At 42.2% G+C, this 72,089-nt stretch overlaps 1 protein-coding gene across 1 annotated transcript; it reads right to left on the minus strand.

The window, feature by feature from the left end:
• Nucleotides 1-3,658: 3,658 nt before the first annotated feature.
• Nucleotides 3,659-45,716, minus strand: RRAS2 (RAS related 2). Its single transcript, XM_041481162.1, has 6 exons — nucleotides 45,356-45,716; nucleotides 14,850-14,937; nucleotides 14,281-14,383; nucleotides 12,791-12,899; nucleotides 5,585-5,703; nucleotides 3,659-5,124 (listed from the first exon to the last, which is right to left on the minus strand). Exons 1-6 carry the CDS (start codon nucleotides 45,458-45,460, stop codon nucleotides 5,037-5,039), a joined length of 612 nt encoding a protein of 203 aa, XP_041337096.1. The 5' UTR covers nucleotides 45,461-45,716; the 3' UTR covers nucleotides 3,659-5,036.
• Nucleotides 45,717-72,089: the final 26,373 nt, after the last annotated feature.

A 72,089-nucleotide genomic window follows, 5' to 3' on the forward strand; every position in this document is an offset into this window, starting at 1 on the left:
AACCTGGCAGTGACAGATGCCTTCCCAGATACCCTACAAACACAACAAAATTTGGTTTTAGTAATCATCATGGATGTATTATTTAGCTGAACATGAAATGTTTGCATGTAACTTTCTGACTGCAAATTGTCTGTTCTTTATTGTTATTATTGTTGCTAACGATACACAAATATCACCCATTTTTGCTTTGTCTCTGATATTCCCAACACAGCTGGCAACTATAAAAATTAGCAAACTCTGAAGAAATTAAGAATTTGTACTACGTTTTAATTAATACACATCTAATGTTTTAGACTTGCAAGCATCCTTCCTGCTCTCAATTTCTTCAGAACCACTATTTATAAAACCACTGTTTTTCCCCAGCTACTGACCATCAGGATTTTACAGAAACCATGGAAAACAATTACTCTGAAATAGCCCTGACACAAGGCCCGGTTTAATTACAGATGAACAGCTTTGCATTCCTACCCTGTCTGTAAGAGCAGGCACTTGGACTCTGTACGGGATCCCGGGAGAGCAGCACTTCCCAGCTGCGCGAAGGGCTGCCCCTGGTGCCATCTCGTGGTGGTCTGTAGGAGATCCCGGGGCATTCAGAGAAGTGATTGTGCTCTACTGCTCTTCTGTTCAGTTTAACTGATGTGAAAACTGGGTTTAGCACACCCTAATCCACGCTTTGCACTAAGAGATAATGAATTATGAGGTTTAATCACCATCTCTACTTGCATTTTTGGTGTTTGCACGTTGCTTGCTAATTTCTCCCTCTACAACGTCAGAAGCATTTTTTTTAAATGTAGTAATTTAAGAAGTGCTAATGTCACTATAAATAAGTAAGAGTCTCTCAAACCTTTAATAATTGAAGTCTTAAAAGTCTAGAATAGCAAGCAAGAAACAGCAAAGTCTAGAAGAGAAAGTAAGCCCAGCACATATTCACAATGTTGTCCCTGAGGATTAAGTTTTCCTTGTGGTTTAATCCCTCACCTTTTCCACATCTATGGTTTCTCATTTAAAATTTTTCATCTTCCCAGCTAAAGGCTACTCTAACTACCCCCCATCCTCATTTCTGCACCTGACCTGTTGCATGCAAGTGTTCCCATGGTCAGAGCTCTACAAGGCTATTTAAGGATCAAGAATTTTCAGGAGTTTTCTGGCCTTCCAACATGTGTACACAACGTTGGGATTAAGATCTCTACTTACCACCATGCAAAACTCTGAATTCACTTCAAGCCTGCAATTTTAACTTGACTTTACAATAGACCCAGGTAAGAAGGCAGGAAAAGCCACACTTACAAAGTGATAAACAGTGCATTTACCATCCAGGATGCCCTGAGCAAGAGCCCATCTCAACAATTTTAAGCCTTCATGTTTTGGCAGGCTGCTGCTCTGCTGTGGTCAGTGCAGTAATGAAGGAAACGCTCCCATGCCCCCCTATTTCCAGCTTGGTTGTTTTCCTAAACTCTCTTTGAGTGTTTCTTTTATCATGGTTTTGGTATGTGAGGGTAACCAACGTCAAAACCTATACCTAAACCAAGTGCAAATGCATTCTGCTCAGCCTAACCCTTTCCCAGCAATGAACTTCTAAGGAATAAGTGCAGATAATTTTTGGCAGTGCTGGGCTTGTGGTGACTGACTTCAAAAGCCTCCTGTTTGGAGTAAGTTCATCAAGGTCTTGTAACAAGATGTGGCAAGGCCAGTCAGCAACTACACAACACCCCGGGTGAAGTCGTGTCACATAAATGATGTCAGAAGAACCTTAGCCAATATTTTTGTTATAATCCAGACTTGAACCTTATCAATGATGACTAACCACAAGGCCATGCATTAAAGTCAGAGTTTTCCTTGGCATTAGTGGGAGTTAACACCTTCCAAATGTGTTTTGCTTTATTAACCCTTTCACAACAGCTCATCTCATGCTCACATGCATAAAAAGGCTTTTGCCTACGAGCACATCAACCCCACTCCTCATCCAGCGGAGCAGCAGGTTCAGCAGTGTGAGAGGCCAGAAAGAGGTGTTATTTTGTGCTTTGAAACACAGATCCAGACCCTACCCTGTGCTCTAGGAAGAACAGGAGATCATTTCTGGGTACATTTTAAGCTCTCTAGATTCCTGACCTGCAAGTTTAATAGATTTATGGTGCAGCCTTGAACTGAAGTGACTACAAACATAAGTGACAAATCTTAAAGCATTTCTTCTGCCAGGAAAAGTTGTAAGAATCTCTCTTGGACTGTCAGCTAAACTTTATCCTACAGCAAGGTGGCAATGCTGTAAATTTACAACCAATCCAAGGCCTATGGATCACGGCTACTACTTTTTAAAAGACTGACAAGGTTCCTATTATATCGTTTCAAGCACCACACCAGGGCCAGAAACATCATTTTTCACCATTACCTTCAGCTACAACAATTAGAAAAGCAAATAATTGAAATACCTTCAGCTGTTTTGAACTCACAACCACCTAGATCACCATTACAGACCAAAAATCTCTATTACCTTTCTAAACATTTACTTCATGTCTGAAGAGTAGGATCCAAATGCCTACATTTAACATCTCCTTGAAGTGCCACCACAGTCTTGAAAAGAGATAACATCACACAGAGATTTCTCTGCACATTCTCTCCAACAGAAACCTTAAAAAGCACATGCACATGTCTTAGTTAATAAACTTTGCACAGCAGCTGCTGGTGGTGCCAGGGTTGTTTATTTTGTTTGTAAGGTTCACCATGTTTACAACGTGGCTTAGCAGGTGTAGGTTCTTTAGCATCAACCTCCTCAAAGTTATCCATCTCTCCAGGTGGAGCTCTACCACCTTCTCTATCAGCTATAAGGAGCTGCATGTTAAAAAACCTTATTTTTGTAACACTCCACTACTTAAAGCCATTCTACCATGAGGGAAAGATTGAAAAATAAAGGAGAAAATTATAAAATCTGAACAAGTTCAGTCTCAGCACACATGCTGTAATCTGTTGCCTTAACTCATTCTAAAGCCACATATTCAGTGATTTACCTCCAGAGAGCTTTACATAGTTAAGAAAACACGTGGTGTTTGCTACAGGCTGTAATTTCTTACATTTGACTTGAAAAATGCAATGCATCTCCCAAATGTGTTTGCACTGTAATTCCTTGTTTGAATCTTCCCCACACTCCTCCTAAGTAGCCTTTCATCAACCAATAAATCCAGCAGGGAGGGGAAGCTACCCACTCTCTCAAAACTGCATTACACAAGCTAATCTAAATTACATTAAAAAAAAACTTGAATTCCTCTGCAATGCCTGGAAGTAGCTTGAATCCAAGGTTTAATGCCTTGCTGCTGTAAAGGTACCTGAAACTTGTTTCAGCCCTGTTTTCTCAGGAGACACTTCCAGATTTATGGCAGAGCACCTGACAGTGAGCACAGCCTGAAAACACAAGGATTGTAGACTGGACCACTGACTGCACACTTCAAGCCAAAGCAAACATCAGCTTTTGTCATCTGTCATGACTTAAGCTGAAATGTTTCTTGAAAGTGAAGTTTCTTTACTTCCAAGCTGGAGGAAAATGCTGTTGCAGATGTGTTGCTATACCCTAGCCAGGTTCCATCACTCCCTTTTCCCCCCTACCCTCCAAAAATGCAAATGGTTTTGGAAGAGATTCAGAAAGAGGCAGTGTGTTTACCCCCCAAAAATGGTTAGATCATCTTTAATTCTAGCACCTGAAGTTATACAAGGGTTTGCTTAATAATCAAGTTTCAAAGAACTGTTGGACACATTCAGTTAAGGTGACAACTGTGCAATACCACTCAGTATTTCAATATCAGGGACCATACTCTTGAATTGTTTAAACACAATCCACAGAACTCAAATTTAAACAACCATCCACAGTTTAACTAAACAATCAGTTAAAAGTCTTACAGTTTAATAATTCACATAATGGTCAGTCTTTAATAAGGGATACTGAAATTCATTAAAACACAACACTAGATTTTACTCTATAGGTGTGCTGGGCAGGCACATAATTGGCCACTCTTGGGGATAACCAGGAGAGTAAGGAGAAATTTACCACAGTTTGGCAAATCCCACATTTTGTCAGTTAAAAGTGAACTGTGAGAATTAAATACTCATCTTTACATATACACAAGTTATGCTGTGAAAGCATATTTGCTTACAAACATATAAAAATACTTGTTAACTAGTTTGATAAGAAAATAATGTATAAAAGTATATAGCAAAAACATTTAATCATCTCTGACAATGGAAAGATCAAATTCGTTTTTATATCACATGAAACAAAAACAGCTACAATTTTAGTTTTCCTTAATCCCTTACCCAGAAATACAAAGGAAGACACAATTTGTTTTCAAACATAATGTGAAATTTCTTAATAAGCTGAAATGCCTCAATCCAGAATGAGCTCAGGTATTTGGCCATATCCTAAGAGTAGTAGTAATCATCCTGTAGCTGTTCTGGATTCAAAAAATAAATACAGTAGAATGTTTTGGCCACCGAAATAAAACTGCAGCATAAATGAGAGATGAAAATTTTTGCTGACAATGAAATTCAGTGTAGGTTTCTTAAGGCTAGCTGAATACTCAAGTCTAATTTAACTGAGGGCAGAAGCAAACAAACAAAAAAAAGCCAATCCACCCCTTTTTTAAAAAGTATTCTCTATACTCCAATATAGGTCTCTGTAATAGCTAATGAAATGTCAGAAGTAAAAATAAATTAATTCACAAGAGACAACTTATGCATGACTTCAACACCTCGTCCTACATGGTTTTGTTTCATCTCCTTTGCGAATAAAACTCCACAAGGTGCAAGCTCTGAAGGGAGAGAAGGAAGGAACTGTGGTATTAGAGAAGCAGCCTTAGTGTTTTGGTTTGAAGTCTGCCCCAGGATGACCGAGTCTTCTTCAAGAACTATTCTGCCAGCTTCTTGGACTAAGGCTATTCTGGTGACCACTTTTAGGACATGCACATATAAGGCTAGACCAATACCAGAAGTGATGTAAAATGATGGAAAGAAAAAAAATGATCTGGCAGTTGATAGCTTGGTTCTTGGGATTCTCAGAAAATAACACAATGGCAGCCTTTCTTGTCTTTTTCTTTCCGTGTTGGCTCTGGTGAAGGAGGGCACTCTTGTTCCTGAAATTTCCTGGAAACAGGTATTTCAAATTAAATTCACAGAGTAATTTGCAGATAAATAAACACAACTACTGTATTCCACACTTTCTTTTTATACTTTCATAAGGAATGCACTTCCTTTTTACATTCAAATTACTGATAAAGTAAGTGATAGTTTTTGAGTTCACCTTCTGGGTTTGTTTTTTTTTTTAAGAAACCAATTTTTTTACAGAAGGCCAGTCTCAGATGCAGTTTATCACGTTTACTGACTGGGTGATCAATAAAATCTGAAAGATTAAGACAACAACATTCTCTTTCAAATATATATTAAATGCCATTATTTTCCTAATGCACCTGAGTTTTATAATGAAGATTATTGGCTAAAGCTTAGAGGCAGAATCCTCCCAGCAATTTCCCAGTGCATTTCAACACCTTTGCTGCAGCTATCCATTAATACATGGACATGAATTATCTGGTCTCAATTACCATACCTTATAACTCTGACAAGTTCATGAAAAGCTTGGTCTACATTCAATCTGATTTTTGCTGAGGCTTCCATGTAGATTACTTTAAGTTGCCGTGCCAGCTGCTGGCCTTCCTCTTGTGTCACCTGCAACAGACATCAGTCATTAAGCTCAAGGGTTCTGCAAGCAGCTTTGTGCCAGTACACTCTGCATGTGCATGTTAAGGATCCAGCTCTCTCAAAAAATAATGATTATTTGGGCACAGCACAGTTTTCACCTTGCCCACGTTATACAGCTGGGAAACAGACTTTTTAAAGGAAGTTTCTGCAATAGACAAAGACTGACTTTCCAAGAAATTCCCCTCACTCCAGGTACCTCCAGTTCTGCATAAGCCAAGTTTTCCTTCACAGGCAGACATTAGTCCCTTGATCCTCCTCAAAGCCAATGCTTCAGTCAGCATCTGCTGGATTGCTAATAGAATTCTGAATATTATTGCTAAATTCACCTTTGCATTGTCCCAGCTAAATCTAGAGAAACCAACAAAAAAAAAAAAAAGACTACTCTTAAAACAACTTCTGTTTAGCTTCTAAATCTTTATAAAAGTGATTAAAAATATCTATTATTGACATAGCAAAATATTAATACAGTCAGTTTTAAATATAGCTTAGATTATCAGAGTTCTAAAAATCCATGAGGCCTTCAGGCAATCCAGAAATATTAAAGAAACCCTGGCTACATAATGACTCCCTGAGACAACAGTGGAAAAGGAGATGAACAGGAAATAACAAGCATCATGAAAAGTTGGTACAAAATTTGAAGTGATGAGGCAGAAGACAGGAAGCTAGTGGACCATTCTAGGAAGGAGGAAGAAGTTGGGCACAAGGCAAAACCAAAGGAGACCACTGTGTATTTTTGGATGAGGTGGAAAGCAGTGAGTCAGAGAACAGAGGCCACCCTGAGTGGCGCAAGGCTCCAACAGGAAGGTCACCCCAGGGCCAGGGAGGAAAGGGCAGCTTTCAGTGACAAAAGGAAGTACAACAGATCTTGCCAAGACAATGCCTAATGAAGAAATATCCAAGATTACAGTGCTTTCACAGAAAAACATTAAACCAGCACGTAGAGGACTGATACAAGAACAAAACTAAGAAGGGTTTATTTTTAAATTAGTTCTGAAAAGGAACTCTGAGTATTCATTAGATTAAGCAGCTACACAGAAATGGAAATAGATGGGAATAGAACAGGAGTGGCAGCATGCACCACAGTGCACGGCCTAGAAGTACTTTTCAGCTTGAAAAATAGTTTCTTAACAGCTACACAGTGGTTTAAGAGCCTTCTTGCATGGCATCTCCACATGCTTGATTCCTCTGTCCTTGGCATCCCACTGGCACTATATCCATACACCTCCTGCTGAAATCAGGGCTGCTCCCACTAAACCCTTGTGAAGCTCTACAAAATGCTCCCAGCACCCTGTGCCATTAGCTGGAGTAATTCAGGATGCATCTGCTGATCTCAAACACTCACAACAACTCTGCATTCATTTCTGTATTATCATCACCAGCTGAAGCCAAGAAAGAAACCCTCAGGACCAATTCAACCCCAAGATCAACTACTGGAGCTGCCTTTTTAACTGCAGGGCACATAAGGAGAACTGGAAGAACTAGAACTTCAGTCCTCTACTGCTGTTTGAAAACTGAAAAATAATGAAGACTCCTGCTCCCCCAGCTAGAACAGCTCCACTTCAACCCTCCACTCTGACCTCAGATGTTGAAATATTCCAATTGAAAAGCTTATGAAGACTGCACTTAGACAAATATTTGTAGCTCTTTTCTGGCACTTCAGTGACTGTAGAATCCCCTAAAGTCTGCACCAGTGCTTCCAGAACCTTCTGTACATCTCTACCTCAGACTAGTAAGTTATATTTTGCTAGAACAGATATAACAGTTCTAGCAAAACTCATTCCTTTTACTTTTCTTCATCCCTGCAGTTTACTGCAGCCCCAGACAGTGAGAGGCTGAAGTTCAACAAAAATAAATAATTGGCAAGGAATGTAAAATTCTGAGGAGAAGCTGAACTCAATCTTTAAACACGTGTTTAAAGAATTTCTTCGCTATTGTACCCAAAGCACACTGCAGGTACAAGTCTAACTAACACTAATGAAGTTAAGCTACACTTCCACAATACCCTGCATGTAAAACATTATAAATACACTAAAGTTCTTCTTCTATTTACTAGAATACCTGTAACTGTTAAATTCCAAAATAGTTTTTGTCAGTCTCACGAGTATATTGTCAAGTTACTTCTGGTCAATTCTGGTGACCTTAAAAGTCAGTTTAAAAAAATATTTTGTTTGGAAACACTACGGAAACATGTGCAGTGCCCAAGATGTAAATTCGAGGCCAGAACACACCAGTTCCATCTTCAAAGCTGAAGGAAATGTAAGTACAAACACAGAAATACTTGTAAATAACAACATGAATTTTCATGTTTTTGTTGTCCCTTCTTGAGTACGACAACCCTGTAACATGACAGGTTTTCCAGGATGTGTGATGGGAGAGCTTATTTAACATCACCACTAAAATAAAAAGTAAATCCTTTTTCTTCCAAGAAGACTGGATGTTATTTTGACAGAACTAAAGAGATCCACAGATTTGATGGCAGTGATTGTGTGTACATCTGTGTGTGGTGGTTCTGCAGTTTTAGTGAACTTAAGGCTGAATACAAATGAGAACCACTCATAATGCTCACCCTTTTGCTGTAGGATATTTTACTGTTTGTTTCTGGATATCACTCATTCACCCTATTCTGACAGTTAGTAAAAGTTTCTCAAAGGAAAACTCATTACAGAAGAGGTGAGCCAGTCAAACATGGAAAAGCTTATTTCCCACCTCCCTAAGTCAACATTCTTCTTCTGAAACAGTTTCCATTTGAGTACCTGCACAATAATCCTGTGAACACAGGTCCTTCTCTCTTCACTATTCTGTCTGGTATCTGTCAGAAATACATTAATTTCTGAAGTTTCCATGCTTTCCTCCACCTAAAGCAACTCTACAAGGCTGCCTAACCTAACACTGCACCTGTATTTTGCCTGGACACTTATGTAAGACTAAGGGACACATCATACAGGTAACAATTAAATGTTTCCTCAAGTTTGAGAGGAATCCATTTCTGCCACTCTGTGGTCACCCTACAGTGCTCCCAGCACAAAAACATTGCCCATTTCTGCCAAGAGTTCCATCACTCCTGAGGAGTGCATCTGTCATCCCAATTTTCCTACAGGGATAATTCACTGTCCCCCTACTCCAGTTTTTCCACACTCTCCTATCCACGGTACAATCTGTCTGTGAGCACAGAGGTGTCCCTGGATATAGTCCCAACATCTACCACTGCAAGAAGTTATTGTCACACTTTCATACAAGAGATAGTTAATTTAAGTCACACGGATGTCTCTTGCTCTAGAGGTAAGAGGTGATCTCAGCACTGGGTCATTGTGTTAGTTCAGTCATGATGCAAAAGCAAGAACTAGCATTTAATGAAACCCAAGCACTTTCCTGTTGCAACTTGGATTTTCCTGGAAACCCTGCCATCTGGGGAATGATCAGACTTGACCCAGTTTAAGCTAGCAGTTATCTACAGAAAGTCATACATATCCTGCACTGACAAGTCTACTCCTCTAACACTAGTGGTTATTATTAAAACATCTGGTGCTCTACTGAATTATCTTACAGTAGAAACATCCAGTGTTGAGTTCTAAGGAATTAACCCATTTAACAGAAAGACTGCTACACAGCATTTACTTTAGGAAAGAGCAGTGAAGAGATGGTGCTTCAATTCTGGTTTCAGAGTCAGCAATTTGTGACTGGGGAATTTGGAAACACTGGCAGCTTCATTTCTTATCATACATTCTAAAGATTAATGCTTCCTTGTCCTCTAAAGACTCGCTTTTCTTTGTCAATGTAACCCGTGGAGATTGAGAGACAAAAATCACAAGAAAGCTGCTTAACTCTATTTATCTATACTGTTATTACCATGACAAATTGCTATTTCAAACTTAGTCTTCCACGTCCCTCCCAAAACCACTTGTGAGTTGGTCTCGGGTATATAAAGCCCCACTAATTTACACCACACCTTTGGTGAGCCCCAACAATTCATCAAGATCATACCATTGTTTGTGCACTTCTGCTGTACAACCCAGTTCATGTATTTCCTGAGAAACAGTTGCCACCACATGAGGATAATTTGTTATGGATCATTAGCCTCCAGATTTATGGTGTCACAATGATAGTACTCTGTACTCTGTTCAACCTCAACACATATTTACTTGGATAAAGGTGTGGCCAGACCCTTGAGACAACCAGAACTCTTACACATGTTTAACTCCTTTGGGTTCTGGGAAGATTTGTTGTTGAGTATCATCTGCTGATCCAAACACACACTAAATTACTTGAACTGGGTTTAAGTCTTTCAGAGATTGCATGTATTTCACTGGTCTGCCTCCTGCCCTTTGGAAGAAGCAGGCAGATGCCCAGTAGAAGCAGTTTTGCTCTAAAAACTGATACCCAGCTTCCTGACTTTCTAAAAATGTAACATTAATTCTGAAGCTGAAAAGTGCATAGTTGGGATTAAACAAGAGAGAAAGAACCAGATAAGTAAAAGATAAGCATGGCCTGGCAGGTTTTTGGTGGTGTCCAATGAGGCCTGACACATCAGCAGGCGAAGTGTGAAAATGCAGAGGACTTGCCCTTATCATGCTTCTGGCCACAAGTTACAGCCTGGGGATGCCCCACACTCCCCACTCAGCGAGCACTCCCAGCCAAGGTGAGGGAGCACTCTCTCCTTCCACCCCACCGCTCCCATGGCAGCTGCCTGCCAAGAAACCTGCAGCCAGAGCAGGGTGACCCTGCTTGTCAGGCTGAAGTTTTTCCTCACTTCTGGACTAGCTGGTTTAGCTAGTGGCAGGAGTAGTTGACAACAGATGAACAAGCTGGTGCCCCTCAGTGAGTGGATGGCTGTCCTGAGAGCTCACACGGTGCAGCAGAAACAACCCCCCTGTGTAACACCCAGCTGATAACATCTCCCTGCTTGCTGCTGCCAAAGGGTGAGGTCTCACTTGCTCCCCCCACCCCAACTCCTCCCTGCTCTGCTCCAAGCCACAGACCCACCCCTTCCCATGCTTCCAGCACTGGCACTCAAATCTTCTTGCAAGCTGATTTAGCTCACACAGGTCCCAGGAAGCCATTCCTACTCCTCCCCATCCAGAGAGATGATTCAACTCCAAAAGTGCTTCAAGTGAGATCTGGGAAAGAATGGGAATGTGAAGTCAAGTGGGAGGGGAGCCTCTCCCTTGTGGGATCCAACTATGTCAGCTCAGCATCCCATAACCATTCCTTCACACTGACTGAAGGCCAAGTGAAACACACCGTGTGATGGGACAGGGAAGAGTTAAGAACATGTAGTAGCTGTTTAAGCAAACCCAGAAAAGTTTTCTCAGCTACATGACGGGAGAGACAAGTCCACCAATTGGTATATAAATGATGAGTGAGAGCAACAAGAAGTTATGCCCACCAGCATCTAATCAATTAAGGTAATTAATACAGCCATAAAAAGCAAAAGGAAATTTTGGAGACATATACTGATATGAGCAGCAAAATTGCAAAGTTAGGCAATTTAGAAAAAGCTGCTTTGATCTTGAATGTGTTCCAGCCCATTTCCACCTGAAAAGGCAGCTTGGAACAGGGCAGAGGGACCAGCAGAACTGCCTTTAACAGAGGTGGTGTAATAACATGAGGAGGGTGGAGGAGAGAGAGCAAAGTTCACAGCTGTTTCTAGAAATGGATGTCCAGGATTACCAGCTACAATTGCAGGTATCCTGAGAGCTGGGGCTGACAGCCGTGATGTTATTTCTCTCCCAAAGCATCTGGAGGGTTCATTCTTCAGCAATTACAATTAGCAGAATACTTCACTTTCACCTCCATAATTTCAATGCCAACATTTGTGCAGGAGATAAAGGACACATGTTCCAGGACCTGCAAGGTTAAATCTAGGGATTTTGATGGGAGCATGATGATAACTGAAGAGTGACAGGGAATTAAATGTCCCTGTCTCAGGGACAGACTGTTCTGTGAATGTGAGAGTACTCAAAATTATTTCAGAGGAATTTGTGAGCTACTTCTGCAAAGACTTCTTTCAAGGCAGCATCTTTCAGCATAGCTTTTAATTTAGTCATGATCTTTCTACACAGCTTCTGGGATGAAGAGGCTGTGACAGTCAAGGGACTATATTCAACAGGAACTTTTTTTGTACTGTAATTGTAATTCAACATTGCACAAACTAACTCACTGAGCTCTTCAAGCCATGGTTTTTTTTTTCTTGTGAAACTCTTAGAACAATTACAGCAATTTTAGCAATATTTACTTTATTCTCAGAAAATCATGTGTTGCCACTAAGCTTTCGATGTCATCTTCCTGTCTCAAGAGAAAATATTAAGCCTCTCAAATTAGTTGCTGAAGAAAATACAAGTTTGACATCTGTCCCTTTCCTGCTGCTATAGTAAGGTTATTTTCATTTCAGCTCAAATTAGTTTGATTCATTAAAAATCAACAGCAGCTAAGAAGCATATTTTTCAAAGTCCTTTAAATCATTCTAAACTAAATATTTTAAGTAGTCTTGCAACTAGAGGTGAGGTTGAAAACTACTGGTTTCAAAACTTCAAGGTACATAAATATAACAGAAATTGTGTTGCTGTACTTCCAACTTTTAAAGCTTTAAGTCAGTTATGCAGAAGATGAGTGGCCAAAGAGAAAACAGTGAATAACTACTGATTTATACATAACAGCAGTGAAAGGTAAAAGCAAGAGCACTGAAGACTAAGGATGGCTGGAGTTAGTGTTGGAATGCACTCTGCTGGCACAGTGCAGCAGTGAGTAACAGAACTGAGGAATTAGACACGTTCATGCCTGAGTAATCAAGTCATGACAGAAAGCTCTCAGCTCTGAATAGACTTGGTCTCAACATAACCCCACTGAGTCAGACAGAAGATGTGCTGTGTATGGAATGCCACCATGCTTCTAAGGCTCTTCAAGTACAGAAACTGAGTGGAGTTTCTTGCATTCAGTTAGTTTGTATGATAGGACTTTTTTCATTTGTTTGTTCCCATTCTGGTAGGAAGTTTAGTTTTGGGGGGAAAACTGAATTTTCTGGAAGAAAGTGAGCAGAAACTAAGAGCAAATGAATTACCTGTCTTTGGTGGTCCAGATCTGCTTTATTACCAACGAGAATCATTGGAAACTCATCGCGATCTTTCACTCTAAGAATCTGTCGCTGAAACTTGTAGATTTCTTCAAAGCTGTGAAAGAACACATGTAGAACATCAGATTCTAATTCACAGATTCTCAGGTTCTGAAAAAGTTCAGAAATTATGAGTCACAGACTGGGACTTGCCCTGCCATGACACACAAGCACAGACAGCTGCAGGCACTCCAGAGTCACAGGATGACCAGTTAGAGAACCATTCAACACTCAAACCAAAAAAATCCCCAAGTGAGCAGTGTCCTCTGCACTGGGCTGAGGTGGGGCTGCAGGGTGAGCAAAACACTGACTGTGTCTCAGTCCATAGGGACCCAGGGCCAGTGTGCTGCAGAGAATCAAGCAACCACAGTCCATTCTACAAATACTGACTCTGGAGTTCTACTCCACCTAGAATATTCAAACTACAGCATAGAGACCCTGGTGATCAATATTTCAGCTGGCAACCTCCAGAGCTACTTCTATGAATTTTGGGGGAAGCTATCAAAGCTGGAAAGTTTTGTTTTGTCAAGCACAGAAAAATGGCAAGGCTAAATGAGCAGAAAGCTTTCCAGTTACCAACTAAGTTAAACCAGGTACTGATGCTTTTCAAGCATAAGGAATATTTCAGCAGTGTTTAAGGAAAGGTTAGCAGAGCAGAAAACTTCTTCCAGGATGGTATGCTAAACAAGCTAATTCTGGCCTAAACAAGGATTTTTGGAGAATGAATAAATAAATCACTGCTTTCAAGTAAACACTGTTAAAGCTACATCACTACATAAGGACCTTCAGCACAGACATTTGCAGACCATCACATACCCTCTGTAGCCTTCTAGACATATAGTCTAAAGGCATTTACACCTAATTTGCCAGGTAAAATTTAAAAGCAAGATGATCACCAGTAAAAAAGTCACATTGAAAAGAACTAGGTAGCCAGACACCTAATGCAAAGGTAATTAGAAGAGATGTATGTCACTAAGCTTAGCTCTCCATGAGCTTCTAAGATGTTTCATCTGCATTCTGCAGCCATTCAGTCAATGCATAGGAATAAACAAAGGGACCTCTGCCTGCAGAGTGCAGGCACGTACCCTAAACCCACTCAGAACCCCAGAGCCAGCTACTTGATGCTGCACATGGCAAAGGGATATTCCTAAGAACTGACTGAACACCAGACACTCCCAGGAAAATGGTATTCTGGACTGTAATAAAGTTCTTGAATAGAGCTGTCATTTTTTTGTGTATGCTTCCAAGTCATCTATTGAAACAAATAGACACTTTCACAAAGTGATAGGTTCAAAACTGGTCATCTTCAGTGCTGAAAGAGCATCACACCTTGCACCTAACAGTGAACACTTAATGTTTTGTTTATTTCAGTTAAGGATCATGTGCGATTTAAGAATAATTAAAACTTGTTTGTTTTAATAACTTGACCTCAGGCTTACCTTCCTCTATCTGTGACTGAGAAAACAAGCAGAAAGCCCTCCCCTGTCCTCATGTACTGCTCACGCATGGCTCCAAATTCTTCTTGTCCTGCTGTATCCAGAACTGAACAAAGGCAAAAATATGGATTACTACATTTCGTGTTCTCATAGACTGAAAAAAAAATCCTGATAAGATACCGTGAGAGTCTCTCCTGTGCATCATAGCCTAGCAGAAACCACTTTTCACAGATATTACTGGATATTTTTCTAATATTCCCAACAAGTTCTTGCACTGATTGAACAGTTCAAGACCTACCAAATTAACTGAACAACAAAACACTTGAGGACTTTGCTAATTCCTGACCATCTGAAACAGATGGAAAATGTTCAGAGATATGTGGGGATGGGGATTGTTGGTTTATTCTTAAAGAAATCACCAACTTTCAAGAACTGGAATTTTTAAAGAAAACCATTTCTACTGCACTTGGGAGAGGCAGCACAGGTGTGTTTTCCATGCCACCATGTCACTCCTGGGAATAAAAAAAAATTCCTAATCCTAGTTTTATGGGCACTGTGGGTGGGCTACTTACTGTCCAAGCGTGCGGCTCTCTCGTCTATCACACATTGCTTGGTGTAGGAGTCCTCAATGGTTGGGTCATAATCCGTCACAAAGTAGGACTGCAGAGAAGAAAACAAGTTTGTGTTTTAGACAAGCACACACAGGACACTCTGAGGGAGATGCTAAAACTGGACACTTGACACCATAAGGAAGGCAAGTGTGTTTATTCATGTACAACCATTTGGTTCTTCATCCAAAGATATCCAGTAATGGCTTTTCTATTCCTAGTAAATGCTCATAAATTGTAGATATTACCAGCAGAGTCACTGAGTTAACTGGATTCCCACAGCCTTTCTAATATTTTCTAGACATTACTGGTAACTCCTAGGATTTCTCAGAAATCCCTAGAGATTTTCAGTTTCTATGGACTTCTAAGGTCTCTTGTAATTTCTCTGAACTTCTGGTAAGGTTTAGAAGTTCTTTGAAATTCTCAAGTTTACAAGACTTCCTCTCCTGATCCCAGATCCAGAGATTTCTAGGAAGTGCCAGGACTTCTTCAGCTGTTTCTAGAATTCCCTAGCAGTTTTAGAACAATTTCTAGAAACAGCTCCACACAGCACAAGTAACACTTAGTTTGTTAGCCGAATGAAATTTGTTGGAACATCCTTGTTCCCAGGATTTCTCTCCTGGTTTTAATGACTTTAAGCACTCACATCTCCAGACAGACAATCCCCAAAAGCAGAAAAAGCCATGAAATGCCTGTGCCACCCATGGCCTAAGCACAAGGCTCCACCAGACACTGCCAGGCAGTTGCTTATACCCAGACTGCAGAGCAAAGCACGTTCTGGTACATTTCTCTAGAGACTGGGTGATCTGGTACTGAATACTGGGTTACCAACAGCATCAGAAGACAAGTTTAGCATTGAAAGGATGAACTTTTAGCTTGCATGCAATCATAGTAAACTTCACATAAAACTGAAGAAATCACATTGGCATAACAAATCTGAACCCTGATCGAATTCCTTCCCATCTATGCTCCCAGCAGGCACTCGGTGCACAATTTGTGCAGAACTGCAGGTGCACCATGTGTACATTATTCAATTCTGTAAACCAGTAAGGAATTAGGAATGTTTTGAAACTACATATTGACTCCTAGGAAGAAAAAAAAAACAAACAAGGGGGCTTTGCTGAAGCACCTTTCCCATCACACAAAATTAAAGATACCAACAAGACAACACTCTGCTCCTCTAAACTTACCAAAATCAAGTTGACAGATGTCACAGTTGGGAAAACAAACCATAAAAAAGGGAGGGGAAAAAATAAGAACTGAAATCACAGCACTAGCCCACTAACCTTCTCCAGACACACCACTGTCAGTGCAGAACACAGTTAACTCTGTTCCTTGCAGATCATTTCTGTGGCTGCATTTGCCCTTGTCCAGTTCAGGTGAGGAGCTGCTCATGAGGACAGCCTGCAGGACACTGTCCTGACTGCCCCCAGCTGACCCCACCACTTGGACATGGCCATGCCATGTTTAGCAGCATTTAGGACAGGGGTTCCCCAGCAGAGCTCATGGGCTGAGCTGCAGCTCCCTTGCTGGGAGCAGCACATCACCAGCTGTGGCACACTCGACCAGCTGTGGGTGCTATATATAACCTGTGCTCATATACCACAGCCATCGTACAGTTGGCTGCAGGAGGAGGTTGTACAGGTTGCTGTTGATCTGTTCATTCAGAGCTGGCACCACACTAAAAAACTGCTGCCCCCAGAGCAGAGACCCCGAGCAGCTCCTTTGCATTTCAAGCAGACATCAGTGTCCTCTCAGGATACACCTACACAGCAGTCACAGCCTTTCTGCATTGATGCACCCAGGCTGAACAGTCACCCTGCTTCAACCCCACCCACACCAATCAAAACAAACAAACAAAAACCCCTAACAAACCCTCTACCACTAAAAAAATTCCAGTAAACCAACAGGCATGGGATCCTAAATGCAACACACAGCCAAAGTGCCTATCTATAGGCAGCAGAACACTCACCTCAGAACAAGCAGTTCTTTCAACTACAACTCATCCCTTCACCTTGCTTTCCTTTAAGATTTAAAGAGGGAAAAAATTCAGCCTTCAAAACTGTCCTCTATCTTTTCTTTTGCTTGTATCCATGACTCAAAACATGCTATCCAGGAGCTTAGGAAGAGACTTTGAGGAATGAATTTACATGAACTGTAAATAAGGTCTCAATTCTTCTGTGGCCTTTAACAAACCTTGAAAGATGGATGAGAAACTTATGTGAACATACAGATGGATAAATAAAATCACTTACAGAATCTGACATTAAAGGGATGATCACAAAGAAGGGAATTTAAGTCCTATATTTCATTAAGGAAACAAAGTGATATTTATAAAAAAAGCATTAGGTTACTAAACCATGGAAGATAAAGCCTGCGTTCTGAAATTACTCCCTATCCCTCTCAGCTTCAGCTTTCATTCCTCCATCCTGCAGAATTCAAAGTTACTGTCTGAACCTTTACATCTACAAAATGGTAAAGGACAGCAGCTTTTAAATAAAAGGGAGATTTTGGAATCAATTTATTTTGCTCTCATGAATCAGTGTTAGCAGAACACCTAAAGCAGCAAGTTTCTATCCAGCAAGTATTTTTCGCTAAGAGAGTTCAGAAAAAGAAAGCCATAATGATCTCAGATGGATTCTTCCTATTTTCCTCATTATCTGTCCAAGGGCCAACAACTACAGCACGTTCTGTAATCTGCAGGGCATTTCTGTGATTCCCTCCACCCTTTTTAGTTTGCTTCTTTTTTAATTTAAAAACCCCGACTATACACAACGCAAGATTGCAAGACTAGGTACTGAAACATGGAACATGGTTCCTCCCTCAAAAAAGGAAACAAGTTTAAGTCACCCTGATCCAGCATCAGCCACATGTCAAATTCAGAATGAGCAGATGCCACAGATGCCCCACGTAACAATAGCTCTACAAGTATTTTCTTCCCTCCCATGGAGTTGCACTGCCAAATCTGCTGTCACAGCCACTACAGGAGAGGCTTGCAAGGCAATTAGTGCTGTGGTTTACCTCCAGGCACTGGGCAAGGCTTATGTGCCCGAAACAGCTGCTGGTTTTGCAGGAGCCTTCCCGAATTGCACTGGGACTATGTGCTGCAGGACACACGACAACCACAGCTTGCAGGCCTTATTCAGTCTGGGTTGATTTACAAAAAAATAGATGTAGCAGACACAGTATTCATCACTTTGAGCAGAAATGGACCTTCCTGCTGCAGTTCAGGCAGTGTTTAAAGAATTAAGGCATGGCAGAGCATATCCTGAAATGTCCCATGAGGCCATCCCTTTGCTCCTGAACGCTGTCTGGGCAAGGTGCCTGCTACCCCAGCAAGCCCAAGACCCTACACCAGCATGAATAACTCTGTAGAGGTCAAGGAGTTTGTGGCAGAACTGCTTAAAAGCCTAAGAGGAGCCCAATTCCAGCAGACACAAACCACTGACAACCTACTGGTTTCGAACTGGTGCCAAGTCTAGACAAACCAGAGGAGCAAGCACATCCCAGAGTGCAGGAATACCCAGGCCTGCCTAGCGCTGGGTGTTTTATGAAAGCTGTGCAAGCCCTAACAGCTCAGAGCAGCCACCCTGCCAGGCTACAGCAGTCCCAGGAAGCACAGCAGGAGCCTGGCATGGAACACAGGGCATGGCTCTCTAGGGTGGCCCAGCACAGTCCAGGGTGTCAGATCCTCTCTTCTAGGAGCCATTGAGCTTCTCTGACAAATCCAAAGAGCCACGACTCATTCAGCTGGCTCCACTGCAGCTGGCCGCTGCCTGCAGGAAATAATTAGAAGCAGTTAAATTTCTTCTAAGGAGATAGTAACTTGAACACGCTCTCCTGTTACACCAACCACTCCCTTAATCACCAGCAAAATCAAAGCTCTTTCCACCCGTCTCCTAGAAGGGAAACAAGAAGTTGAGCCCAGTAGTCTCATCAACCATTCAATTTACCCAGAATATTATGCAACAGGTTTTCTAGGTTTTCTCTTTCTAAGACTGCTGAGGCAATCAAGCCCAGAGATGGGAAAGCCCGCTGCCAAGGACTTTTGCAAAGGGGAAAAAAAAAACCAAAATGGCATAAAAATCCCCATTGCCACACTACCTATATCACTCAGAGCTGGGGAATCCACCACTAAAATCCCTTCTTATGTACACACTCATAATCTTAAAATGCATTTCAAATGATCTGACCTTCACAGGAGTTTCTACTTGCAGTGCATGGAAACAATGACACTATACAGAATACTGCTCCAGCAGTGTTTGTTTTAGGCAATAGCAATCCCTAAATCAGTGTTTCAATCACTCAAGTTGTTTGGTAAGAAGATATGAAAACCTGCTCTTAAGCTTATCCTCTTCCTCCATTTATTTGTTGCCTTTAATACACATAAAGAAATTCCTCCATTAGCTGACAAGCTTGAGTCCCACTCCATAAATTAATAAAAATGACTAAGTAAAGACACCTTTGATGGAAAACCTCAGAGCCAATTCACAGCTCTTACACTGCTTTTCACATTTACCCTTCATAAAGTAATGAACAGTCCACAAAATGAAAAGTCAGGAGATAACTTTCTTTTGCACTTTTATGTTTTAGGGTGGGAGAGAAGTAGGATGTTGATGGGAAGCTGCCTCTCTAAGCTGCAGTCCAGAGGCTGGCTGGAGAACATTCATCCCTTTCCCATTACACCAAGCTGGAAGGCCGTGCAATGAAAGGCAGCCCAGCACAGCGAGAGCACACCACCACTATGAGTAAGTTAAAGGAGAGGTACATGCCAAAATATATATTCATCCTTGCTGTCTCTATAATCTCCATCTGTATTTACTAAACATACACATAATGTTTCAAAGAGCCACTGGTTGGTTATTTAAATTTTTTCCACATGTTTTAAGTTTTTGGTTCAAACCCAGTAAAGGCAAGGAAATAGAAGGGTTTCCACCCTCCAGCCACAGTTACAGATCAGCTCTGGATTTAAATAAGCATCTGCAATTTGAGCATTGCAAACAGCCCAAAAATCTTCCCTAGCTATAATTTTTATGCTAGAACTTAAAACAAATATGTGTAGCATCCACCAACACCAAAGCTTTAACTTGAGACTTGAATACATTCCCAGATAAACGAATGTAAGATCCCAAGACATTCCTGTGCTGTGCTCCTTGACCGAGTATTTCTTCTGGCAGTCTCTCCTTTACCTGCCTTTTACACCATCATCTCTTCTCTAGGTTTTACCTCATTTCCCCTGGACTTCACCGAGAACACGTCTGCTCTTGACCCACTCAACCAATGTGAAGCCCAGTTCATCCCCTGCACTGGCAGGTCTTCCCTGTGGGCATACAACAAACAGCAGCACCAGCTACAGCCCTACCACGCACCAACCACACCGATTACATCAGAAATATTTGACCCAGAAAGACAGACACCTAAGTTCTCCTCATTTAAATTACTATTTCCAGCATTAGTTCCAAGCCATAGACAAAGCCAGTGCTACAGGTTAAGACCAGAGCTCCAGTGCCATGGCCAGTAGGGCCAAAATTGGACACCTTTCTCTTTGAGGTACTTGGCTACACCATAAAAGCCTTCCCAGACCATGAATTAGGATCTAAATGACTGACTGCATAACTCAGTTTGCAGCTTCCATTGTTTTTCCTCCCATGACATCTTATAGGCTTTGCCATCAACTCTTCTACCTAAGAGTGGCAGAGCAGCCACGTCTGTACTAAAGACACAGTGACACACTGTGCCCTCCTCCAGCTTGCAAAGGAAGTGAGAGACCATTTCTAGGAGTTCTAATTTATGTTCCTGTCTCTGGAGGAGGAAGCAGACAGATTCTATGTCACCACAGGCAACTTACTAGAGGATGGGTGACAGTAACCTGTCACCTTGCCCAAGCACTGTGCTGCCCTGGTCCAGAGCTAACCTGCCCAGCAGAAGGGGCAAACAGGCAAAGCACCAGCTCAGGGCCCCAGCACCTCAAGGGATTAAAAGAACCTCCTTTCACAGCACAAAGGAGAAGTCATTCCTTTACAGTACATGAGCTGGCTGGCTAGAAAACAAGGAAAACATGCAGTAAAAAAAACCCCTGACTTCTAGAAGACTACATAAACCCAGACTGCATTCCAGAATAAAGGAACAGACAGAGCAAAACACACGAATTTAGCATTTTGCAGAGCCCCAAGCACTTGGGTCACAGAAAAACCCAAACAAACTAAAAGCACACCACTCATCAGAGAGTCTCTGACAAGCTTGTTCCAATAGCAAACACACACCTCCCCAAGAGCAGGTGCTTCACTAGCACCCACTATTTCCAGACAGGTTTAATTGGTTGGTGCTGGGAAAGCAGGAAGTGGATGCTGTTGGTGTTGATGACGAGTTTGCCACCTCTGCAAAGGTTTTGTGCAGTGCCCAAAGCAGTACCCGAAAAGGACTGCAGGAGGTACCCACAGGAAGCCAGCACCACTACAAACACAAATGCTCAGGACTGCACTCAGCAGGCTTTGCAGAATGAGGGCAAATATTTTGGTGTTGAATGTTGCGACAATAGGAGACCAAAGGTCTAGAATTATCCTGATAAAGGCCAGACTAAAGAAACAATTATTAGAAAACTGCCTCATGCTACAGAAGGCTAAGTGTGTCATCATCCAATCATCCTATATTCCTACAAATCTTTAAGAGGTTCTTTCTTTTAATTATACAAACAATAAGAGCACCCATTCCTTTCTTCCAAGAAATATAAATTAAAAGATAGTCAGTGCTTGCAAGTAATCAATGATGCTTCCCTCAATTTGCACTACTTCCCACTGCCCTAATGTACTGTCAGCATTGTTATGGCTGTCCAGGGAAACAGATGTCATCTGTAACTTCAATTACTGCCATTACCCAGTGATGTGAAACACTTCATCTCATGAAGTCACAAAGACAGAAGAGGATTAAGCTGAAGGAAGTTATAGTGAAAGATGGCATGAGACATGTACAAGCTAAGCCCTTTGGAAATTCATACACAAGCTGAAAATTTTTATTTGTTCCTGAAAAAATAGCAACACACATATATATAATACCAGACTATGATTAAGTACATGCTTAATCAAACATTAACAGTTCTACTAAAGAAGAAAATAATAACGGAAAATGCAAAGTTGTTGTATAAGCCATGGCAGACTTAGAGTACATCCATTAGATTACTCCCCTGCCAACAAACAACTGGAAGACAGAAGAGAGTAGGATACAGAAATAAACACTTGACTTGGTTAAGCAGAGGTAAGTCTCCTCCTTAAATTTTTATGTGCAACGTAAGGATTGTCAAAAGCTGTGCTTAACCTGTAAACACTAAAAGTGTAAGTCCTATAACACACCACAGACTCTTCTGTCCCTCTCCCTACAGGGACACTGATCACTGAGTGAGCACATCAGAAGAAGAAAACTCCTAAGAAAACTCTGTTCAGTGCATGGGCATACTTAAGGCACACAGCTAATATAACATGGCTCTCTTCTGTTTGGGCTTTGTTCTGCTCACTACCCAGAATACCTAATAACAAAACTGGTTTTGCATCCCTCACAGGTGTGGGGAAAGATGAGCTAGGATGGGGGGGCAAGGGGGAAGGGGCACGGAAGGTAAAGTATCTTCAGTTTGAATGTTAACACATAAATCTGTCTATGCACCTTTAGTTTTTGCATTTCCTGAATCAACACTTGGATTTTGTATCCATTAACACACTCATTTCCAGTGATATTTCTCCAGATAGCTGTATGCTAGGAAGTTTCAGATTTCATCCAAAGTTAAGCAGGACTGACTTGTGTGACAGATTTAGAAACCAGATTGGTTCTGGAGCATCAGCTTATTCTGCAGTCAAGTAGTGGACCAAGACTCAGGAATATGAAAGACTGAAATCAAACTGACTTTAGTGCACTGACAGGGAACATCCATCAGCTCTTACACATTTCAACATGCCTAAAAAACTGTCTGCTAGTTTTTGCTCTTCCCCTAACTGCTACTTAAAAAAAAAAGCAGCTTTACCTTCTCCAACCCCACCCTTTTTTCCTCCCTGGCACCTAAGGCATGGCTGGCAAAATAGCTTGGGTTTACAGGTAGAAATCTGGAGAGTGTAACTGCTAAAGAGGTAATTACAAGATCCAGTGAAAAAAAAAATAAACCCATCTACAGTAGATTTGCTTGGGTAAAACAAAGTGTCTTTGCCACTTTGACTAAGACAGCCTTTCAGTGCATGTTCAAGTCATAGAATTGAATGATTTCTATGTCAAGAAAATTTTGTGAAAATTAATAATATTCCAGAATATTCATTTTTTTAACGAATAATTCAAGAATAAATTAAAACTATTTTTCTGAAAAGTTACGTGCCCTTTTGCTAACATACTGCCAAGCTTAAACACACCATCAGATGCCAGTACAGTCTCAGCTTGAGAAACTTAAATGCCTTTTCCAATCTAAAGGATTCTAAGATTCAAATTATGGGTGCTGGCTACATGAGCATCATGTGAATACTGATGAGAGTGGGTTTTCTTTTCATACATGTTTTGCAGTGCAGGTGACCATCTTTTAAAATATTAACTTCCTTAAAAAACAGCAGATTGATACTTTTTAAAGACCCTTTAAACTCAAACTGAATCTGCACTGTGCTCAGGTGTCCTTTCAGTTCCCAGCTTACAGCTCTCCCCATGGGACAGCAACTCGGTATTACCAACTCACCAGCCTGTGAACATTTCCCTCCAATTTATAATTCTCAAAAATCAAACCACACCAAACACACTCACTCAGACACCTGGTTTAGGCAATATGTGCACTAAACTTTGGCCTCTGGAGTACTTCCCAGTGGTGGAGTTTTCATTGCTCAGGATCAGAGAAGGTGCACTTTCACTGTCTGAGAAGGCTTCTTTGTAATGCCTGCAGTTAATGCCCTTTAATGCCAGTAAGCACCTACAGAGCTCTTTGAAGGCAGCTCTGCAATTTCTCAAGTTGAAACGTGTCTGACTGTAAAGCATATTCTATACTGCAAGTTTAATTGAGCCTTGATTTAATTTAATTTCATTTTTTTTTTACAGTAAATATGTTCAGGAACTATGGACACACCAGGTACTTCACCTTCCTCATCTCAACCACTCGTAATTCAAGGAATGTTTAAAACATTCAAGACACACCATCTTTTTATCCAGAAAGTTTTATCATGTTTAGATAGCTTTCAAACTAGCAGCTAACACATGCTCTTCATGATGAACTCACGGTTTTTCTCAAGAAAGCAGTGATTTTTTTTTAAAGTACATATCTGATTTTAGGACTGTGTATAACCAGACTTCAGCTGCAAGAGAAAAAGTAAGGTTGCTTCAAAAATCCCCTGGTGAGGCAAAAGTAATAGAATACATTTTCCTCATACACATGAAATCATTAGAACTCCTCAAGACATGCAGTGTAAATAAGAGATTTTGCTTTATAAACTAAGTACAGTAACTGGAGAAGATTTAGTCAATTAAAATCTCTCTTCACTTCTGTAATTTAGATGTAACTATACCACAGTCAGCAACAGGCTTCAGCTGAGTGGCTCCAAGGAGACCCATGTTTAGGGCATTTCCAGTCTATTAACAAAGAAGCCACTTCATAACTCTATCAACTTGGACTTTTCAAATTGTCTAGCTTAGGTTATGGACATTTGGAGCCAGACAATTACATTAATTAAATTAATTAAAGTAAGAAGTTTTTCTAGCCCAACAAGCCAGTGAAACAAAGCTGCACTCCAGCAACTCTAACCCCTATTTCACATTTTAAGTGCCTGAAAATGTTTGATCCCTGGGACTCCACAGCAAGCCAAGATCAAAACTTTCTGAAGTTAACACCTTTCTTATTCTGACTCCATTCATCAGAAAGAGTCAGGTAGAAAGCCTGAGGAAGGTAAATTCTCCACATTCTTCCTCTTAAAACATTTGTTAAACATGGAGATACCATCAGGTTGACTAGCCCACTAAACCCAGAGCCTACAGTTTTCTAGAATGAGTCAAGCTAGGATTAAATATTTATAAGATAGTATTTCATTCTACAATTAAACTACAGCAACTTCCTAATGAAGGAGGGAGGGTTTATCATCCCCAGTCCTGACATTGCACTGTAATTCCCTGCTGCCTTCAGGATGATCAAGAGATCAGAAAGTTCAAATTGCCACATAAAAATTATAAAAATCCCTCATCCAAATAAATACTAGCCATGCAAACCATATTTACATGTCCAGGCACCTTAATAGAGTTCACATAATATCACTTTGAGATCCCTTTTGGCCCAACTTCAATATATTAAATTACTTTATTAATACACAAATTGCTCAAATATGTAAATGCTAAACAGGGACTGAACCCAAGAATAAAAGCTTCCAGAAGTTTTGACATACCACTTGTTCTGCTGGGAAACAAAAACCTTGAAGTGACTCTTTCAGACCCAGTAATACATTTTATTTACACTGCCAGATCATTGTAGACATTGATAGCAATGCACTAGTTCCTGTCCTGTAGGGTTTTTTCTATTACCAGTAAATTCCATGGAATTTTTCAACACCAGCTTGGACAATATCCAACACAATAACACTTAGTTTCATTAGCAAAGTCTGGAGTGCTTTATTTTTCAAAGATTTGTTGACTGATCATTAAAAGCTAATTATTTAGGAAAAAGCTATAAAATAGCACTTCTATCTAATAAGAACTATTGCTTCAAGAAGATAAGCACAGCTCTAATAGCTTTATTTGCCCAAATTACATATTTATTCAACTCCAACCTTTTGGCCTTAGATTAGACTGTCTAGACTAATTTTGCAGACTACAGACAATTACTATTATCTTTAAGTTTGGAAAGTGTCATAACCAGAAGTGTCAAGAATGCTGAAATTACAGCTGTGTAAGTGTTATTTAGCCATCTATTTTCATTAGCAAGGCTAATAATTACTAGCCTTTCCCCCAGATCCTCACCCAACTCAGTGAAACACATAGCAGCTACCCTGGAGCATGACAATTTTAAATGATAATGAAATAATTGGTTGCCTACCCATGAAATAATGGACTCCTTCAAAGTGTGTTAATCATTCAGGAGTGCCAGCATCAGAGGCTGCATGGTGCATATATTATAATGGTAAGATGTGCTGCAAAATTAATTAAAATAAAACCACACTGGGTAACTTTCCTTTAGAAAAGGGTGTCTTGAACAGCTTGCAGGTGACAAGCCACCAACAAGAAATTCATGCTAAAAACTCCAACAGCAAAACCATACTAAACACACACTTCTAACATATCAATTTCTAAAGTTTTCCACACACCACAGTGACAGGCATGAAAGCCAGGCTGATTAACCCAAGGCCCACTGGTCCCATGCTGCAGGCCCAGCAGCTCAGTAGCCAGGGGTTTTTTGCACATCCATATCAGTCATCACTCACACTGTATTTTAAGATGAAAATGTGCTTTCCTCCACCTAAAACCATTTCTCAGAAGCTTGTGACTAAGCAGCAAAACCTCAGAAAGAAGGAGAATTTGCACTGGTCAGTAGGTGTTTTTTTCTATGTCATCTCTACTTTCAGATTTGGCTGCTCTGAGCCCGGCAGCACACAGGCTCCCACGGGGACCAGGGGGAAAACAAAGCACTTCACAGCACTCTCTCCCAACCAGCAAAAAGCTCCATAACCTTCGTGTCCCCTCTGCCAAGTGAAGTTTTTCAAGAGATTCAAATTTCACCATCTGATTTTTAACCCAGAGACATCAAGGAGAAGCACTCACAACCTCAGTTTGGGATATAGAGCCAAAAAACAAATGTCTTAAGAGTATCTTTTTATCGTGGCTCTAACCTAAGGTGTCAGGTTAACACACCTGATTGTGAGAGTGGAAAGGAAGGAAAGGGATCTCTTGCAAGGTGGGGCAGGCTGCGTAAGCCTTTTCTCACTAGGGACAGCATGTTCAGACCTTCCTGGCACTGAAGTCTTTGTTTTGTTCCGCTGCTTGGGCACGGTGTTCAACAGGTCTGATTCTGACAGATGGGAAGAAAAAGAACCCAGATTTATCCATTGTAAACTGAATTTAGCAAAGCAACGTGGTAAGTCACTCCATCTTTGGAGCAAGATGAAGAAATCCTACCCCACGTGAGCAGGGAGATCCCCAACACAGATATCTCAGTGAGGCAGGCTGACCTGAGATCATGATGAGACGTGATGCCTGTCAGAAAGCACAAGTATGTTAAACACAGGCTAGTCCCACAGATGTGTGGACACTACTGCTTCAGAAATAATTGTTCAAATTAATAGCACTATCCTCAAAATACCAGTTTTCTGGAAGAACTAAAGCTTAGAAATCAAACACAAGGATGCAAGAGCCTGCAGTGCAGACCAGTGTAACTGAAGCAAAGTTTCAGCCAGACAAACCACTTTGGAAAACAGCAATGCAGAGTATTTTCCATCACAGACACCAGGGGAGTACAACGCTTTCCTTTCCAGCCTAATCAGTGCTTGCAGAGAAGTTTAATCTCAATGTCCTTGAAGAATGTCTTCATAGTCTCTCTCACTACCAGCAGCAGCAGCAGATTTCAAGATCAAAGGTTATTACTCCTTCCCATCTGACAACAGCGTAATTCAGCCTGGTTTTCTCATCAAGTGGCTGAGGCACAGTACAGCACATGAGGATTGTTTACAACAGGCTGTGTAGCACTTCATTTCTGACTCCTCAGAAGCAAAGCCATGTCTACTGGAACTTCTACAATACAGGCAGACAGCTGAAGTTCTTAAAAGAAACACAAGAGGTAAAAAAGAGAGTTTTATCCTTAATATAAATAAAAACAAGAAGGAAACCCAAACCACCAGACTCATGGTTAGGAAGACAGAATTTACGGCTCCACTCCATGTTTTGCAGCAGCATCCCACAAGTCAACCCAAACATGCTGTCCTGCAGCATCTCCAGATCCTGCACTTCAGGGGCACAAGGTTACTCAGTGAGATCACTTTTAAATCAGCACATTTACACAGTGACACGTGAAGCCTATGTGCAACCCTAACATTGTCTATGCCCCTCCTTCAGAATCCACACTCCTTTACACTCAGCAGAAGAGTATCAAACAGAACAGTACCTATTTTCCCCAAGTTATTTTACAGTGTGCATGAAGTCCCATCAAGATCAGAATCACAGAAAAGCAAGGGGGAGATGCTGTCTGGGCAGAGGATGCTTTCCTGGCCAAAGATGCATGGATGGCCATCCTTTTGTTCCACCAAGCAAGCTCCACACACAGGCCCACCCCAGCAGCACGGCAGACACGAGCCAAATCATTCATAACTGGAATATTCACTAGGGAGCTTGACAGAGGCAAGTGCTTGAGTAGCATTATCCTCCCAATTAGTCAAGACTTTAAAAGCACAATGTGACCAATATTGTCACAACTCACATAAAGGGAAATGTGCACACAGTCAAATTCCAGGAGTCAGAAACTACAGAGTGGTTTTACCATTGCTGATCCTGACCTGAGTATGATTTCATAGCACAGAACTGGTTATAAGCACTGTCTTGCTAAATTAGCTTGTTAGCAGATCTACAGGGAAAAGGAAGAGATCCTAAAGCCCCGGTAAGCACAATTAAAATGCTCTTAGCAGTGCCAGAATGTTCAGCCTCAGCAACTTCAGATGTCAAAGGACTGTCAAATAGAAACACATTTATGTCCTTAAATGTTATTAAAAATGCTTCTGACCTTAGTAGCCAGTCTACATATTTTAGCAAGCAACGATTTCCATCTAAAAAAACCTTATTTACCAGCAAAACATGTAGTTGTACTAAAACCAACCACAGTGTTTCCTCCCATTCGCCTATGCACCTGCGGGTGTAGTACCACTCTTAGTCAGCATCACCCCACTCACAGGGCAGGGAAACACAGAGAAATCTCAGAGGGAGTTTAGTTTTTACTTTGAATTATCACAGACACTGCATGGAATAGAAAAAGATGGGAGACAACTAACATTCATTAATATCTGTGGCATTGATGTTAATGTTAAGAATGTTCAAAAAAAGACTGGATGAGGCACTTAGTGCCATGTTCTAGGTAATATGGTGGTGATCAAAGGTTGGACCTGATGATCTCAGAGGTCTTTTCCAGTCCAACTGATTCTGTGGTTGTTACATGAATATTTCACATGACTTTTTGAGTTGAAGGACCCACCCAGCTGGATGTTAATTCTAGATTTCACGCTTTTAGAGCATTTATATCTTAAAAGCAAGGATTGTTCTACCTCAGTGAGAATATAATTAAGCCCAAAGCACATGCTTTTACAACCGAAGCAAAAAAGTCAAACATCTGCTGTAAGGGACCATTCTCATTCCACTAAAACCCAGAGACACAGCACACTCAAGATGCATGTTGGGAGACCTGTTCTAATGTTAAGATCTACTTCATGCCACAAACTAGTTTTATGTGCAAACACCTACTTTCACATGTCAAAAAGCCACATCTGTGATGAACCACATCAAGAAACTGCAAGCAAACATTCAGCTGAGGCGCTACACAATCAAACACCACACACAGTCAAGTAATGTTTTTACAGTATGGCCATTTATGGTAGCAGTAAAGAAGGCAAATGAAAGATTGGAGCAATTGCACACCGAGCACCATCACTCCCCATGGAGGAGCTGATTCTAAGTAAAAGATAAAAAAACATGATTTGTATCAAACACCTCCTCTACAGGCAATCCAGTTATTTCAGAAGCTCACAGATTGAGCTACAAGCATTTTCTACAGTCACACAGACCTTAGGATCACTGAAAATCTGTTTAGTATTTTGTTCTCCAAAATCTACTTAGCAGTACATTAGAGCGGGTTCCAAAATAGTTCTCTACCCATTTGTGAGTGAAGTTCCTCCAAGGGGAAGAGGAGTTTAAAGATCAAATTAAGAGCAAACACTTCCCATTCAGAAGCACATGAAGTGCTGAAGGGAAACAGTGCCTGATTTCCTTCCAAAGCTGGATGCTCAGGCAGAACCCGAGCTCTCCAGTGGAGACCTTTTCTCATGAAACAATGGTATTTTAAGTCCTTGTTTGAAGCACAAGTGCTCCATACACCAACCCAGCCACACCTGCAGTGACAGCACAACCCTCACACAGTCATTCTGCACTCTTGGTTCTGTCATCTAAAGCCTGAAAGCACAGCTTTCCTTAAGTAATTGGGCAAGAAGATTAATACAGCAAACAGGGCTTTAACATCAAAATGTTCTTCCTACAGGACAGCAGCAAACTGTGAAAACTATTAAATGCATCTACAGAACGTGAGACCATCAAGAGCATCCAAACCCCCATTAGATCTAGAAACTTTCTTCACCCTTTCCTCGCTCTTCACCTCATATTAGAAAACTCTGGGACACCATCCATGCTGCAGGTACACAATCCTGACAAGATGGTACCTCTAGAATGGAATCCCAAGGTTTAGCAGACCAGCCATCAACAGAGAGGAAAGATCTTCATCTTGCTCTGTGCACATGCTTTGCTTCAGGGAAATGCTCCCTCCACCATCAAGAAAGACCTTTGGCTGAGGGATCTTGCTCTGTGCACATGCTTTGCTTCAGGGAAATGCTCCCTCCCAACTAGAAGAGGACAGAAGCACCATCAGACTACACACAATACATCTCAGCTCCATTCAGGTAAACAAACTTTTTTTCTCATCCTTTTGTAAAACTGTAACTTTATGTGCTTATTTAAACAGATTTGAGCCCAGTTTTCTGTAGCCATTTCCTAAGAGCTAAATCTTTGGAGTCACCTGAGTAGGTCCACACAAACCTTCAAAAATAACTTCAAACAAACTGCACTTGAATAGAATAAATTCTTCTCTCCCTCTCCTGCTACTCCTATTCTGAATAAAACAATCTAGTATTTTAGCAGGCTTTCAAGATTTAAGGGAAAATAAGGAAGGCACATCATTAAAAATGCAAAGAATTTATTTTCTCCTACAGCATATTCACACTGACCAGTTTATCATCACCACCTCATGAAGACTGGCAGGCTTTGGGATTTTTAGAGTGTTGAAGGTGTGGACTTAAAAACCAAGGGTTCAAATTCAGATACTTCAGTTCAGTAACAGCATATAGTCAAGATCTGCTCCGGGGGTTTCCAGCAAGGTGATTTCCCTTCTGCCCCATGTGCACTCATTCTTACAAAGAATTTACATAAATTCTCAAATAAACTTGTTTTCTAAACTTGCAAGCCAGCCTGCACAGGGCAGCCAGACCACACGATTTTTACTTCATTTGCATTAGAAGATACAGGCTGACTTCTCTATACATTATTCTTTTACAGATATCAGTTGAGGAGAAAAGCATTATTATCTGAAAAACAGAGGTGCACATCAGTTGAACATAGCTCATGAAAATCATTAGTAAACATATTGTCTAAACTACCTACGAGGATGATCAAAGGGAAGAAGGACAAGGGCTGTTGAAAAATAATTTGATCATGCTAGTTTTATTTCTCCACTTCACACAAGCGGTTCCACTAGAAGCTGCTATCTCTCCTTCTGATTTTATCATTACTAATTTGTAACAAATCTTCAGAAAAGCAAGCTACCTTCTTCAGGACAGACACTGTGAACAGCCACTGCCAAAAAGTAACTCTAATTTGTTTTATTTTGCCTTTGAAACCCATGTTAGACCAATATTCTTTAGGCATATAGCAAGCTCAGAAAAGAGGGTACTTTTATGATTTCCACAAACAGCACAGAAACTATTAGATTTCTCCACAGTCTAGGACCAACTTACAAGGAAGATCCTTTTTGTTTATCATCTCAACATGCCAAATGATACTTACATGCCACAATCAGCCACACAATGTTAGTTTACAGTCTTTCAACTTGACAGGTCCTATAAGACTTTCCAGGAGGGGAGCCAGTACTCCTGAAATGTAACTCTTTGCTGCTCTCACTTGCTTTTTAGTTCTCTCCAAAGCAATCCCTCCATTCCTCACTTTATTTCTGGAGGCCATAGTCCTGCAGAGGCTGATTCCAGAGTGCAAAAGGAACAGCACAAAAAGGCCTTGCTACCCCATGCAAAGAACAAGAAGAAGGAAGGCAACCCAAGAGCTTCTGTAGCATGAAATGCAGCAGTTATAAAACACACAAACAAAAACATTAGAAACAAACAAAATTCAAGTTGTTCTCTCTGTGAGCAAGTTCACACTGACAGGAAATGAGTAGCTAACAAGTAAATTACTCGAGCCCAGTTCAGAACATGTACAAAAGTAGGGGACTCACAGCAAACCAACCAGACTCACTACATGTGTACTTTTACTAACTCCAACCTCTGCTAACCTTCTACTAACAGGTTAAGAGCACATGGAAAAGTGGCTTTACCATACATCTAGTAGGGAGGACAGCTTAAAACATCCTGCCCTGGAGGCAAGAACACACTCCATCACCTAAAGCCACTTGTTTTCATTAGGAAATTGATCTACAGAGCAACATCTGAATTCAAATTGCAATGTGCAACATTCTCTCCTGGTCTGACAGGCACACATAATGAAGTATCGTGTCAAATAAGTAGAGAGCATCATTATTTGATTGCTTTCTTGAGCAAAGAACTCCTGCAAATGTTTCATTTAATGGTATAAAGAGGCAGCAGTACAGCAAATGCCATCTAAAAATGTGTGAGCAGTATGCAAAGACTTTCAATTTGTTTACTTACAGAAAGCAGCTTTAGAATGCACTGGGTTTGATCAGAGGGGGTTTTTTTCTTGGCTTTTTTTTTTTTTTTTTTTAAAAACCCTACTGCTATTTCCGCTCCCATATTCAACCAAGTAGAGATCTTGTGGTTAAGGCATTCAGTGAAGAGAAAACAGAGCGTGGAATGCACAGGCAGACAGCCTTCTGCACCAAAAACCACAGGAAAACACATTAGTTTCTCTCAATTTTATAGATTAGAAACAGGTTTTTCAACCTCATCACACTCAGAATAATGGACTATTCAGATTTCCAGTAATCATAGGTGAAGCCTCTGGACAGGCAGTCCAGAAACCCTTCAGGAGACCTTATCTTCCTGTGGCTTAACTTGGATGTAGCAGAGTGTGAACGTCCCTCTGATCACAGCAATAGCACCACACAGCTCTGCCAGCGTTTAACAGGCTGCAAAGCTGATGTTATTTACAAAAACAGGCTGGATGCTACCAATTAAAGGCAAGTAGTTTCTCTTTTGAGCTTTCTTCCAGCATTAGAAAGTATTTTAATTTAAGTCATAAGTCTTAGAAGACTCATTTCCTGTGCATGTGTTAAACTCAACCTTTCATAATGACCAAAACTCAAAGCTGCCTGGAGGGATTGTATGTGTTACAAACATGTGGGACAGAATCAAAGCCCACTAATGCATTGCTGTTTTCCATACATATATATATATATATTGTTTGTTTGGTTTTTTGAATCAGGAAAGCAGAGTTATAACAAAGACCTCTCCAAGTAAGTTTTGGCACTGACAGTCTACATGCTTCAGGTTTAGGAAATGACCGTCAGATCCTGAAGACATAAAAACAAATCTGGGGAAATCTTCCCAGGAGTGGCAGTGGCAGCCATTCCTCTGCAACAGCTCACACTTCAAAGCACAGCCTGGAAGCTGACAAAAGTCAGTGCTCCAACTTGGAGATGTTTAGTCAGCAGGAACAGAACAGGGGGTTTTGTCCAGGAGACTCAAGTAGCATGAGTCCCTTTCCCTGTATCTTTTTTTTTTTTTTTTCTGGACTGAAGAGAGACAATCCATTCAAGGAAGAAGTTACAAAGAGATGATAAATAACCAGGTGAATAGTGCTAGCAGCTCATAACTCCTAGCACAGGGGAAAAGCTGAGATACTTTTAAATTTCTCACGCTACTCAACTGGCATGGGATTAACTCAGGTACAAAACAGCTACCTAAAGTACACGAGCTGCAGGGAATTTTTTAAGTTTGAACATAAGCTGTTAGAAAACCCAGCCTCAATTACCTAGTCTGAAGCAAGTGGCTGCAGTTTAAATTATTCATCTTCTGAAATCACCCTGAACAAATTCTTCCAGATCACCACCTTCCCTCATGCAGGCAGGCATCCAGTATCTTTTTCAAGAGATCAGCTCAAGTGATGCAGGGCTTTTGTTTATTTTCTTCAGAGTATTTCTAAACTGAAGAAATTCACAGAAGATAGAATTTCAAGGTGCAATTTTAGCTCTTAAACTACAAAAAAAAAAAACCAAAAAAAAAACAAAAAAACAAACTTAAACCTTGAACAAAATCCCCAATTCAATTGGATTTTAAGACCCCAGGACACAATTTCAACAGACACCCAGACCAGCACAGACTCAACTATTTTCAAAATCTGCTCTAAGTGAACAACTTTATTATCAGTTTCCTTTTTTGGGAGAAAACCTCTGGCGTGTCAGTTGAAATATTCAAGCCCTCCCACAAAACAAGTCAAAGCAGCTAAGGAGGAGGGGAAGCCACTATTAAAAATGTGTGGAATGTAACCTACTGGGCAGAAGGCAGATAATGGGACAAGGAAGTCGACTACTTCAAATCTGAGGCTCTTTTCCCACCAACAGAGGCACTGGGCAATTTCAAATTTACAAATTATAGTGAATTTTGTCAACTTTTGTGGGATATACATGACTAAGAATAGTTTAACAGACAAAAAATAGCTTGTCAAATCTGCCAGTTACCTGATAGACACTATATCCATTCTAATGGGTGCCAAAACTTCTAGACAGCTGAAGGAAAACATGTCTTTAGCTACTTCAAAAGCTGAGCTTTCAAGTGTCTTTTTTAAATTCAAAGAAGTTGAGATGTCTGCAGCAATATATTTGGGTGTACTGCTCCAGCAAGATAGAAACAAAGCAGAAACTCTGCTATAGTTAGTAGATTTAGGTCACAGATACAGGAATTCAGAAATGCTTCAGGTTTTAAACATCCTTGGTGAAAGTAAAGAACTCTCTTTAAAACATCTCTTTGCACGAAGTAATGTTCTCAGGACAGATCAAAGAGCAAACCCAGTGCCAGGCAGTCTCAGAGATGTGCAGGCTCCCACAGCAGCTGGATCAGCCAGAAGACCACACCTCAAAAACTGAAGAGCTGCCTTGACACTACAAGCTGAACCTGAAGGAAATCAAACCTCTTGCTCCATTAGCTGCTCTGACACAGTCTGACCTCCGAGAGGCTTCAGATGAACACCCTCTTTTCCGAGAGCAGGACTTGCTCATCGGTATTGCACACAGGGGGCATTTCACAACTCTCCTTGTGCCCTCTGCAAGAGGAACAACACCCCAAAGCCTCAGCCTGCACCCCAGAACGGCTCAGCTTCCCCCCATTGCTCAAGGCTGCTGCCAGTTGCACCCACATCATCTTTTGTGGTTTATCTGCTGCAGAAGCAGCTGCCTGTCCCACCCACCCTGCCTGCACCATGGCTCTGCTGGTCCCCATGAGTACAGAGAATTCTCCCAATTCTACCTGGATGTTTCTGAGCCTTTCTACAGCATCGCCCTGAGGCTGACATGGTATGACAGAGCAAGTTACAAACCACGTAATCGCTAGAAGCAGGAGCATCTTAAATTACATTACAGCAGAAGGCTTGGTTTTCATGTAAAATTTAATGCTAAAATCATGCTGAAGAAGTTAAAGTGAGCAGCCTGATTCCCTTCTGATAATTTCTTGAAGATTCTGGAGTGCCCCCAGAGAATTAAACCTCCTGTATTCCAGGTATGGCATGCAGCTTAAACAGGCAGTTATTGCAGCAATCAAACCAGACAAGTGCTTTAAGGTTTAGCACTCCTTCAGTTGGTAGTATCACTTGTACAACATAAAATAGTATTGTCCTAACAGCTAGAGAAGTAGTTAAACTGATTCAAAAGAGCTGGAAGCACAAGACTCCAAACCAAAGCTAAGCAGACAACAGCAGTGTGGGTTGGTGACAACCTGCTAAGAGCCAGCAATAAAAGCAGCAAGGCAGGACATTCAAAGTGGTTGGTCCACTGGATGCCACAGAGAGAACAATTTACTTCTAAAAACAAACAAACAAACAAAAAAAAAACCCCAAAAAAAAACCCACCACAAACATCCCTCTTAAGGCCCCTACAGAGACAGAAAGAAGATTATCTCCACAGTTTAAAAGTTCTCCTTTAAATACTCTCAGATGGTAAGAGAAGGCACAGTTGGTTAACTTTTCTGATGTGCTAAGAAGATCTTTGCCCCACAGGTTCACTTCCAAATTGGAGGGTCTGGAAAATGTTTATCATGGCATACACCCATCAGAAAAAAGCTGCAGAATTTGCTGCAACACTGCAGGAGTGCTGCTGAGCACAGGATATCACCTCCGTCCATGATATTTTGAGAATTCCCATCAAGATGCAAACCTGCTTCAGAAGGAGGGGGAACATCAGTTTAAGGAATATCAAAGTACAGGAAATCAAAGTGATACAGCACATATGGGTGCACCTTGGAAATTTCTCAGGACACAGCCAAGATTCAGGTAACTTAGTCTGAGAGGAGGCAGGAGAATAGGATGCAAAGGCTAAGATGCTGTGTTTCTGGAGGACTTCAAACACAAGCTGCTTCGAAAAGAATCCTAAGCAGCAACTGAAATTGCAAGGCAAAGTTAAAATACACTCATTATTGCATTCTCAGTAATACTGGACCATGCAAAGCCATAATCCATTTAAATACATCACTATTACTTTATTGGGTTTTGCTAATGAAGGCTTGTTAGTGTGAGCTAGTAGAGGAGAACACTGTATGCTTCTTTAGTAGAGCTGGCAGCACATATATAAGTATATTATAGACAGGTACCTTTTTACATTATCATAAAGCACATTCTTAAAAGGAGGGAGAAACACGGAAATATTATGAACACACAGCTAAGTAACTCCCTACCTCAAGCAGTGCATATTACTGTAATCCCACTTATTTTCCCTGCATGGAACAAGTCTAATAACAAAAGAAATTTAGTAGATCATTTTTCTGCCCAAAGATGCCAGATTTTTCACACAGATTTATCACTGGCATCCTACCATTTCATGGTCTACTTACCACATATGAAGCAAAACACTCAGATTTGCTTGCAGGTTTATAGATTTATGTCTGCTTAAATGAGGAATACTGGAGATGCTCTGCAATATGAGTTAAGTTGTTAGCTTTGTCAGGAAAACTCAAAATGGTAACGAGAGTGATTTTAAAATTTCTTTTCCTAGCAAATATAACTGGTGACTCAACATATTATATCACTACAGTCACAGAATACTCTGAACAGGACTGGAAGAGTAATTTGCTGGTAAGCTGTGTGGAAGCTCAAGTTTATTTTCTGGCTTAGAAGACTTGAGGAAAGGGATACATTTGATAGTTATGAATGTGTGTACCCACAGCTAATCTGCTAAGAATAACATTTCTCATAGGTCCCCTGAATAAAGATCTTTGTGGAATACTTTGCTTGTGAGTGTTACACTAATTTTTTTCTTCAAACTGCACCATTTTTACGTGTCAGTGCTAACATCTAGTTAATTATTAAAGCACGCTGGTCCCAGCAGCCAGCACTTTATGCTATCTTTAATAGTGCCCTTCTGCATACATTCCTATTGCCTGAACTCATTCCTATCTGGATTCACCAAAAACTACACTTCACTTTGTGCTCACAACTGAGAAGCTGGTGCAGGCCTGCTTAAATGAGCTCGACTGCCAGATGAAGTTGTTTGCAGAGCTGCACAGTGAACCAGACAGGGTAACTGATCCTGGGTAAAAACATTCCCTGGTTATTTTTAACTCCGATGGCTTGCGGAGTTTCGGTGCGCTGGAGGGAGTAAATAGCTGTAATGGCAAACTGCTGTGGCAGCAAGGGGACCTTTTGAACATTTCTCCTTACTTGTAGTACTAGCTTATCAATTATCAAATTAGACTTTCAGTTACAGCAAAGCCCTGTTTCTTCAGGCTTGAAGAACAAAAACATTTCCCCAGCCTTGTCCTCCCCACTGTCAGCCCCTTCTAAAAAGCAAACAATCAACTTGCCCTCGCTCTCAAGTTCCTCCAGTTCCCCTTCTGCACCAGCACAGCCCTCGTGGTCACATATGCAGCCCTCACTTGCCAACTGCAGTCCTGAGGAGCTCCACACAAGCCTCTTCCAGAGGCACCTTCTCTTTAGTCCTTCGTGAGATTTAGTACGAGCACATTTGTATGTTACAAAGACTCACCATGAACTCCATCATCCAACAGGATCTCCCTCTGTAAGCAGAGTTTATGGCATTTCCCCATGCAACTAGAGAAGTGCACATAGTGCTCCTCAGCAGCCCTCACTCAGTCAGGTTTGAGGCTCTGCATAAACCCAAGTTCTCCAGCCTTTCCCATTCCAGCAGCAGATCAGAATCTCTGACCTCGCTGCTACAACAGCCCTTGCACACAATGCTTGATTAGTCTCAAGATCAAGCACTTCAAACGTGAATACGTGACCTTCTTTAGCTTAACCAAGAACAGTCCAGGCACAGCAGTCCAGCCAACCCTCTTAAAAACTACCTAGTGAAAGCAAGCCATCAACAAAAAAGTAATTTCAACCTCACCAAAGCTCCATCCAGAAGCACCACTGTGTATCACAAACTCCACACACTGGGATGTGACCAGCTTAAGTGCATGCATGGTGAAAAAGAAGTAAGAAAAGGCAAAGGAAACATATTGGGCAAACATCGCTTGTCTGCTATCTAAGTAATTTAGTTATAAAGAGAGGAAAGCAATATTGTCTTTTGTGTTACCTGCTCCCATTACGTGCCCTACAGGCCATCCCAAACCCAAGCTGCAACCACACTTGAGCCATAAGACACAGCATACAAAACAGCAAAGAAAAGACAAAAAAGAGAAAAGTTGTTCACAGTCACAGAGCATGTCTTCGTAAAGAAGGATACAGTTCAGGGTGAACAGAAAGAGTCTCACTCACTGCCCAGACAGAAATAATTCACTTGGGATTTAACAAGAAATTTGTAGTAGCAGGCTACCACTGCTCTCTCTCAGAATTTCAAAACAGAACCCCAGCAACTTAGTACAGCTTTGTACTTGGAGGCCAATATCACTTAAGTGCATTATTTGCAATTAAACTTTTCAATCTGGTTCCCTCCTACTCCTCACAGTAAGAGTTTGTCTTGATTGTTCAAAGTAACTTCCAGAAATCTTTGGACATGTCCTATGCAGAGCAGCAAGTTTAAAAAAAATTAAAAGTACCAATTACAGGCATGACTTCTGTTTTAATGTTGGTTTTACATACTTCTTGAACTAGAACAAGAAGTGGTGCATTTTTCTGGTTCCATTTTCCTTTAACAGTGCTTTTTGACCATAATTGAAGACAAGTCTACCAAACCGGTGCAGTTAAGCCACCTGAATTGTTGGAACAAAGGGAGAAGTTCTCTGCTTGTGTCACACCAGTCTAGACCTGCAGACTGACTAATTTGGGAAGGTCTGCAGCAAGCCCAACTTCCTACCAGCCAGCCAGAAGTCTGCTACATTCCACTTCACGAAGCTGGTATTTATCTTTGGATACTTCAAGGAGTTCAGTCACAACATTTGCAGTGCCGGGAATGCTTTCGGTAAGTGCGAACAGGTTGCACAAGGTATACAAACATGAGCCATTTAGGCCCTTCCAAACTCTTGGAATATAAGGGCCCTACTTATAAGAGCCACCCTCCACCACCTCTACTGCGCATTGGAATTCAGAGCCCCAGCCAAAACCAGAGGCAGGAGCCTCTCCCTCTAATACGGGAAGGAGGCACAGGGCTAGAGGCCAGCGGCTGCCTATTCATCCCCGGGAGTGCAAAGGGCATGCCAGGCAGAGATCTGGGAAACTGTGCCAGGACTCCTTGTGCAAGTGGCAGTAGAAGAGCACCTGATAACCAAAAGGTACGTCAATATTTACTCGCTATACAAGCAACCGCTGCTAGGAGCTAGCGCACAGAAAGGTGCTCTTGGACTGCCACGTGGGTTAAGTTATCCCAAAGGAATGTCACTTGGGAAAAAAGCTTGTAAATCACTCAAAACCAGAATGGTGAGTATCTCAGAACTTAAGCACTGCTCCAAATTTATGGCAGCTTTTGAACCCAGCTCAGCTCTACCCTGTGTGTGCACTAGTAGGAGGCATGAGTGCTGGATAACAGGATTCATTATGCCACTGTCCTGGAACACTCACACACAGCCTGAGATTTCCTGCTCACCTGCAAGGCAAGCCTGAAGTCACCAACTACATTCCCAGGCTGTAGATCTGTAACCAGAGCGAGCCCAGACTTTTGCCTGGTAGCAGTGCTGCAGGAAGCAAGCAGCCGAGCAGTTCAAGTTTCACAAGAGGGGCGACGAGCAGCCCTTATTATTCCAGGTGACTGCATCACAAGTCCTTTGTTTTGATTGGGATTTTTATTTCTCACCTTTAACCTCAACAGATGTCGACAATCAGTTGCTCCTGAACTGTATTTTGTCACCTTGAGTTAGTGTAAGGAGGCCCCAGGCTTTATCTCAGTGTGAGCATACCAGTCCCAGCGTAGCCCTGCGTGAATCTGCAGCCTGGAATCCGTGGCATTTTACTCCTTTCATTTGCCTGCGCGCTTACTCCATGAGCATTTTTTTGACGGTCACCGAGGGTTAGTCAGAATACCCAGAAACTGTGGAGGGATTTGCACATCCCAAGTCCAGCACAGGGAAATGGGGCACCAAGACATCAGGGTCTGTCAAACACCCAGCACGCTTGGCTCCAACACCAGCTGCACGTTCAGTTGTTGCTTTTCAATCTACTTTACTACTCTATTTTGGAGCTTGGAATTCATATATAGAGCATAAAATTCAGAACAAGCCGTTTTGTTGCCCAACAGCTATTTCAGAGATAAAAGACACTTGGAGATAACCCACCTTTGGGTTTATTGCTAGTTAATGAGAACAGTCCTGTGAAAGTAGCAGCTTGAAAAAGGAAAGGAAAAAGAGGGGAAAAAGCCTGAACAACTGCTCACCCATCCATCTGCAAGTCATATGCCTGCTTTCAAGCAAAGTGTCTGATATTAAAATTTAAGAGTCAAAAATCTAAATCCAACCCACTTTACTCACTAGTGAGTGGAACAGTAAGCTCAGCTCCAATCAGAATTTGTTACAGGCACTTTAATGGTAGCAGGAAAAGTATTTTCTTTTACAAACTTGGCAGTAAGATTTGAGCTTGTAAATACAGCATGAAATCAGTAAACAAATAAAAAAGCCCCAAACGCTGAAGCCCTACACAGATTTTCTATTGTGTTAAGTGTTTTAGCAGTTCCAAACATGTTCATGCTTTACCACAGGTAACATTAAGCTGACTGACAAACTCAGCTCAACTCAGCCACACTGAACTACAACCATTCAACATCATCTCAAGGATCTAGTGACATTTATTAACTGATACATTCATACAAGTCACCAAAACCTACTCAGTATGCAAAACTATACATGTCATTGTCACAAAACAAAAGCCATAGTTTTACAAAGAGGAAAAAACACCAGGACAAACAAATTCATCAATTCTGATCAGAAATAGACAGTATTTTGCACAGCAGACTTCAGAAAATAAAATATTAGTGGCTTTCTTGCTACATACTGCTAAAACTAGCTATATGTTGCTCAGTTTCACAAAAAAAAAAAAAAAGCATGAAGTAAATGGCAACTGCAGGATAAAAAAAAATCAGAGGGTGATTAGGTAGTTGCTAGGCTGTATTCCCTTTGAGCAAGGAAACCTGAATATTACAAAGGGCTGAGTTACAAGGGAATGTGGGGTATTTTGTGACAGACCTCTGCATGACAGCTGGAGAAAAGCTATTGTGGCAACAGCTGTGTGCTCTGCACAGCTCATACTCCCAAATACCTCAGCCTGCTAAGAGGCCAGTTAACTGGCTGCAATGCATTTTAGAAGTTTTCTGCCTCTTGGGATGTGAGGATGATGGATTATTTGTGTATGTGTTCAATAACAGAAGGAATGCTTACTTCTACCACTTAGCCTTTTACAAAATGCTGTGGTGTAATGCTGAACTATCATTCACTGCTGCTTTCCTAGAGTTTATAGCAGCAACATCCCATTAACTCTCCTCCACAATTAAAACATCTTCACTTCCTGTCTTACCAGTGCACAGGCTCGACAGCAGTAAATCCATCTATCATATCCTGATTTAAAGGAAATGATCTGATATTTCCAGGATGAAATCCTGGCCCACCAACAGCAATATTGAGCTGTGCGTACCTCCCTAGAGGAAGAATTTTGAGGAACACGCTACTCATTAACCACTGAAAGCTTTCATCTGCTAATTTGTTTCTAAAGTTACTCCAAGGTGTCAGGTGAATGTCTGAGAGGTGAGCCCAGGCGGTTGTACACAAGTGACCAGTTACACCTCACTCACTCTAGCCCTGCACTCATTAGCACAGTGAGGCTGGACTCAGGACACCAGAGAGCTTCCAGGGCATGAGATGGGTTTGCTCACTCAGCCTCCTTACAAACACGTTGCTGTTTCAGACCAGACTGAGGCACAATAACCAGCAGGAACTGATATATTCTTATATTCTCACACACAGGACAGCAAGCACAGGAGTACTCTGCACTGCCCTAACCGCAGCCACTGCTGCTCCTGCAGGACTGAATGCTCTCTGCTTTCCCACCATCATCTAAACAAGGCAGGGAAGGATGAGCTGTGCAGGCATCCCAGAAAGCTGGCAAAAGAAAGAAGATTAACTGGTTCTTCTTACACCCTCACTTTCTCATGTTCCCCTTTGTTTTTTTCTCATGTTCCCCTTTGTTTTATCTGAAATCAAGGAAGAGTTTTCCCATTTTCAAGTATGAATCCCCTGTTGTCTTTCAAAGATACAATGTAAATTGTGGCACATGCTTCCCCATGATATTCTACCACTGCAAAAGTCAGATTTACTGGAAAACAACCAGCACCGAAGTAAAAGCTGCACTTGAGTACTGATTTACTGAAAGTTAAAAAGGAAAGCAATACCAAGTGTCGAAATATTTGCTAGTATCAGTAAGAAGAAAAAAGCTTTCCTTTTTAAGCTTCAGTTCATGACAGCCTTATTTTAAACACAAGCAATAAAGAAGCAAAACATAATTTAAATCCTCCACTGACATCAGGATCGGTCATGTAGCAAAAGCTAGTACTGATCCATGTTTTAGTGAAGGCCACTACACGTTTGTCACTTAATCCTAAGAAATTCCAAAAATGAAGCATGTGACTTGCTTGTAATCAATTTTAAAACAACTTGGAGCAGTTTCTGTGCAGCCTTAAAAGACAAACAATGCATTTGGCAGTACGCTTGCCGTACAGAAACTACCCAGGTGCCTGCATGGCAAAGCACACACTTGATAACATCACAGCTTCAAGAGCTCAGGAAGACGCTGTGGGATATAAATAGTACAGCAAGCCTCATCTCTTATTGTCCAAAACCACACAGCAAGCACAGAAACAACACAAAACTCTTTCTCTAGGGTACCTGAAGTACTGCCCAGGTCTTTATTTCCCAGCTATTTTTCCTCGGTTTTGTTTTGGGTTGTTTGGGGGTTTTTTAAGGCTGATTTTTCTGCTAAACTTCACTTTGCAATGGTAAGATTTTATCTCAGGATAAAGCTGCTGAGAGGGCAAGAAGATGGAGATAACTTAATGCAAACTGACAATAAGTTGTTTTGAAGAATTCACCCTCAATGTGTCAGCTTAATGCCACAGTGCTGTTCCCTCAACACTCTTTCAAAGTGAACTATTTATTTTTCTGCTGTTAATTTGAAAAGATCCTTATACATGGCAAAACAGACACGGGTTCCTCTTTTGCAGATATTTGCTGAAAGACAAGTGTCAGTCACAGCACTTGGCCCAAAATTTATGTTTATATTTAATATAAGCTCAAACTATTAGGTTAAAGAATTAATTTCTACAAGTACTCAAATATTGAAGCTATCCAGTACTCAGCAGAACCTTACTGCTCTTAAAAAAGATGGCTATAAAAAGGCATCAAGTGTGAACTTCCCTTTTTTCCCTTCTTACATCTTTAGTATAAATGACAATTTTTTTGTTGCAAAGGTAAAGTTATCCCAAAGCCCTCAATGCTGCCACAGAACCCAGAAATCCCTTCAGCAACATTTCCCAAGACAGCAGCATCTCAGAACTGAAGCCATATCCAGCTGCACACACGACTGCCACAGCGAGACACAGGCAACACCACCTACAGCAGCAGTGAATGGCACCCTAAACCAGCTGCAGAAAACTCAGGGTTTAATTATCTCCATACGCAAGCAATGAGGAATTCAATCCACACACTGAGAGCACTGCAGCTATTCCAGCCCCACCACCTTCAAACACACCAGCCAGCATTTTACCAGAAACTGACCGGCCATCTACACGCCTGACAAAAGACACCTGTACAATGCATCTCAAAAAACCAGTCAAACTAAACTAGTTCCAAAGAACTAGTTCTCCCAAAGGGTCCCCTCTTTTAATGTTCTGTACAATACTGGATCTTATAAGCATTCCGGTATCCAGTACTTACCCAAAAATTCAAAGTAATGTTTTCTACGTAGTTACTTAGTCTATGCTGCAGAGCTTAAATTCTTAACAGAGTAGTTGAGCTAATAAACACACGGATGCATATATGTGAATGAAAAAACCGATTGAACTAAAGAAATGGTCTATCTGCTATCAGATCACCCAACACCTATTTTGCTCTAACAAAATATTAGTTGAGAACATCATTGCCCCAAGCAGTAAAAGACAAGTCTGCCCCGCTGCCAAGCAGCCCATCTTAGAGGTAGGTAGAGCATTACCGGCTCTCCACAGTGGAATAAAAGAAAACAAACAAGAAGCCATGCTCTCCAGATTTGCTGCTCTGCCGTCAGCAACAGCAGCAAGCACAACGCAAGTAGTCGTCTCCTCCTACTACCATAAACAGAGGTAGGAATGCTAACAGCAACAGGGCAGGGGATGAAAATAAGTAAAGGAGGTACGGCTGAATTCGTGGCGAAACACTAAAAAGGGACCTTCCTCGTAACACTGACACGCACCCTTTGTATCGCCTATTCTGGCGCGGTTTTTACGGAAAACGAATAGACGAAAAAGTTCAATTGTCTGCAAGTTGCAGGATGAACAGCAGGCGCTCCGAGGGGCGGTGGGCGCTGGCTGATCCCCGCTCGCACGGCGTGCCCCGCCGCAAACACCCCCGCTCTGGGGGGAGCCGCGGGAGCTTCCTGGCCCCTCGCCGGGCCAGCACAAGATGCTCAGCCCGGGGCAGCTATTTCGGAGCCGGACGCCGAGTGTCACCGCTCCCCGGCCGCGCCTGCCGCTTCCCGGGCGGAGCGCGGGGCCGGACCCCGCCCGCGACACCGAAGCCGCCGGTCCCAAGCGCCGCGGCGCCCGGAGCCCAGCGCGCCCGGCCGGCGAACCCCACCCGGCGGCGGCGCCCGGCCCCCCGCGCCGGGCAGCGCCCAGGCCCCGGCGGGCGGAGCGCTTCCCCCCGAGCGCCGCGGCCCCTCACCTGGATGAACTGGATGGTGAGCGCCGACTTGCCCACGCCGCCGCCGCCCACCACCACCAGCCGGTACTTCTCCTGCCCCGGGCCGTCCCTGCAGCCCGCGGCCATGGGGGAGCCGAGCGGGGCGATCGCGGCAGCGCCGCCGCGGGGTCCGACGCCTGCCTCTCTCTCTCTCCGGCGCTCTCCTCCCGCTCCTCCTCGTGCCGCCGGGGCTGAGCAGCCGCAGGCCCGGCCGCGCCGAGCGCCGCCGGCAACAGCACGAACAGGAGCAGCAGCAGCAGGAGCAGCAGCGCCCGGCCCGCCGTGCGGTGCGGCAGCGCCGAGCGGAGCGGAGCGCGCAGCACCGCCCGCCCCCGCAGCCAGGGCGCCGCGGCACTAATGGCCGCCGGGGGCGGGGCCCGCGCACCGCCATGCTAACGAGGGGGCGGGGCACAGCTTATCTGCATGCTAATGAGGGCGGGATATGCACGGAAGGCGGGGCCAGCGGGGAGCCGCCGTACAAACGGCCGCGGGGGGCGGGGCCCGCTCATCGCCATGCTAATGAGCTCTTGCATATGCATGAGCTCGCCGGCACGCCGCGGTGTTTGTGTGGCGCGGGTGGCGGCGGCCCCCGGGTGTCCCCTGCGCCCCCCGGCAGACAGCGCGCCGCGGAGGTAATTAGCGGTGTCCCCATGGGCTTTGGTGGGGCGCCCGTCTGAGTGCCTCATCAACATTAATGAGGCTCGGGATGCCCACGGGATGGGAGGGAGGTGTTGGTGACCCTTCGTACAGATGCAGAGCCAAGGCGCGGAGAGGTTTAAAGCCAAAGCGTCCCTAATGTCGCTTCCCACCAAGAGGGAAAAATGGGAAAAAGTCATAGTGATTAAAGCCCTTCACCACTCTTCAGCAGGTTTCCTTGTGAGCATGCAGGTGAATGGGTTTCTCACTCATTTAAGCCATTCAGATCAAGGCCACCCTCTCCTCCGAGTGTCAACCCGTCGCTGGATGTCACAGCCCCATATTCATCCCTCTCTGTGTTTGGTCAGAGCACTCTGGTTTCAGTGCGTGGTGAATTCACCCTTCGCATCTCCACCGCCTCTGCTGGGAACAGGCTGCGGTGATCTTCCAGTGGTGTCCTTCCCCTTTGGGTAATATCTTACTGCCCAGGGTGTTTCTGCACACCCAGCACTCGGCAGATGGTCGTAATACAACAAAGCAGAAGTTTTACTTTTCAGGGAATTCCTTCTTCGCTTCCTCTCTCCTTTTTGTGAAGATATAAAGCAACAACCCATGAATGTCCAGTCTTGCACGCCTGTACACACGTGCATCCTTTTGCTAACACAGAGCTGTTATCATGTTCTTGAATGGCACAATCACATCAGCAAGGTGGACACGCTCCTCCTCCCTACAAACAAAACTCCAGAAGCAGTGGCCACGCATGGAATCCTCGCTGAAGGGACTGCTCTGTTCCACACTGCAGCTGCGTGGGGAGGCAGGGGCAGCAATCCATGCAGCCTCCTGCTTTTTCACCCAAGAAACCCCGACTTTCGACATTCAGCACATATTTCAGCTCTGCACCAAAGGAGGGGAGGGACCCCAGCCTCCTTCCCTCCACAGATCCAGGACAGCACTGACTGCCCGGTGCAGCAACTAACAGAGATCCACAGAGAAATTACAGCTTGTGGAGCTGATTAGGAGCTAACTTGTATCATATATATACACATGGGGGCAAATCCATGATGTAGCCTCATCTTAATTCCACTATTACCGAATTTGTCGTGCTGAGCTTTGCAATTCTTTAACTGCATTCCTCTGCTTAAAACCCCAAAACTTTGAAACCAAGAACAACATCCTTCAACGCCCGTTCTGTCTCTGGGGAGAAGAGTGTCCGACACACAGGAAACAAAGTGCTACTTTGTGAGTTAATGGTGTAACTGCATGAGAAGCAGATACTTTGTCCCCGGGACTCACAACAGTATTTTGGAAGAGGAATGCCAGCGCTCAGGCTCAGTTGCCTCGGTATTCTCCTGTAGTGATAAGCTGCATTTTTCACATCCGTTTCCTTATTGCCCATGCCAATCAAAAATAAGAAACAACTCACACAGGAAAGAATACGTAGCCTAATATTTTCCAGTTTGGAAAAAAGATAAGTGAGAGGGAGATAAAGCAGAGGTCTGTAGATTCCTAAGAGCATAGGGAAGTGGAACAGAGAAAGCCTCAAAATAGGAGAACTGAGGGATACCCAGTGATAGTAGGAAGAAACAAGTTTAAACAAACAAAAAAGGATTAAAAAGGATACTGTTTTCCACAGGCACAATCAATGGCACTGTGGAAATCTCTGCCACAAGGGGCTGTGGAAAACGAAACTGCATGTGAGTGACAAAAGGTTAGAGACAGTCCCAGAGCAGAAAAGCAGCAGAAAGCAGCCACTAAGCGCAGTGACCAGGGACTCAGCTTTGACTCGGGAAGCCCCTAAAGCACTGGCAGCCTGCAGGCAGGTCTGCTGAACAAAGAGCCCACTTTCTTCCCACATGTCCTGCGTCTGGTGTTCTCTCACCTACAAATCAATTACTGGCCACTGCCAGTATCAGGGACCCATGGGAGTATTAATCCAGCAGGACAAGTCTCCTAATTCTTAATTACATTCACTAGCCTAAGAAAAATCACAAGTACAGACTGTGAGGAAGTGAAGCTGCAGCTAATTTATCAAGTATTGGGTGGTTTTTAATCAAAATACAGCTACAATCTCACAGTTGGCCATTAGTACAGTAACCACTAAACTCCACTGCCAGGAAGGGCAATGACATGAAAAGCATATTTTTAGTGAGTTTTAAGAGCATGCTAATCTCTATGCAAACAATTGGAATAGGATATCTGAGTTCTTGGTTCAAAGTTACATAGGAAGCCAAACATTTTTATTATCCCTTATATTTTAGCTTTCAGTTTCATCATTCATAATTTAAAACAAATTTAGTTTTCTGAAAACAATATCAGTATTGTCACTGATATAGCTATCCAATCTTGTGAATGCTGCAAGAAAATCTTGTTCTTTAAATAACACTGACAGATATGACAATGGGTTAAAATAATACAATCATCTATTATGATCAAAAGAGTCTATTGCAAAAAAATACTGTTAAATTCTTAGCATTTGTGAATTTTGAAATCTAGTTTTATAAATAGAGTTACATTCTTTCAAAGCACAAAGCAGTGATCACAGAAAAACAGGAGATGGATTGCAATTGATGAACAGCGCTGAGCTTTGTAGTTTTGTAACTGCACCCAAAGATGTCAATAAGAATTGTTTACTCTTTGCTGTATAAACATAGGTAGAGGGAGAGAATATCAAGTATAAAGACAGTCTAAAACCAGGGCAGCCAGGGCAGATCCAGCCCTGGAAGTGCCAGTCTCTACACCTTGTCTTCCCTCAGGAACAGCCCTTGCTGTGAGCCCTGGTTCCAGAAGACAAGGGGTATACATGTGAATAAAGACATGGAGAGGAGGGAACTACACACTCCAGGATTCACCTCAAGATCAGCTAACCTGGGAAAGACTTGGCTGGTGATGCAATTTACCCAGCAGGTGAAGACAAGAAACCTGGGACTGATAGGAGGCAGCAGGGCAAGGTGATGCAAAAAGGGTTTGGAATGCTCCATGGAGCCAGGAAAGTAAGTTTCACAGCACCAGTTTTCATATCCCTAGGAAGGTAGTAAATGTGGGATTTCATAACAGAGAGGAAGAACTCAAAATACCAAGAGTTGAGATGATGAAGCCATGACCAAATTTCTGATGAAGGTACAGCTTTTAGAAGTGTTGCATAGAAAGAAGCTGCGTCATTTCAGGTCTAGCCTGAATATGCATATTTAAAAAGAGACAAAATCAGGAATGACATCCAGATGGCAAGCTTAAAAGAAAGATCACCATCTTTATATGCTTTATATAATGACACGGGGGAAAAAAAGACTTCAGGAAGTGCTTGAGGGGAAAGATCCAGATCTTTATATTACATTGGCAGCCTGGCAAAGATGTGGGTTTGGAAGGTTAGAAGATGTGCATGCAGCAAGTGACATATTGAAAGCTAAAAAGCGCTCTGTGAGAACCTAAAAGCTTAATTAGAAGGAAACTTCTTCTCAGGCTTAGCACAGAAAAAAGTCACAAAAGTCCTTGGGACATGAGTCAGAGTGGCAGGTAATTTTAACTCTGAGTTATATCACTGATTTAGGATTATATATGTACCTATCACTTGTTTATTGACCTTGCTCAAACAGGCCTTAAACATCACCCCTCCTACCATGTGGACAGTTTCACCTAAAGGACATCCATGTGCTGCAATTCCCACCAAGGACTCCGCTGCTGACCATAAGAATATTTGAGGAAACTGGCTTTCTCAAAGCCATAAAACAAAAAGCTTTGGGGAAAAAAAAAAATACAAAAAATTTGGTTTTCCTTGGGATAGGAAAGTAAGACCTAACTCAGAAGAAAACAGCGGATAATTTTTCTTGTCTATACAAAAAAGTTGAGCTATTTAATGAGCAACGAGCACCCAGAAACTGGGAGAAAAAATAAATTTCTCCTCAGACACACATATTAGTTTCTTTCTGAGTAAAAAGTAAAACTATTTTCAGCCAAGTAACTACAGCTTTTTATAAATCTTGATCTATTTTTACATCTACCTATTCCAGTAAAGTAGTCTGTAGTAAACACTTCAAAATGTGTCATTTTCTTTGAGGCTTGAAATTGATCTACAAACAAAAGTCCTAAATTTTTGTTTGGTTGGTTTTTTGCTGTAATATTTGAGATGGGCTTGTCAATTTTTTTAAATTATTATGATTACATCAGCATGTTTATACCCAGTAATAATTACAGAGAAATAATATCCTGCAAGAAAAGAGTATAATAAACTGTGTAGGAATAGGATTTTTAAACAATATTGTTTAAAGTTTGTGATATTATATGTTTTCCCTAACATGTACATGACTGCCTTGAGCAATTAACAAAAGGGGAAATATATGGGGTTTTTTTTTTTAGAGAATGCACCAGCATCATCTCATTAGTGAGCAGCTCAGGTTCTGCACACCTGGGCATTCAGTCAATCCTCTACCAAACCAAGCAATCCAGTCTTGACTGGTTTGATATATGTGATTCCAGCTTTATTTGAATAATATGTATTTATCTATTTTTACGCATGTATTGATTTATCTATTTATTAAATTATGTTACAAGGATAAAAAAGAGGCAGGAAGGAAACCTAAATTAGTACCTTTTAGACCTTCCCTGTAGACCTTAAAAACGAGAAAGTGATCCTAAGAGGAAATTTCTCCACAAATGACCTCCAAATTACTGCTTGAAAGTAGACCCTTACCCTGTTGGAAAGGTGTGTGTACCTTTCCTGGTCTCTTTCAAGATGAAGGCAGTAAGCAGGGGTACAAACACTAGCTGTGACACAGAAGTAAGCTCAGAGCAGGTGGCATTCCCTCTGGAGCGGTGTGGCCATGTCCGTGTTGCACCACGGAGGTGGTGCCTTCAATTCCTTACACCACCAACCCCTTTCCATCCAGTGTGGTCATGGAACCTGAGGGAGCATTCCCCAGAGGCTGGTGAACTCCACACATGCCCTTGGCTGCTGCATGTACCCTTGCAGGGTCTTCATGGCATCTTCTGAGAGCTGTCTCTGGGCCAGGGAGATCCCAGGGGGGATTGTGTTCCGGTGTCCATTCCTTGGTGGAGAACTGCCATTCCAGGGTGCAGGTTCAGGCTGAGGGCTGTCTCAGGAAGGGCAGCTGCCATGCAGCACCACAACATGTCCCCAGTGAGAGTGCAGATCCGTGGGTGGCGAGTTCAGAGCTGAGGTAACACCTGCAGCTCTGTCCCGGTGCCAGTCTCGGTGTGTGTCCCTAATGGCAGCACGTGCCACCTGCATGAGGACGGCGTGGAGGATTCCCAGCCTGCCAGTCACACAGCACACCCCACAGAGCTGCCCCTCTCCTGTCACACTGCAGGAGGGCCCCTCCAGCCCGGCGGGGCTCAGCAGCCGAGCTCACTGCGCAGGGTGGGGGGCTTTGGAAGGGGATGAACCGTGCTGTGAAAGGCAATTCCACAAACCACAGCTGGGCTTCCTTGGCCAGAAGATGGGCGACCTTAATTAATGCACACAGCCACTCCATGTACCACCACAGTATGATCAGAACCTCTGCCTCCACCAGACTCAGAAACTGGATTTTTCCTTCACCACCAAAACTGCTAAACACTGCTGGTTTCTGTTTCCCTCGTACAGGATGTAAAACACTTCTTATCCCCTTATGATCATGTTTCAATGTCATCAATCGTTTGCTTTCTTACTTTTATGATGATTCCTCAGAGCAACAAGAGGCAGCATAATAAGAAGATGGTTCTTGTGTAAGAAACAGAGCTATCCAAAGCTGCCTCTGAATCTCAGCCTTGGGAACAGCCAGATTTTCATACACCTTTCCATCTTTCATGATCCTGCTGCCCCAAAATGGAGAAGCAGCTCTTATCACCTGTCCCAAGATTTCTCTGCTGCTCACCTTGCAAAAACCTAAGGTTTGTGGGCACCTCTTAGTTGGCTTCTATTGTTTTGTTTGGTTTTTTTTTGGAGTTGGCAAGATAGCGCAGCCAAGAAAGCCACATTTCCACTTCTCACCAAAGTTCCCACACCAGTTCCCACACCAAAGTTCCCACACTGCTCTAGATCCACTTGGGAGATAGAAAAGGCAAGAAATTAGGTAAGTTGGATCTGAGTCTGACAACATTTGTTGTAAGGTACATGGTTAGCAGTCTCAGAGGCATTGGTGGTTACTCTTAGAACCTGATAGAAAGCAGGCAACAAGTTGAGGAGAATGCTAAAAAGGCAGAAAAGGAAGACTATAAAATTGTCTATTCTAATCTCATTTTCTGGAAGAAAAAGTATTAAAACAAATAATTAAACTATTTGTAAATACTTCTCAGAAAACAGGGAGGCAACTGACAACAAGTATGTCCTTCTCCAGCAACAAATGGTGTCAAATCATTCGATGTGATCCATTAACAGGCATTTGAGTAGGAGGAAGCAGTATGCATGCTATACCTTGACGCTGTCTTTAATGATTCACTTTGTTCAGCCTGGAGAAGGCTCCAGGGTGACCTATTTGTACCTTCTAATATCTAAAGGGAACTGACAAGAAAGATGGAGAGGGACTTTTCACACAAGCACATAGTGACAGACAAGGGGAATGGTTTCAAACTGAAAGAGAGCAGATCTGGATTACATATTTGGAAGTTTTTTACTGTGAGGGAGGTGGGGCCCCGGCACAGGTTGCCCAGGGTAGGTGGTGGATACGCCATCTCTGGAAGTGTTCAAAGCCAGCTTGAATGGGGCTCTGAGCAGTCTGGTCCAGTGGAAGCTGTCCTTGCCCATGGCATGGCAGCTGGAACAAGATGATCTTTAAGGTCCCTTCCAAGCCAGGCCATTCTATGGTTTTATGATTCTCTGTGCTTACAATTAGGCTATTTCATAACCCCTGTGTTATGTTAGATGGCAGCAGTAAACCTGGAGCAGGGCAGGTGGGACAGCTGGATCCAGTGATTTCCAGTGGTTCATTGACAAAATTGAGGGTAGCAGCACACAACAACGCAGAAGATGTCACACAATCTAGTATTATTAAATATTTTAGTAATAACCTAGATTATGAAACAAGAAAGCACATGTCCTACATTTTCAGAAGCTGCATGCTAGGGAAGAAAACAAGACTTGTGAATAACCACAAGAATTAAAGAAAAGTTTTAAAAAAAGAGAATGCAATTCACTAACAATGCACATATTGTTCTGCCTGTAGACAAGAATTTGTTATTTGATTACAGCTAAGTGTATTAGGGAAAAAACTGGAAAAAATACTTTCCCTTTCCTTGGTGCTTTTCCTTGCTTCATGGTATTTTTTACCGCCTGAGCCTCAACTCCCTCCTTTTACATATATACTTTCAGAAATATCCTTCCTTGTATTTTATTTCTCTGGCTAACTTACAGTGTAATTTCCACGATAAAGGCTTGTATTACCATTTTAGCATAACTCTTTAGTATGATGACCTACATTTCATTTTCTGCATATTTCCTCCTTATGCTGAGATCAAAGGAGAGCTAATGATTGAGGCACTGGTCTGACTAAAATTCCCATTCTCCTTTTGCACCGAGGTGATGTGTGCTTGTGCTTTATGGCATTTATTTAGCAAACTCCCTACTCGGTTATTTCCTATAAACTCACTTTTTGTAAGGCCATTCACTTCCAGCCTTGGTTCTATTTCCCTTCCCCCTTCATGACCCATTCCCATTGATTAATATTAGGATACAATTTTTCTAGAATTCGTTGTCCCGGTATTTCTGTACCTCAGCTGGATACAGAGATATGTCTGGTTAGTTCTGAGAACTCTAAATCCACAGAGGAGCAAAATGCACTAGGAATCATTTACTAAAATGCATGACCTTGAAATAGCATGGTTCCACAGCACAGATGGAGTTTACCAGATGTCTGAGGCTAGGAAATGATGAGATTTAAAAGAGTCAGTACTTCAGAGTGGTTTAAAAAAACTGAGATTACTGGATAGGATAGAGATATTGCAAGTATATTTAAACAAGTACATCTACGTGTGGATCCATGACTTTGGTGCCCAGGCTAGTTTGCCAGCCCTGCCTCTCCAGTGTGCACTTACCTGTGCAATGGTTGTACATTCTGAGCACAGTGAAAGGTTCTCTCTTCAGTGGTATGAATCGTGGGGCTCTTCCCTGAACCATCAGCACGGCTCTGATGGTGATAACCCCTCTGCTGTTGGTTGTCCAATGTTTGGCTCTTCAAGCTGTCATGTTCTGATTCCCTGCTGGTGTCTGAAATGATCAAAAATCCATGCAATGTGGCATCACCATCTAGGCCCCACAAGAAGAGCTGTTCTTCAAAACAATTACATCATCTTTTAAGTTTCCAGTACTAAAAATAGGCAGCAAGGATTCTTCACCCAGAGATGTCTTGAAGAAGTGCTGTTGTTAGCAGAGGCATTTGTACACCAAGGTCCTGTCTGGAGAGAGGCTCCAGACAGATACATAAGCATTAATCTTTGTAGGACTAAAAGCTGCTTAGGGACATGAATTTCCTTAAAAGAAACACTTTTCCCATCTCCACTCTCTTTTTCATCCATCCTATCACCAAAGTGCCACATTTCATCATACCTCCAAGATGCCCCAACAGCTGGGGCTGCCCTTATTATTTGGGTCAACTCAGCTAGTGATCACAGCAGCCTGTGGAACATAACAGTGCATCTGCTGTTATAAAGAACAGGTTAGTCTGGCTGTGTTTTCAAATGCCACAGCCAGCTGAGATCACAGCTATCGCTTAGCAAAGCTCTGTTTTCTCAGCCTACAGCAATCTACCTCAGCACTGTCATTTCATCATGTAAGGGTTAACGTGGGTGAATAGGAGAAGGTTCAGCAGCTCATTTTATTCGGGTATGAGAACTGAAATACCAATGTAAAAATCTTGTAAAATGTATCTTTTTCTCCTGTCTACCATTCTTGCTGTATTTTCCTCCTATTCCTTGTTGACAAACTCTCTCTCCATTGATTTCTGTCGTCATATTATTGCAAAAGTTCCATACTGTTATCTCCTTATCACAAAAGTTTCATACCTTCTTGGTGTTTTCTCATGGGCAGCTCCTCAGAGCCCTAACTCTTTCTTCTTCACAAAGTACCCAACTAAATCCAGTTCCTCCTCAAGCAGCCAACCCACTTTTTTTTAAATAGCACTCTTCTTCTCATTGGTTACAGCTGTGGCCTGTTAAAGTCAGGCCTGTTCCTAATCATTAGTAATTGGCCCAGCTGCAACTCCTTAGGGGTGAGAAAACTTTCTGCACTAGCCTTATTTTCTTATATTCTATCCCCCCCCACCCAGATTTCCTCTGCCAGTCTTTTTCTAAGATTCCACCACTGGGTCCTGGAATGTAGTGGGCTCATCAAACCCCCTGTACATCTCAACACATGATGAACTATGAATTCAACACCCTTTCCATGCCCTCCTTGTCATCAACAGGCCAGGGAGCCCTTTCTCAAGGTACAAGGTATTGTGAGGCACTGCTGAATGCCAGCTCAAGGACCTGGAAGAGTGTTTTTCTAAAACTCAACGGACGTTCACTGCACAAGTGAGATTGCTGTCTTCTGGCTTGCCCCATTTTGTGTATGGGGACATAGGAATGGAAGAAGAATTGCTAAAAGAGAGGAAATAGGCTGTTGCAGAGTTGGAGCAATTCCTCTTCCACTCCTTTTCCTGCTGCCCCAGTCTGCATACCTCAGGGAAACCGTACACACATAGTAAAACACCCTACATTCACAATATCTTCTGTCCAGCTTCAGAGGCACTTGAGCTTTTGGTTCAAAGGTGATACTAGGAGATTTTACCAAATCCCCCATGTTTTGATCTGTGAGACTGTTGCCAAGCAGAAAAAAGCACTTATTCAAATATGTGAAATTAGGTTTGTACTGAGATGTCAGCTGAGGAATTAACATTTCATTTTCATATTTGTCCAAGTTGTTACTTACCGTTCATTTAAAGAAGCAGTGTGTACTAGTGGATCACACAGTGGATTCTGCACCAACATGTTGTAAGATCCAGTTTCTGTCACAAGGAAAAGTCTAGACAGACAGAAGAAACATTATTATCCCATCACAGACAGGGCATTCAAGCACAAACATGCCAAGGAATATGCCTGAGGACACCCAGAAAGACTACATCAGTCAAGTGAGCCATATTGGGGTATGAACAACAAAAACCCCTTACTTATTGTTGCTCCAGACGCTCTGTATCTTCTCCTAAATCAGCCTATTAATTCATCACCAGGAACACCACAGGTGAAGAAGGTGTTGAAATCTATTTTCTTTTGTTGTCTTTATTTATGTACATGAGAACAAGAGACTGAAGTCAATAAGAATCAATGAGCTAAACATATCTGCTGTAGGAATGAATTACTTTTAAAGATATATTTTAAAACAGATATTCTGCTTTTTTGTACTCTTATTCACTGAAAATAAGGATCTATCTGAAAAACAGAAAATATATGTAACGATGGAAAAATGGGGAAATTCAGGTAAAAGTAAACAAGCCAGCTTGATAAGAAGTGCATGGTAAACAGACATTTCACTGAGAAGGAGACTTTTCAGATATTTCCATGACATGTTGTTGCCACTTGAAATGTGGTGCCTTCTGGTGCTGTCTCAGAATATCTGGCAGAACATGTTGTATGTAATCAGACGCTATTTTTTCAATGTACAATTTTTTTTAAATTCTGTCTTCTCTGATAAGCATCGTGCAAGACAAATGTTCTACTTGCCAAATAATTTCTTTCAGAAAAATTGAACAAACACATCTCTAGGATTTTCTGTTCCTAGCAACTCCAACTCCCATTTTTAAAAGTTTTAATGCAATAAAGCAAAATGTTTAAGATGCTTTGGCTCACTGTCAAATCTCCTACTAAAGGAAAGTATATTTAAAAGATATTTAAAAATAGTAGTAGTGACACAAAATCATAATGGAAAAAACCTATAAAAATAATTAAATTTGCCATTAAATATAAATATATCTTTCTATTATATAGAATAAACAGTCACATTGAGGAGCTTACACTTGTGAGCTCACTGAAGTGTGGGTATTCACCACTCACCAAACTCACTCATGTTCTCAAAACACCACTTGTCTTTACTACTTTGTAGTAAATGAATGCTAATGAGTAATATTCCAGTTAACTCTTACCCAACTAAATAATTTTTTGGCTCCCCGGTCAGAATTTTTGCGTGGACATTCTCCAAAATCATTGTCAAGGCTACAGCCTGATTTTAACGAGCGATGTCTCAAAAAGCACAAAGGACAAAAAGGAAAGTGGTGAAAACAAAAATCAGCAGAGACAATGTTAAATGACACATTCAGTGGTGACAAGAGAGCTGGCAAGATATCCAACCCCAAGGTCAGCCCATCTTCCCTGGCTACAGCAGAGCTTGTGTAGGAAACCAGCAACTTTTTCTCACATTATCACATCAGCAGGAGCCGGGTGGGGAGGTGCAGAAAGTGACCTGCAGTTTTCATGGGACTGGCATCAAGTGTAGTTTGTTAGATTTGCACTTCAGAACAGCTCAGAAGATGCAAGGAAATATTTGCCTACTTGGCTTCTGGCAAATGAAAACATTGAAGTTCTTGCCTGAGCACTGCCTGCTAAGAAGGAATGCGGTGAAACAGGAGTGGATTGGGAGACAAGAATTTTTGCACACCTTTTTATTCTGACCATGTTCCTGTTAACATTCCTTGTCCTATTCTAGTGACCCCATGGACCGGCTGTCCAGGCCCCCTCCCAGTGCTGAGATGGCCACAGGCAGAGGCAGAATGAGAGGCCTCAGTGGTGGCCAAGGCAAATCCTCAGGACACCCAGAGTGAGCTGGCCCTTTCTGAACAGCCTTTGCTTGGGGGAAGAAGAAAAAGGCATTGAGTTTCTCAAGCTCTTTGTGGCCCTTGTCAGCCACCCTCTAAATCCTGCAGCAGTTGTTGTCCCAACCTCAGTTTGGACTTCAGGAGCAGAGGATCCATTGAAGCATCCAAGACACTTCTCTCCACAGATTCCCCTTCATGACAATCCCATTCTCCCATTCAGACCCCACTCCAGGGCAGCTCCAGCTACGCAACCCACGAGCACTGCCAGTCAGTGGTCAGCCCATCGATGGCCCAACCAACACACATTTGCAGACATGCCGGCAGGCTGCCCCAGGAGGCCTTGTGGCATCTGTGCTTCCCCCTCCTCCACCACCAGGTTAAAAGGGAATGCCCATACCTTCTTCCCGAGCAGGATCATTCACAGCATGGAGGTGAAGAGGCTGAGAGCCCTCTGTGCTGCTGGTGGTGAAGCCATACTGGCACAACAGCAGGGAACAGGGCTAGTTTAACCACACGCTATGCAATACTGTGAATAAATGGAATGTGCTTTTTTCGTTGACTACAGTAGGCAGGTCCTGATTGACAGACTAGACACAAATGTGCAAACTGCACAGGCTGCACAAGCAGTGCAGCCCTGATGGCTGTTGTGTCCTACACAGCTTCTGCAAGGAACTGGATGAGCCTTTCCATCTGGACCAAGCAAGGACTGTTTCTTCAGCAGCTTTATGCTCATCCTCTGCAGTCTGTGGGTAGGTGGAGAAGCCAGAGGACCCTCTGTGTCTGACCATGCCTTCATTAGCAGGGTCAGCTGAGCAGGGTAGGGTGGAGTTCCATGACTTTTCTATCGCATTCTGTTTTCCAGAGGAAAGGTTTAGGTGTGCCTGCTATACCCTCACTCCCCAGACCGCCTCAATCCGTGCTTCTGAGGAAGCATGGTTTCTCTGGCACTGTCTGTCCTGGCCCTCTGTGTCTTTTTTGACCTTTTGAGTATTCTGGCATGCAGCTGTGACTGCTGCCTCCACAACCCTCAGGAAACATCACAGGCTGAGGGCTACGTGTTTCGCTTGAGAAAAACGTGGCTGACAAGTGGCTGTGCCGTGCAGCTCAGGAAAGGGGGGAGGGTGAGGAGAGATTTGCTTGCTGTCTGCTTCCTGGGAGGCAGTGGAGAGAGTGGCAGAAGGAATAAGGCTGTGTAAGCAGCTCGTATGGATGGGGGAGGAAGAGTTGATGAGGGCTAGAAAGGCAAGGAAAGGAACCAGCTTGTTGGATCATACAGGACAAAAAAAAAAAAAAAAAAAAAAAGCACCTTTCACCAAGGAAATCCTTTCTCCCTCCTGTCCACAGTGACACAAGACCTTCTATCCTGTCCCATTTTCTATCTTTTTTTATCTCTAGAGAAACTGGCCATTTCCCCTTTTACCAAGGCTTTTGGCCAACCACTCTATTCATGGAGAGGCTGTGCCTGCTGAACCTCACAAAAGGCCACCTGCACCCCAGGTGCAGGTTTTAAGCCTCTCCACAGTGTGGAGAGGAGACTCCCAAAAGGTCACCATGTGGTACAGAGCCTACTGCCATTTTGTGCCCTTCAGCCCACACCTAAAGAGGACTCTGAAGAAAGGAAGACACAGCAGATATTATCCTTCCTTTTGCTCCCTTAACAGGCCTACCTGGCATTTCTTGGGAAGACAACCAGTGGAGCAAGGAACTATCCTGGCAGAAAATGCAATTTGTGCCCCATGACAATTGCTCCACAGCACTGCAGTGAGGGAATTACAGACCAAGGACATGGTGGTGGTACAGCCCTGGGATCAGACAGAACAGCAGAGTCCTGATCACAGCTTGGCACCACACCAGATCACAAGCACAGCCACACTGAGAATTGCCAAGTTAGCTGACCCCACAGGGACTGGGAGCAGATGAGTGTGTGGCTTCAGCCACAGCCCACAGCAGTGAGGATCCTTGTCTGGCTGTGGCCAAGGAGCCTCCTACATGGCAGGACAGGGCCCAAGGCAGGAGGAAGCAAGCCCAGCTTGCTCCTCAACAGGGCTATAAGAATCACATCACCAGAAGCTGCTTGATGATGCAGCCAAAAGTTCTGGTCTGTTCATTGTTCAGATTTTCATTTTGTTTGGATTTACCTGATACCAGTGAAATGATAGACATTCATATTAGTACTGGTATTAAGATTTTTTACACTTAGGCCCAAAGCAATTAAAAGGTTTTGCCTTCGAAATGCTTTCATTAAGCCATGCCTTCGAATTTGCTGAAAATGCTTCTTGCTTTGTTGAAAGCAAGATTTCACACTACATGTTTGACTAAATTTCTTTGCAATTCCCACTTTCAGAAAAGTAAAGTCATTTCTCATTTCACTGTAGGAAGTCACTAAAACAAACCTGTCATTCATCCATGCCCTACAGGCTTTTTGACTCTTCTTTTGGCACTTGCCTTAGTATTGGAGAATCTTCATAGATAATCAGGCAATGAAGTGTAAATGCTTTTCAGTGTAGGAAGTAAAAGATAGCCTTTTTTTTCCCAGAAAAATGTCTAATGTTGACAAAACCTCAGTTTTGTTTTTGACCTTTTAGTGTGATGCTATATCTGAGCATGGATTCATCCTCACCACTACTTTCTTTCATGTCAATCTGTATTTAATAACAAGAGGCATAGTGCAAAGACCACCTTTTCTGGCCATGTGGGAATGGATTGCCCACAGTTATAGAATTACATCCAAAGCAGCACAATTGTATCATTTTTGGCCCTCAATATATAAAAAAGCTGCCCTAGGGATAACAGGCAGGTCTAAGTAATATACACATAACATAAGGGCTCCTGCTGTGTATTTTTGACACTCCTTAACAGTGAGAATTAAGATCTATGACTCCCATCTCTCAGCTGATAACATCAAGGCAGGCTGCAGTGACTGCACAGAGCCTTTCTGAAATCAAATTGGTCTCTGTGCAAACACAACAGGTCACATGGGGACTGTCAGACAAGAACAGTTTAGAGCTGCAGCATGTATAGAAACACGCCCTGTGTCCTGCACCAGGTGAAGCTGTAGAGTGGTCTCTGACTCGATTCTGTGACACAGGGACATGCTTTTGCTGGGGACATGGACAGCAACTGCCACCAGAAGCTCATAGCTATGCAAAGAGGTAATCTCTGGTGGAAGAAAACCCAGCCAACACTGCATAATTAATCTTACATTCCATTTGAGATCTCTCCCACACAAACGGGAGAAGGTGTGTCATGATTCAGATCACTGCCAAAATAGCACGGCGTGGCATTTTGCAGTTTAATTGTTTCAACAGATCATTTATTCTTTCTGTAGGAGAGAGCTTGACTGGAGCACTCATCCTCAGAATACCAAGGTGAACTTCATCAAATGCAGTTTACTTTTCCTGAGTGACTAACAAGACCCCTGTGGGAAGTACAGCAGACTGCACACTCCTTAGCAGAAATTGATGCTCAGGAAGTTCCACCTGAACATGAGGAAGAACCTCTTTACTGAGCAGTGACCGAGCACTCACCAGGCTGCACAGAGGGTGGGGAGTGTCCCTCAATGGAGATATTCCAGAACTATCTGGACACAATCCTGTGCCATGGCATGACCCTGCTGGAGCAGAGAGGTTGGACAAGATGATCCCCCTGTGGTCCATTTGTCCATTCACAGATCCATTCTGTGATTCTGTGAACTTCGTAATTTCTTCAGTTAATGGTTTTTCTGGGGGTTTTTTTCCCCCTAGAATTGTCAGAAGTGGCTTCTTGTTTTAGTAGTTTTAGTTCAGCACTTACATATTAGGGACTTAGTAAGTATTTTAAAATAGGTTTGTAATAAGTTCATAAAACCTTTGTAAAATCTCAATGCATTCAGCACGTACTTTAATACATCACTCTGGGTTTCTCAGAAATAAAAATTAAGGCAATGAATCCCTAGTTAGACAATTAAAACACTGAATACTGAAATATTTTTCAGAGAAATATATGAGGGCACAGGTGTGACTATCAACAAGCTCTTGGGTTCTCTAACCATGCAACTACCATATTAAGAGAAAAATACACAGATATAGGAAGTCAGTTGTAGAAACAAAACAGAGTAAGGGGCTACAGTTTCCCTGTTTTTTTCCCCTACTGAATGATAAAGATGTATTTGTATAATTTCCTGACCCACTACACTGAGATTAGGATGAATTTGATTTGATCTCACTGCAGGGTTCCTGAACTTGAAGTATCCATGGTGAGGTAAGCAAAGCACTCAGCAATTCACCCCAAGAGTGCCATCTTATCTATCCCTTTTTAAGGGATTAATGCAACGCTGGCTGCAATTGGTGAGGTTTTTACTGCAGACCTAATAAGAATTGTAGTTATCAAACGTGACAGAAAAAAAGGGCTCTGCAGCCACTATGGAGGATCCACGAAGAAACAGGAAATAGATCTGCTATTTAAGTGTCCTAGTGTGTATCTGCAAGCAATCTGTAAGTGCACACCAAACACATTAGTTCTTCGTAACTCATAAACAGAGGCAATTCCATTTCACCTTTACACGGAGATGGCCTTGTTCTTCAGGAGGGTGAGCCACAGGGCACGGGCACAGGCAGATTTCTGCAAGGTAACAGGGTCACTTACCTTATCTTAGTCATGGAAGTGGCACGTGAACTGGGACAGAGTCCCCAGGGCCTTCCTTTGATACTGCCACAGAGGCTGTTTCAGCTTTTAGAAGCTTTCTTCACACTCCACCGCTGCAACGGAATGTTTGGATTTAATTCACTACTACTAATAAAATAATATTTATAAATATAGGTACTTAAGACAGGAGGTAGTCTGTGATCCAGCAACCAATATTTATGGTTTTTTGTTATTATTTTATTTTTAAAGGCCAAGCTTATGAAGCACGAGGGTGGCAATTCAATCCATACATCCTTACAGAACAAATCTTTCTGAATTTTTTAGCTCCAGACAGCACCTGCCTAGAAGGCAGTTTGCACTAGTTACTAGTGAACTTTGCCCTTCCTTAAATAACACATATAAGAAATGCCAGCAACACAAATAATACTCTCCCCCTCATCCCCCTCAGAAGCTGAAACAGAAATTAGTAGAATGAGAAAAGCAAAGGAACCCACCACACATATGATGATGCTGAACAAACGTGAAAGTTGAGCTGCAGTCTGGTTTGCAACAGCCCTTCACCTCCACCTGAAACAGCCAGCCTTGGAACAGCCAACCTTGGAACAGCCAGCCTTGGAACGGCCAGCCATGACTTCACTGATGTACACATCAGGCATAAACAGTAGAATCACTTACAAAGTCATTGCAGTGACAGTGATTTATTCAATAAAAAGCAGCTCATGTCCACCCCATCATAGACCCCTAGTAAATAGATTCTATTTATCTCCCCATCTACTTCTTATTCCAGTCTTCCTCAGCGTTCATTATTCTCTCAGCAGTCACAGCATCTGAAGTGTTTCTGCACCAGCACTCATTTCTTCAGTTCAAGCCTCACCAGAGACATCCCCTGGTAGGAAAGCTTGATGCCCAATCAATAGGATTATTTCTAAACTCCCTCCATGGGCTCCCAAACGCCTCACAGCAATTCTTTACTTTGCTCTAGGCTGGTCACAGTAGAGCCCTAGCAGTAAGTCATCTTTCCCTTCACACTGGCTTGGAGTCCCCTCTTTCAAGGAATTCCTTTGCTGGTCTCTTTCCTTTGTGTTCATGTTTCCCAGCTTCAGTGACTGACACAATTTCTCTTCCATCATTGCTGCCATTCCCCCTTTCTTCCCATAAGGCTTTCCTGAGCAACTCTCCTAACGGAAACCCTGTGTCTTTGCCATCATCTCCTTTCTTCAGCTGCAATGTGCTAAACCCAAGATTTTGTTCAAGCACATTGGAGACAGAATTACAGTTCATGGAAGGCTTTTTGAGATCATAAATGTCTGAGATCAGAGGTCATGTATCAGGCTAATACAGTGTCTATTAAATGTGTTCTCAAGATATGTTTGATGCATTTGTAAAAACAGAAATAGCAGCAACAGCAAGGACAGGAGCAATTGCTGAGAATTTCCAAGAGCTGTAGCACCTGCCAGGCATAAAAGAAGGAGATGACAGTAATCAAGGTTAGACCCCTCTGTTAGAATTGTCTACTTGCCCCTCATACCAAGATTTTGCACTGAGCTCTCCTGATGCTCATCACCTCTAAGAGGGCAAAATAGAACCCATTATCCCACAGGTTAAGGTGAATAACTAGTAGGTGTGCTGGGAGCATCATCTGACAATTGTTGCTTCCCCTAAGTAAAGAGAAGGAAAAGGTATTGTTCATCAGAAAAGCATGGAAGTGGCCTGAGGCTTCTCCTTGGACACTGTTAATCACACATAATCCTTACCTTAGAACCTTTCCTTAGGCATTGTCAAACAGAAAAAGAAAGAACAAGATTTAAAAGTTCAGGACATCATTAAAAGCATGGTTAAGGGCCAAATTAAAGGAGGAGAGCAATGGAGGAAGATACTGGAAGGTGGGAAATAGTGTCAAAGGTTAAACTAATTTTAAGTTTTAAAAACCCTCAAACAACAGAGAGGGAAGTTAGTGAACATAAATAAAAACAGAGCTGAAAACCTCTGAACATATAATTATTCAAATAGACAATATCAGATCATTCCTATCATATACATACTGGGAATACAACCAAGAGACTGTAGCAAAGGAAATGGAAGATTATGAAGGAGAGAAGGAAGTCTAGAAAAAAAAATATCCATTTTAATATTGAACCACTTCACAGCTTTCCCAGTTTCACTAAAATAGATCATTGCAAGCAAGCAGCTTTTTCCAGAGGGAAGCAAGTTAATAAAAAAATTAAAATATTATCAGTTCTTGCTATAAATGATTCTTGTCTCTGTGCCCAGATATTTTGCCTTTGGGAGCAAAGCAGGTTTTCCCCTTTCCATCTGCTGTTATTGGAGAGGTTTTACAATATTTCCTCATGCTGCCTCCCCATGGTTCCAGAGTATAACTTGGTGTACACTGGGACTATGGATAGATCATGACAAATTTTATAGAGAGGAACAAAAGATGAAAAATCTGGTTCTAAAAAGTTAGCTGCCAAGGTCATCTGCTGACAGGTTCCATATGACTGCCAGATTACTGTTCGAGTTAAGGTACTGTCTAGGAATATCAGACAGAAACTAAGAGTCTATTTCTGAATACAACATAGAGATAATTAACATAAATTACACCAATTCTAATGAATTAAAAAATGTAGACAAGTCCCTGTGCTCAGTCAGACAGTTTCAGTGCAGAAGCTCACAGTCTAGGAGTTGGTTCTGATACAGTGGAGAGACTAAAGAGGAAAGAGTGACAGGGGCAGGCAAGAAAATAGGCAAAAAAACCCCCAAATAAAGTCTAACAGGAAGCCAGGACATTGAAGATGCAAGTCTTTATTGGTTCAGTCTCCACCCTCCAAAAGCTGTGACAAGGTTCCCCCCCAAAACATTTTGTCATAGCACCTTTTCATAATTTCTTTTTATTTTATTCAGCAGACACTCAAAAGTTAGATAATGGAAAGTAATATTAAAGCTTATGAAAAAAGCAAAGTAGAGTTCAAATTTTAAACAGGCATGCAAGTGACCCTTGTCCTTGCTCTTCACTGGAGGAGAAAGGTGGGAACTAATATGGTACACCTCTGCTAAACACTGACCTGATGTAATGAGACCTGCACTAATAAACTCTCAAGTCAACCACATTTAAGGAGTTCACTGGAATTTTCTTCTTTTTTAATGGAAGGGTCCTCTAACTAACTTTTGCAGATCATTCAGTATGAGGTCTTACAGAGCTACAGACATGATATAATCTTCCCTAATTACTGTCAGTCATTATTTCTTCACTATTCATCATTGTTTTTCACACTCTGGTAGATTGCTTCTCCTCATTTTAATCAGTCAACTCATCCCACGAGTCAGAATCTGTAAAAATGTCAAGTCAATACTTAATTCTGTTAAAGCTGAAATCGAAAATCTTATCTCATAAACCAAACTACATTTTGCAGTCTGGGCTCTGAGTCAAAGTCGGGTGACGTGAGGGAAAGTTCAGAGAATCAGAAGAAATTCCTGGAACATCTTATAAGCCAGTGACAATAAAACGTGTGTCTCACCAAATCCACCTCAGGTAGATCCCTGCCACCCTAGACTAGAGTACACTGTCACAAGCTTACCATTTCCAGTAAAGATAATTGTATTTTAGTGGGGACTGATTCTGCATCCATTAGTGGCCTGCTTAGTGCTGAAAGGCTTGATGAGTTGCTCAAGATATCAAGAATAGTGTATTATCACACAATTATTGGAAAAGCACCAGGCAGACTATCAAATGGTTCTCTCTCTCATAATTTTTTTAAAATTAATACCAGAGGAGACGCTTTCCTGCTTTTACCTGCAGGAAAATTCTGTAATCCTTAAATACACAGAAATCACAAAGCAGAGAGAAATTAAAAGGATTTACATAAAGGTGCCTTTAAATAACAGTAGATACCAAATCTACAACATTTTTCTAATTTTAGAGCTTGTAGAGGACACCATTTTTGTGATTTACAGGAAGAGAAGGGTAGAGACTTGTGTTGCTGCTTAGATGTTTGCTGGGAACTCAGTCTCCCAGCAAACTTTTTTTTTCCCCAGTGACTTTTTGCTTGATGGTTTAGATAGATGTACGATTGAATTTACAGCCAAATTACCTTCATAATATTAGTAAATGAGACTACACTGCTCTGTATTTATAGTCTTCTTGGAAATGTGAGATTCATCTGCTCTTTCAGAGGCAGACATCAATGAACAGACTAAGAACTCCAAGCCAAACATTTTCCAGTAAAAATAATTTTATATATTTTTAGATTCATATTATTTTACTTATTTTAGACATAATCAAGCAGATGCAGTAAAAAAATGGAATTTTGAGCTGCTGAGAACCCTGAATTTTCTGTGAAAGGTAAGCTAAAATAAACCAGGTAGAAGGTATCCCTGGATGGGACCTGTTCAGCCCCTGAGAATGAGGAACATTTTATGACTCCTCACAACACCCTAGGATGGTTTTAGGGGCACAAGTAAGGAAAATGCAAATAAAACAAAACAAAAAAATCTGAGCTGGGAAACTTAATGTTTTCTCATCTGAATGGGTCCTACAGCAGAGCAAGTGTAGCCTTTAGAAGTGTCAGCACTAAATGTGGGCACTCACCTCTCTGGGAAATGTCTCATCCTCCAATCACTATTGGGCCCCTAAACTACAAACTCAGGTCACCAATATTTGAACAAAGATTGTTGTGTTTAAAAAATGTTTGTTTTATTAAAGCAGAACCTAAAACATTAAGAAAGATTTATAGATTTATAAAAACCCTAAAAAGCATTCCTTAGATATGGCTCTTTTGCTGTTAGCATGGACTTCATTAACTGAATTCCCAAATAGCCTTGAGGCATGACCAGAACAATATTGGCAAGATCTCCCACCCTGAGCAATTGGACATGAATTTTTTACTCCCTCAAACATAAATAAAACACAAAACTCTGCTGCTGACTAAAACCAAAACCAATCCCTCCCTCATTTTTCACACATCACTTACTCAACAGAAATAGGGTGGGGTTAAAGGGTCCCTGCAGTATGGGAAGGGGAATGCAGAGCTGCAACAGAAAGGGGACAAAAGGCACTATTTTGTTATCCTCCATGCTGGCAGCCACATCCCCCCTGCCCACATCCCACTGGGACACTGCAGAGAGCAACTCCAGCTCACAGCAGCCTGTGCTAGGAGGAGGTACAAGCACTCCTCTGCCTGAGAGCATCATTAGGGGTTTTTTGGGGTTTGGAACAGGCCAGAGACTGTTTGAAATCACAGTTGCCTCTCCTGAGCAGTGAGATTCTGAGAAAATTCTTTCCCCTAAGTTGCCCAATTTCAAAGGACTTATAAAACCTGTTTAGGAAAATGAGGAAGGGTCTTCATTGTTATCCTTTTTGTCGTGCTATCCAGCAAATGAAACACAAATCTACCCTAACTTGTAACTTGCAATTATTTTGCACCTGTTTCTTCAGTGTGCTTCTCACAGAGGAAGAGAAAGCCCAGGCTGCCACCATCACACTAGGGCTGGTGAAAAGGTCAGACATGAAGCTCTTGCAAACCTGTGCTGCCACGATCCAGATGGAGAACTCAGAACTGCTGAGGGTTAAAGCACACTCCAGGACACAGGCTTGGCTAGCTGCTGTTATCCAAACAAGCTGGCAGCAACTCCCTTTTCCACTGAGAAGAAAGGCTCCTGTGTTAGATTTGATAACTTCACCTTTCATCCAGTAATTCTCCTCAGTATGAAATGGGAATCCTGCATGATGGACTTAAAGCCATCAGCTTCTTGTTTCTGTTTCAGTGTTTTTAAAATTATGCAACAGAGTACCTGGGAAGTTCTGGGGAGTTCTTGACCCTCAGGCACACCTGGGAAAGATGGGTTTCTAAGTCAGACTTCCAGCTTGATTTGTGTGCTGCTTTGAGTCTGCTACTTTTACTGTTTCTGGTTTGTTTAGCCTTTTTTTCAGTGCCGCCTCAAACAGTGAATTCTTATACATACAAGTTGTCTCCCACCATGCATTTATGGAGCCCAGAAAGACAAACTTTCATCCAGGTCTTGCTGAAACACAGATAATAATCTAGTTTGATTCTTGCTAGGCATAGATATACCCCACTAAATCCACAGGATTTAAACACTGACCTTATTATTTTAAAGGCTTTAGGAAATCAGTAACTCCTCCTTGAGAGCTGGTACTTGAAATAATCTCCAAAATATAGCACACAAAGTCAAGCAGAAATGCAGGCCTAGCTAGGAACCTGAGCATGGCAGGAGGTTTTTGTGAGTCCTGCCTTTGTTCTTGGACACTCAGGCACACACATAATGCCAAGGAGGGGCATGGAGCAAGGACAGAGGGGAGCTCACCCTGAGCAAGCACAGCAGTGTAGTCATAAAAAACATCTTGGTGAGCAAAGGAGAATGTAAGAGCTGTAAGAGCATGGAGTGAGTCTTGGCTTTAGTGCTGAAGGAAGACTACTGGCCTTCCCAGCAAACAAGATCTGTTCCTAGCAGTACCTCTTTCACCAGTTACTCTTCAGTGAGACAATCAACAAGACCCTGGATAGGCTCAGCACAGTAATAGCAATTCTGACAATGCTTTTAAGTGCAGCAAAAAAAGAAATGTCAGGACAAATAAGCCAGGGAAGATACACATGTGCTATATTTTCCCTGAGTGATGGAAAAGAACAGGTGGCACAAATCCCCAAACCCCACCATTTAGAAAGTTTTTCCCCTTTGATTACCCAATACACTGTGCCTTTTATTCTGCCTTTGCTATATGATCAGGGGAAAAAAAAAAAAAACAACAATACTGACTTTTTGAAACTATGAGGACCTAAAACTCCCCACAAGCACAAAAGACCGAAGACCTGGGTTCACACAGCAATCCAGACCTGCAGAGACACTGTGTAATCCTGCTTCCTTTTTTCTCCCAAGCAGAACAGAAAGTGCACTTACATCCTGAAAGGCAGAGTCACCAAAGGGCGTGCTAGATGACCCAACAGACCTTTTGCATCTCTAATGTCTGATTCAGTGCAAAGAATGCAGACCTGTGAATCATGACTCTGAGATGAACAAGCAGTGACACAGCTGGAGCCAAAAGACCTCCAAACATTGCCACTCACCCAAGGCATTATTGTAGGCATATAATGAACAGTAAAAGTTGATGTGTTTGAGACAGAAACACAAACCAAAAGGCAGTCTGCCAGCCTGATCCCTCCAGCAGCACATTTCCCTACCCAGGTGGATTCTTTGGGCTAAAGACTGCGTGGGCAGGGGGTGGAAAAGAATCCCAAATGTGGTACCTCTCAGGCAGGTGGAGGATCTGATTCACATTGTAATCATTTGTAATAGCCTGCAGCCAGAAGGCCAGATGCTGTCATCTCCTCAGATCTCACAAGCCAAGCAGTGTAAGCTGGATCAATATTTGCAGTGGAAAGTCTCCAAGTGGCACCAAAGCGGGCAGGAAACGGTGCTGATGAGAGCTGGGCTCGACCCAGCACAGCCAGAACTGCAGGATGAGGTTTGGAAGGAATTACTCAGGCAGGGTTGCCACTTACACAGGGCTCTAAAGGGCAGCCCTGGTGATGAGGGGTCAAGAAAAGCACTTTCTCTTGGAGCAGGCTTTCCTGATACCCTGGACAATGTCCAGCCTATACAGTTACATCCTAACTCCTCACTGCAGCTGGAGACAACAAGGATTTGCCTTCCCAGCAAACCCCCTGCAGGGCTCTGGGCTCTCTCTTTATGTGCAGAAACACAGTGATCTGCAGTTCTAGCTAACTCTGGAAATTTAACAGGCTGGGGGTACTCAACTTGCCCCAAAATCTGATTTCAATGTCTAAGAATATGCTTAAGGAATGCATTGGTTTTCTTGAGCTGTTCTCTCCAGTTAAAAGCAGTATTCCAATTTGAAATGGGGATCTTTGCATATGCTCCAGCCCATTTTGTCTATTTTGGGAATGGACAAAGAATTTGAGACTGAAAAAATAAGTACAAGCAAAATACAGTTGTCTCCTTGTTACTGAAACAAACACCAAGTCATATATTCTCATTGTCATAAAAAAGACTTCATGGGGACAAAGAGACTCAATGCTACAGCCTGCAGCAAAGATACCATTAATAAAATAAATCACATCATTCACCACTACAAGTGGTTCACTTTAAAGGCAAAACATAGGGAGAATAGGACTGTGTGTAGTTGGATGAAAGAGTACAATCTGTATCAGTGTACTGCACACGTCAACACTGCTCATACAATGAATAAAGAGGAAATGCAACACAGTCAAATACCTTTATTAATCTTCTGCACAATGACCTTCTACTAAAGTCATATAGCCAATGGTCTACATGCTATATAAGCTATCAGATTGCTCCCCTATGAATAAATAAAATTCCACAGAAAAAAAAAATGAGGATGAAAGCTCAATTACTGGTATCTTTTAAGGCTCATGGGCAAAAATTTAAATAAGACATAAGATGACTTGGGGCCAAAAAGGAGCACACTGAAGTTTTTCAGCATAAGCAGCAAACTGATACTCCTGTTGATACCAATTTCAGCCAAATTTGACATATCACTTGAGATTATTTTTTTTTTCTTCATGCAAATCAGCTGGCTGGAGGACAGAAACCCAAGCAAGTAGTCACACAGAGAGGAAAAATGGGTACTATGAAAGAACAGGCAGATTAATAAGAGCATAAATACTGACCTACCTGTCAACCCCTCCATAACTCTACATTAGCCAAAATGCTACTGCTTGTCCAGAGAAATACAGAAAGGGAACTAGAAAGTCTTACAAAAGCAGAAGGAAAAGCAGTGTGGATATGAGCATGTGAGGAAGGCACAAATATATATAGAAAATCTACATTAGCTCTGCTGTGAACAAAAAACTTGCTTTTCTCATGGAATTTTATAGTTGTGCTTTTCAACTGAGAAATCCACAGGCCAAACCCTTCGTCCTGCAAAGACAACTTGGTGTCAACACAAAGTGAAGGTTTAAATCAGACAGAGGTTCTAGCACAGAGTGCCCAGAATCTGAGGAGACTTTGTGGTGCCAGCCATCCTACAGCCCCCTCAGACAGCCTGTGACAAGAGCAGGGCTGATCTGAAATGCATTGCATCACATCTTCCTGTAACACAAACAGCTCTCAGTATATCTAAGGTTGATTTTTAGACAAGAGAGGTTCTGAGGGAGAAATGCAATAATCTCCCCAAATTAGTGCTGAGGTACAGACTGTGATTTACCCATCCATTTGATTATTTACATGCAGGGAAATGCGTAAATAAAGGCTTTCTAAATACTCACCAAACTCTCAGACAGCTCACAGACATATTCAGGTACAGTCAGAAAATATTAAAAAGTCCAGAAGAGCTGCTGAGAAAGTGGGGTCAAATTTCCAAAAGATGAATTTGCATGAAAACTCTACACTGAGTGTTGAAGGCAAAAGTAAAAGCTGAGGCAGAATGTGCTCAGGAAAAGATGCCATCAATTAATTCTGCAAATGAGGATGAGCTCCATCAGGAGAGAGAACAGTGCAAACATGACCCATCTTCAGTGCCTTGCAGGGATACAGGGAAGGGTGCCTTGGGTCTGGGACACCACAAGCACCCAGGCACGCTCCATTTCAGCTCCAACCACCAGCATGGCTCTGTTCCTCACCTGACTGCTTGGTCCTGGCACAGGCCTCGAGCAGGAGTGTTGGGATTTCCCACCCTAGAGCAAAACCAGCCT

This window comes from Pyrgilauda ruficollis, unplaced genomic scaffold, assembly GCF_017590135.1.
Source record: "Pyrgilauda ruficollis isolate IOZ18807 unplaced genomic scaffold, ASM1759013v1 scaffold55, whole genome shotgun sequence".
NCBI lineage: Eukaryota > Metazoa > Chordata > Aves > Passeriformes > Passeridae > Pyrgilauda > Pyrgilauda ruficollis.

Excerpts from the sequence above, each read along its gene's own strand:
- RRAS2 (XM_041481162.1), bottom strand. The coding sequence starts at position 45,460 with ATGGCCGCGGGCTGCAGGGACGGCCCGGGGCAGGAGAAGTACCGGCTG. Across the intron at positions 14,938-45,355 it reads TCACCATCCAGTTCATCCAG|TCCTACTTTGTGACGGATTA; the intron begins GTGAGGGGCCGC and ends TCTTCTCTGCAG. Across the intron at positions 14,384-14,849 it reads GAGAGCCGCACGCTTGGACA|TTCTGGATACAGCAGGACAA; the intron begins GTAAGTAGCCCA and ends GCCTTTGTTCAG.